This window comes from Macaca thibetana, chromosome 12 (genome assembly GCF_024542745.1).
Source record: "Macaca thibetana thibetana isolate TM-01 chromosome 12, ASM2454274v1, whole genome shotgun sequence".
Lineage (NCBI taxonomy): Eukaryota > Metazoa > Chordata > Mammalia > Primates > Cercopithecidae > Macaca > Macaca thibetana.
Window position 1 is genome coordinate 66,755,863 of NC_065589.1, and position 67,367 is coordinate 66,823,229.

A 67,367-nucleotide genomic window follows, 5' to 3' on the forward strand; every position below is an offset into this window, starting at 1 on the left:
AGTAGCTAGCTGTAGCACATTTGAGAGCCCTGCCAGATATTAATGTAGTTCCAGTCCCCAGCACCCCATTCCCCTCAGGTAATCCCAGCTTTGTCTGCCACTGATTTTGCCAACCTTCCGTACCCCTTCCACTCACCCCCAGCTGAATGCAACCCCCCCACCACCTACACCAAGTAGGCACAGCTCAAGGAAGAATGAATCCTCCTATTGGGGTACAGAGCAATAAAAGGTGGGTGGGCGAAGTCGCCTTTGAGTTGGGCAGAGTGCCCCAGGCAGGGAGGGTTCCTGCCTGCCTGCCCTGCCTGCAGCCGGCGGGAGCCGGGACTCTGCCATACAAAGGCCGCCGTCCTGGCTTTGTTTTCATCAGGGTCACCCAAAAGTTACCAGAATCTGGCCAGCTTGAATCAAATTAGGCAATGAGTAACCGCCATCCTTTCTACCAGTGCCCAGGCCCAGGGGTTCCCAGCCAAAGCTGGGCCCTGCCAAAATAGCAGGGGGCCCTCGCTGCCCTTGCCCATGTAGCTGGGGGTGGGCTGGGATGGTGGCAAGGGCACCCCCACCTTGCCAAATTGCACCCTAGAGCTCCCCACTGGGCTTCTTCGAAGCTTGCTTTCTTCCCACAGGAGGGCCCCAAATACAAGCAAGCCCCTATTTGGGTACCTTTGCACCTCATGTTCCTGGAGGGCAGAGCTGGGACTGGGCAAGCTGGCCTTGCACCTCACTCCCTAGTACCCCAAAACCTAGCCCTTTGGCCCTGCATCCATGCAACCAATTAGGCTTGCTTTTCTCTTTTCTTTTCTTTTCTGTTCTTTCTCTTTCTCTTTCAGTCTTTTCAGCACTCAGAGGATCCTCTGTTTAAAGGTGAGGAGCTTCCGGAGAGGAAAAGGCTGCTCTATGTCACTAGGCGCAGCTGATCCTCCTGGAGTCCAAGGTAATAAAACAGAGGAGGCTGACCAGCGCCGGCTGCTTCTAGTCTCCACTTCTCACTTCGGTCTCTGGCTATTCCGAAGAAACATGAAGTTTTTGCATCGACCATATATTCCCCTAGAATCGAATCTGTGACTATATGGATACCACACAAATTCGGTTCTACAGGGTATATATAGACAACGTTACAACCTCTGGTCCCACCCAGAGTGAGGTACCTAGGCTGCTGCCGGCCCTAGCCTCTGCCTCTGAGCCACCACCGTTGGACGCAGCCACCCGTACTTTCTGAAACAGTTCAGGTAGCCTGATGGGCTTGGCGACAATTTGAAGCAATGAGTTTCCTCATTCTTCGGCCAGGGTCAGGGTTACCAAGAACGGGATCAACCAGAATATTCTTCTTAAGAAAGAAAAAAAGAAAGAAAGAAAGAAAAATAATCCATCCCAAGGATAGCAGCTTTATTAACCCCCTCCCCCAGGATCCAAATACCGCCCCCCTCCTTATCAAGTGGTATTTTCCAGAAAAGAACAAATGTCCTTGGCGGCAGAAGAAAAAGAAGCGACAGGGGAATGTCCTCTGTCCACTCCTTTTCCTACTGCCTGACCAAGCCAGGTTGTCTGCCAAAGCTACTTCTCCAAGAAGTCGCACATTTACCTTCATGGGTCCTGATCCGGGCTGGCCTCTCCGTTCCGCTGCTGGCTGCTGCTGCAGACCCCGAGGCAGGCGCTGCTCACAGGCACCGAGCCGCCTTGGGCTGAGGCCGGCGCGCTAATGGTGAAGGGCAGGGCGAGGGGTCATTCGAAATCATTTACAAACATACCACAAACTTTCATTATTTTTGCTTTGCCGACAGCAGCACACAAGAGTACAAAAGTTCACAAATTTCACCCGCCCCAGCGCCTCGGCCCTGTGCAGTGCTTGCTCCTCAGTTCAGGGCATGGAGAGCGCAGACTCACTCAGAGCCTGGATGGATTTCAGGGGAACAGGGATGCCCTGGCTCGAATGGGGCTTTTGGTTGCCTAACTGTAGGCTGAAGGTGTTAGTTTTTTGTTTTTTACTGTCTTGATTGCCCTTCCTACCTCCAACATAATTCAAAAATTAGTTTCAAGCCTGGGCCTGGGCCTGGTGGGGTGGGGCAGGGATACTTCCCCTTCAAGCCTGGCACTACATCTCCCCATCCTTTGCTTCCACCACTTTACCTATTTCGTAGGGATTTTGGGGGTGCCGGTTCTAACAAGGGCTATAAGGCTGCAGAATCTGTTTATCCCGGGAGAGTCCCCCCAGTTTCCCTGAATGCCAAGGACTCCCAAGTATCCATCTTCCTGGGACACTGGGCCTAGGCTCTATCCAGACAAATTGAGGGAGCCTGCTGAGCCGGCTGGGGACTGGGGTGAATGTACACATTTTCATATTTGTTAGACGCTGTGACCTGCATTTCACCTTATTGCTCGACTTGTTCAGACAGGTCAAAGCCAACGAGTTATTGATGAACAAAAGCGTTAAATATTCACCTCCCGCTCAACTGCCCATACTAATGCTTTTGATCTCTCGGGCTTTTTGTGCTGTGTTCAGCTACAGGACGCCGAATGTGGGTTTGCTAGCGAGCAGGTTCTGCAGAGATAAGCACCCAGAGCCAGTGGAGGGGAGGAGAGAAGCAAGACCAGGAGGTCCCCAGGACACCAGATTTTCCAGACTGGAGCCCAGAGCCCCTTTCACTTGAGCCAGCCTGGTGTATAGGGGTAACTGCTCTTCTAGGGTGTGTACAGCCTACGAAGGGTCGACTAGACTGCCCAGTCCAGCGGGGCCAAAAAACCTGTCTCTGAGTCCAGCCGTAGCTTTTCCAACCATGAAGAAGGGAGCCCGGTTCCTGCAGCCCTCGCATATTCCAACTCCCATTAAAATAAAATCACCTCCGTTTTGCAGTGAGGGAGGGGCCACAGTTCTTTCTGTGACTCTCCCTCCAATACCATTGTCTTAATGAGATGGTCCTCCAGGAGGCTTCACAGGCCTAATCAGAAATGTACCTGTCTTTCGCGGCACAGGCAGCTCAGAAAGATCCAAACATCCAAGCCAAGGACCCCACAAGTCTCTGGCCCCACCCCTCCGCACCCACCCCACTCCACCGTCCTATGCCTCCTTGCAGCACCAGCGCCTCTGGGGCAGAAATTCTCCAGCTGCAGTTACAGAGAAGCAGAGGTGAAAAGAAGGTCCGTATCCCTCCTTGCTGAGCCAGTGTCCCAAGCCCAGGGCCCACACCGCTGCAAACAGAACGGGGGAGGGGCGGGGAAGGAATGTCCACGTAAAGCTCAGAAGCGGGTAGCTCAACACACCCATGCCATAGAGGATTGAGTTTTTGTTTTCAGTGAATTTTTTTAAAAACAGAAGGTTGGCCAGGCTAGAACAGGTTAAGAAGGGTTGGGTTGCGGAGGGGATTGCATTGCCTTGGTGTTTACTGCGTTGGTTTGATGCCGCTAATAAGACGGGCTGCTAATTAGCAAGCTCTTAACAGAAGCGAGCGCCTTGGCGGAGCTGCACCTGTGCAGAGCAGGGAAAGGCCGCGAAGGTCCAGGAAGGCTCAAGGAGACAAGGGCGAGACCCCGCGGACCGTTGTCTCAGGCAGGTGTCTGTGAACCAGGCCCCAGAAGAGCTTTCCAGGACCTCGATTTAGCGCCTCCACCTCCCGAAGCGGACTGACCTCGCAGAGCGAGGCCGGGGATGGAGGGTGGGGTGGGGGTGGGGTGGTGGAGGCAGGGCCTTTCTTCCAAATCCGCCCACTCCACTGGCTCGGCCCTTAGCCCACCACTTCCCCGCGATCAGTACCGCCTCTTCGCGATTCGGAAGAAGCGGGAAGGTACTTACAGCGGCGCTCTCTCATGGTCCTGAACCTGTTGCAATGAAAACGGGGATCACTTAACTTCCACAGGATAATAAAGCAGAAACATAACACACAGAAAAATGACAAGGCCCAGATACCCCACCAATACCCAGACCTCCCTGCTTCAGGTCCCCGCCCCCGGGAACTGCGCAAAGTTCTCCGCGGAGCCGAAGACCGCAGTCGCTCAAGAGGAGAGCCGCGTCTCCATCGCCTCCCCCACTCCACGCACCCTTGGGCAAAACCTTACTGGTTACTTGGTCCGAGTCAGGTCGCCCGTAACAGGGTTTTCCCAGTGGGAAAACGAGAAGCGAAGAGAAAATGGGCCTTTGTGTGTTTCCTTCCTCGCAATCGGGCTGGGTGGGTGCAGGTACACTGGGGAGGGGTAGCCGCTCCATCTGCCCCTCACCCCAGCTTCCTATCTCTCCCACCCTGGGAGCAATTCAGCCTCCCATTCCAGCTTCAGGTTGGTTTCAAATTCCTCAGCCCCAACCAGTGCCCCCCAAACCTGTCTTCTCCTCCTCAAAGAAGAATCAGGCATGGCTGGGACTTGCCACTTCTATTTCAATTCAAAACAAAGAGCAATTTCCAGGGGGAAAAATGAGGACCCAAATGATAACCAAGGAGGAGGAAAATCAATGAGTTTAAAGGTGAATGGTAATGCTTTAGATTGTTATCCAGCTCTTAGGGTGTGACATCAATTTTTCAGGATTGCTGCTGAGAGCCCAGAAGACAATCTTAATATGCAGTGGTCCTCCCAGAGGCTGGTGTCCAGTTTCAAGTTTTCAGTCTTTCCTGATATTATTATAAGAAGGCAATATCAGAAATCTCAGGGACAAAGCATCTTCACCCTCATCCTCTCTTTCTTTCCCCACCCAGAATACCACTGTTTTATTCCACTTCTGAAGGAGATGCTCTTATGGGGAGGAGAGGGGCAATAAGTCCTTCTTGTGAGGTGAGAGCCCTCAATTCCTAACTGTCCCTATCCAGAAGGGAGGGCATAGGACATCGAGATGCTTATTCTATTTGTTAATTTAGGTTTAGGCTAAAATTAGAATTAACTTCGGTGATACTTATCCCCATCCTAGGCAGAAAAGTCAGGAATAGAGAAATCTCCCACCTCTGAAGTTGTTGTGGAAAAAGTAATAAGTGACTTACTGTTTTTCTTTCCTAGTGGGCAGGGGAGCTGGGAGTAGAACTGTCTCCTTCTTAGCCCGGCGCTGGCTGGAGCCTCTCACGTTCCTATTGCTGCTCCAGGAACCCAGCATCTGCACTTGTATGCTCTTAACCTAATTTATGGTGGGAATTATATTTTGGCTTGTCAACTCTCAAGCCATAAAACAAAGTTTATTGGAATCACGTGCTCGTAAATAGCCACTCAGGTCCCATCTCTACAGAACCATAAATAATCTTTGACTTTAAACTTTTATTCACTAAATAAAGGTTTGCTGCAACTGTTTCCTCAGATTTAAATAGTTCCAAATATCCAAGATGCAAGGGAGGTCATATTCATATCAATACCCCAGACTTTTCAAATAGCATCTTTTCAGAGAAACTGTTTAAGTTGGGAGATACTGCTATTTGGATAAGGCTGGTTGGTGGGCATGTCTTATGATTCTTTGGCTGCATTCACTGTGAGTACCATTAACCCCTTTATTTCAATAATTTTCTAGCTCTAGATGTGATAGAGAAAGGTCAAAAGCCACTTCTTATTTGCTTATGACAGAAGTTGGAAGTTATTTGAGATTTTGTTCAAGTTTCAATAGAGAAAGGGTGGTTAGGGAGAGGCTCGGTGGGTTTGGGGGTGGGAGTGGCAGTTGGAATTAACACTTGGCTCCCTCGGTATTGTTGTGGATGGGCTTGGAGAAAGTCAAAGGTAGCCACATGCCTAGAGGTTTCTATAATTTGCTTAGATCTGAAAGGGAAGCCTTTGCAAGTGACCAAACTGCTTAAAACAGCAAGACTTGGGGTTTGGTAAAGTGAGAAAGTGGAGAATAGCCTCATTAGAATCTTTGGCAACTAAAACTCCAAAGAAGTAAAACAATAAAACAATAAAACAGCCCTGGTGTGAAGGAGAAAGGGTGTGAGGAAGCAAATGAGACTCTCAAACCTAGGAAGTCAGATGTCCCCACTTCCCATAGTGTCTCCAAGCACAGGGATTAAGGCTCAGGAGCTCTGGGGGCTCAAAACTGGGTGGGAGTTTTAGGAGGCCTACCTCCACACCCACACTGCTGCCCCCACCAGGGAGAGAGCCTAAGAGAGGAAGAGGGAGTAGTACACTGCCGCTGTCCTGCTGAGAAAGCCAAGGAAACAGCTTGGGCCTGAAGCCGCTCTCTAGGAGAATGTGGCATTCTCTGCTTGGAAGAGGCTGGGGTGGGGATAAGAGAGAGGGAAAGATGCCCTCAGCTCCCACCAAGGAGCATAAATAAAAAGAGAACTGACCCCCTAGCACCCTTCAATAGCCCACCAGAGTTGCCACCAAACAGTGTAAAAACATGTGTGGTTTTGACTATTCTGATGAAAATAATGGATGTTCTGTGGAGATTTGTAGAGCACACACACATATGATTTCTAAATCAAATTCAGTTGCAACTGTTCCCATCAGAAAGGCCCATGAAACCCATAAAAGAGATCCCTTCATGCAAAGATCTCTTTGCATCCCAATTTCCACCCATTCTACATGCATTTCCAAACCCATTTCCTGATTTGACTGTCATTAGCTAGAAAGCAGGGGGTTATTAGCCTGGATTGTAAGGCATCCATTTCTCCTTTTTCTGTTTCATTAGCCATGTAGAAAGATATTTTTCTTTTATGGTTGATGGCATCTGTTTTTAAAAATGGATAAACTCTTCAAAACATAGTTTCTGATTCTGGTTAGCACCAGATGAGCAGCTGTAAAATAATAATAATAATAATAATAGTTTGAGGGGTTGAGAAGAGCTATCTTTATTTGCCTCTAACCCCAGCACTTTGGGAGACTGAGGCAGGCAGATCACAAGGTCAGGAGTTTGAGACCAGCCAGACCAACATTGTGAAACCCCATCTCTACTAAAAATACAAAAATTAGCTGGGCGTGGTGGTGCACCTGAAATCCCAGCTACTCAGGAGGCTGAGGCAGGAGAATCGCTTGAACCCAGGAGGCAGATGTTGCAGTAAGCCAAGATCGCACCACTGCACTCCAGCTTGGGCAACAGAGCTAGATTCTGTCAGGAGAGAAGGAAGGAAGGAAGGAAGGAAGGAAGGAAGGAAGGAAGGAAGGAAGGAAGGAAGGAAGGAAGGGAAGGAAGGAAGGAAGGAAGGAAGGAAGGAAGGGAGGGAGGGAGGGAGGGAGGGAGGGAGGGAGGGAGGGAGGGAGGGAGGGAAATGAAGGAAGGAAGGAAGGAGAGAGAGAAAGAAAGAAAGAAAGAAAGAAAGAAAGAAAGAAAGAAAGAAAGAAAGAAAGAAAGAAAGAAAGAAAGAAGAAAAGAAAGAAAGAAAGAAGAAAAGAAAGAAAGAAGGAAGGAAGAGGGGAGGGGAGGGAAGGAGAGGGGAGGGGAGGGAAGGAGAGGGGAGGGGAGGGGAGGGGAGGGAAGGAGAGAGGAGACCACAGTACATGTTAGTTTCCAGGCAATTGTGATGAGCTTTTTATGAGAATGGGGTAAGGAGAAGACAAGATTGAGGAGAAACAGTGTTTGAAACAGTGATGGGTACCTAGCCAGGGCTAGGTAGACATTCTTTGAACAAATGGTGATGAAGCCTGGTGACTGAAACATGCCTGCAACCTTTACTGTGGCCTACACAAAAAGATAAAATTACACAGCCTACTCTGTATATTTAGACAATAACAGAAAAGTAGCTGTGAGTAAAGAAAAGGAGAGACGAAAGGAATATATTGAGGCAGACATCATTTATGTCTTATGATCTTAGGAAAGCGAGGCAAAGTGATTTAAGAGAAGGTGTCCACCTTCCCATAATCTTCTCTTGTCTTCTCCTCCCCCTCTTCCTTTTCTCCTCCCCTCCTCCTGGTCTTCTATAGTTGAAAGAAAGAGTGGAATGGAGAGAGAATCTGAGTGGTGGGAAAAGCAGAGCTAGCGTGTGCCAGTTTGTTGGGGAGTTTCCCAAGAGCTTGCAATGGCTGTGGTGATAATGGAAGAGGCAGTGGGGAAGGACAAGTTGAGCCTTCTTAAAAATCTGGAAGGAATTAATTTATAGGTAATGTGGGACTGTGGGTACTGTCCTTCCCCATGTGGCTAAAAAGAGCCTAGCAAGCTCCCATGAGATAGGGCACCTTGTAGGGCTCCTCCAACACCTGGGAGTCAAAGTAGCTCGCAGGAAGGAGGAGAGAGTGAAGGGGTCCCGGGAGGGAGCAGCTCTATTCCAAAAGTAATGAAAGTCACCCCTCTGCCCACCCTAAGGGCCCCTGCTAGGTGGCTCCAGGAAAGAATAGTCTCATTTTGGCTCTTAAGAGGCCTTTTGCCTGAAGAGGGTGGAGCTTTCCTCTTAAACTCAATGTTTGTACAACCAGAAGAGATAGGTGGGGCTTTGAATACGCTCCCTGGCCACCTGCATGTGGAGAAAGAAGACTGCCCAGGGCTGGTATTTAAGGACATAGTCTGGGGGTATAGCCAGAGAAGGATTGAACAGGGAGTCCCAAGCATGAGAGAAATGTAACTCTAAATTCCTGGCGCTATACTCTATCACCAAAACAGAAACATTTCTCTCCCTGCCCACTTCCCCCCGCCCTAGTGGAGTCACTCATTGGAGCTCTGGCTTGAGGACCCAAGGAGCAGAGGTGACCCCACACAAAAAGGCCAATAGTGAGAGAAGAGACCAAAACAAAAGGGGAGGGGGCTTGGGGCAAGATGTCTGAGAGCAGGGAGGCAAGAAATAAGGTTCCAGTGGTCCCAAGAAGGGCAGAAGAGGCTGAGGTGGCCATCTAAGTACTAGGAGAACCAAGATTTGTTTGAACAGGAGGTGCTGCCCTAGGCTGTAGGCAGAACACTGCCTGACAAGCTTGGTAGCAGAAGAAACTGTATGTCTTGAGAGAAAAATCTGACCCAGGAGGACTTCCTGGTTAAACCAAGCAAAGCAGCTTGGCCAAGAGCTACTAAGGCTCTTATGAAAAAAGTCTGTAGACAGAAGTCATGGACCCAGAACTAAGGGTGAGGACTTAACCCTCAATTCTCCACTGACCCTTCCAATTCTTTGAAATTCCATACATCTTTTATGAAGAATTATAAAAATACCCTTTCTGGCTACAGCCCCTACACATGTTGGGGGGAGAGGCTCAGCTGCTGCCCTGGAGCCCAGATCCTGGGGCACAAGCAGTTGAAGGGGTGAGGAGGGTTGGGGGAAGTGGAGGTGGGGCTCCTCAGCTTCCTTGGCTGTTTTTGGTCTTTTGCTTTCCTACCCTGCCCTAGATTTTAAGAGACAAGGAGGGTCCTTGCCCTGGGGCTATAGGAGAACAGGAGGAACAACCAGCCCAGTGGGTGTGACTGACAGGACAGGGCGGTGATGGAGACAGTGATTGCAGGAGCTGGATAAACGGGCCTGCTCTCAGGAAAGACCTGAAGCCATCTGTGGGAGTGGAAGATGTGTCTGTGTGAGTGTGAGGCCTCCCCTACCTGACACCTGCCCACTGAGGAGTTAGGGCCACTTTCTGCCTGGTGTAATGCTGATACATTTAGGTGCCAGACATTCAGACCCAGTGGGCCAGGACTATGTGGCCCATAACAGCAATAGGTTAGGTCCCAGAACTATGTTCTCCTGAGTCTGCTACTTCCTGTGTGTTCAAACCTGTCTTGTCCTCCATAGAATTTAAAAATTTGGTGAGTGAACCAGGGGTCTTTTGCTCTAAAGGTCTAGGCCTGATTACTCAGTAAGAGGGGGATAATAAGAAACATGTATGTATTGAATACTTGGTATGTGGCAAAACACTGGTTTAAGTACTTAACCAGTGAGTTAAAGTACGTAAAGCAGTTAGAATAGTGCCTGACATATAGTATTGCAAGTAAGTAAAAATTCTCATAGCAACCCTTGAAGGTACTCTTATCCCTCCTTTTCAAAGAAATTAACATGTCTAGAGAGTTGCAGTACTCACCTAAGGTCACACAACAGGTAAGTGGGACCATGGCAGTCTGAACCCACAACCCATTGTCTTTGAAATCTCCAAGCCAAAAGTACGGGATCCATGGCCCCTTCCCTAAAATGAAAGTACTCAGCCTATAGGGTGGTGACCTTAAAAAACACAACCCTGGATGGAAGCCTAGGAGCTCTGGGGGATGCCTAGTTGTAGGGGTAGAGGGAACTTGATCTTTGGAGAACAAAGGATCATAAAAGGAGCAGGAGAGATAATTGCCCAGTGGTTCTCAACTGCCCTGGGGGGAGGATGTTTACAAAATGCAGGTCTCTGGGTACCATATCTGGATATTCTGATTCAGTAGATCTGGGATAGGACCCAGAAACCTGCATTATAAACAGGAGATTTGATGCAGGTCTCCACTGAGAATCCTTACCCTAGAGAAGGCAGTGGGGAGAGGGGAACAAAAGACTGCATTGCCAAGAGATAATGGAGGATCAGTGGGATTGGGTCAGAGCATTATTTAAGTAAGGTGTCGCTAGCTCTTGAAGCTGGTGCGAGGAGTACCCAGTGGAGCCCACAAAAGGCCTGAAATGCGCGAAGTGGTGGTAGAAGAGTGGTTGGGTGGTGTGGAGTAGACATGCGCATCTGGCTAGTTCTCTCAAGCTGCAGAGCAAATGGGATTTACCTAAGCTCTAAGAGTCTCCAGAGAGTCCCAGGACCCAGGCCCTGTTCTAAGTGAGCAAGGGCAAGGCCCATCAGCCTGTTGGAGGGGGTACTAAAGGATGTTCTTTTCAAGGCTGTCCATTCTGGGTACCAGGAATCCTGGGCAAGGTAAATGACAGGACCCGCGGCCCACAGGGAGGGGCTGGTTGGGATCCGCGGATTGGGCCCAGCTTGCCCCACACAGGATTCAACTTGCTGCTCCCAGGAGCGCAGCACGAGAAAATCGCGCCCCCTCCGGGAGGGCGGAGAAATCGAGGTGGCCTGCCAACCCGGAACGGCCCTAGGCTCCCAGGCCTCGGAGCTGCCTCCACTGCGGGTCTGGAGAAGGGAACCCCTGGGGGTGTGGGGCGCAGCGCCGTCGACCCTTGTTCTAGGCCCCACACACTTTGCGCGCGGAGATACAGGGAGTCGGTGAGGGAGGAGAGGAAAGCGATCCCTCCGCTCCCGCCCTTCCCGGCCGCAGCAGCCGGCGAGACGCTTGTCCTACAGCGCCTCCTTCTGGACGAGGCGCCAGACAACCGAGCAGGCCGACCACCAGCCCCGGAAACCTGAGGCTGAGACTTCCTCCAGCGGGCGGAGGTCTCCCGGCACCAGAGGCTGGGTCTACAGTGTCCCCTGGGGCGGCTGAAAGGAGCAAGAGGGACCTGAGGCCACCTCTCATCCCCTACCCCCCACCCCAGCACAAACAACAAGCTCGTGGCCCATTAATTAAGCGAACCCAGGCGGGAAAAGCCCTTATTTGTCCGTTTGTTTATTTATTTATTTATTTGACTACTCTTCGCCAAGCTGCTGCGCCCCAGAGCCCTCGAATGTGCTGTGCTGGCATAACAAGATCCGGGAATGATCGGGCTGAAGGATTGGCCCGAAGTTTGGCGGTTTGAACAGGCGCCAGGAGGAAAGGCCTTTTCCCAAAGCAGTAGCACCAGGCCGAAAAAAAATCTATACCCTTCCCCGAGGGGCAAATATATGCTATATATATACTGGAAAGAAGAATGTTTCCTTTGGCCCCTGTCTCGTATTTGCAGCCTATGTCTAGCGTACCGATTTAAATTGGGGTGATGAGTCATAATGATTGGAAATGTAGCCAAAGGTAGAACTGTTCAGCTATACAGGGAAGGCTGAGATAAAGACAAGATGAGTAGCGAGCCTTGACGGAGGGAGAATGGAAAGATCGGGTGTATCTTCCTGCTCGAGTCCACTCGTCCCCTCCCCCACAACCCGTGCTTTGCTGATTGAATCCTCGGGCCGGACAATTTAACTGCACATGCGCTGGACGCCTGGCGCGCGTGTGTGGCGGGCACTGTGGGGCCCTGAGCTGTGCCGCCGGCGTGCACCGTGCAGTACGGATGAGGCACCGCGCACCGCTTCTATGCCTGGATGCAGAGGAGCTTGGGAACCTCATCTCAAGAAGCAGGAAACATACTTTTGTTTTTCAGTAAAATCTGTATTAAAAGCTTAAACTGTCCTTTCTGATTTGCAAGCCCTATTCCGCCGAACAAGCAGCATCTCCTCGTTGCCAATGAACACTCTGAAGGTTGTTATGTGGATCAGAAATGTCACATACAGGGCACCGCTTTCCTTGAATCGTTCTTCAAGGCGGGGAAAACCACCCTACATTCAGAGAGCACAACTTCTCCCTCATTCTGCAAAACTATCAAGTCTAAAGGACCAGTCCCTAGAAAGAGGGCATCTGTTCACGCCATTTCCGAAAACGTGACCCTAAATTGAATTTAAGTTGGAATTCTGAGTTTTTGGTGGCTTCTCCCCAGCTTCCGGTGCCCCCGTATACCCTGCCCGGCTGCCTGGCCGCCGCACTGCGGCAAGGCCGTAAATACCTCTAACAGCTGCCTGCCAGCCCAGGGTGAAATACTGTCTTTGTTCGATTTCCCTTGCCTTTCTGGTTCAGAAAACAGAACTCTGGCAAAATGTACTTGTTTGTAGAAACATCTGACGAGAAAATACGCTTTGTTTTCAGCTCTCGTGCTTGGCCACATTTATAATTTCGAGTTTCGCTCTTTCTCCTGATCCTCGCAGAGATCTCAAGCCCAATTCATGGCCTGACCCGTCGTCACCAAGGTCAGGACATGCTACCAGCTCCCTGCTCTATGAGAGAACAGAGGTTTGGGCCAAGGACACCGGGAGTTATACTTCCGGGCTTCTCAGCTCTTAGGGTCCCAGCGTTTTAAATTTTCGTTTCATTTTTTTTGTTACGTTAACAGAAACAATGGGGTTATTTCCGGTAGTGGCAACAGCACGAACTAGTCTCCTTGAGGACTAATGGCCCGAAAGTTTTTGTGATTTGCGGATTATTTCCCTTAGATGCAATCGACCATTTCGTTCTAATAAGAATTAATGCTACCACGGGGCTTACAAAGAACCCCTCAGTCTTCCAAATCTGCCCATGACATCAACCTCTGCTGCGTAATCGGACCTGCACCCAACCCAGGTTTTTAGTCACCCAAGCGCGCTGGGCTACAGAACCCAGGGAAAAGCACTGAAGCTCTTAACATAGAGCTTGGCCATCAGGGCCACACCCCCACCCCCAGCCGGGTACCATCCAACCTAGGGACTCTTCCTGCCTCGGATCTACCCGGCAGGGCCTAGAAGCCACTGTCCAGGTGCCTGCTTTTCAATGGGGAATATTTTTTACCCCATCAAACAATGACCTCAAAGACCATTGTACCGTAGTAGAGAAATAATTACAAAATACAAACACTCCAAGTAAAAAAAAGAATCACTCAAGTTTCTTATTTGTAAGTGATCAGAATTAGTGATCCAGGAGAATTTGCAGGCATCAGCTGGCCACAAATCGTGGATCTCCATTTTGAAATGAGCATGATTCCATCATTAATTATGAAAAACACCTTTCCACAAAGATGACATGTTTTGTTCAGAAACGCTTTTATGGCCAACGTTGTTACATTGGAATTTTAAGAGAACAATAAGTTAGGATTTACCACTGGGTGCTTTGGGAACCATACCCTTGCCTCGCGCAGGCCAGTCTCATGCGCAATGCGGCAGATTGTCCAAAGGTTTCATTTCACAATGTTCATGACGGGAATAGGCAATAGGATTTACGAACTGCATCCTCAAGTGCCATTCAAAATCAGAGGGAGAAAACAGCTTTTTTTCTTCTGCAAAGGATTTTCTTTTATGCATATTGTTTCATTTCAGCAGTTTTGAAGTTGAGGGAAGAATGTTACAATGTAATATTTATTAGTAGGCGGAAAAAAACCCCACACAACCCATCAATACATTTAGAGAGCAAAAAGATCTACTCTTTCCTACTCTGGCAAATAAGAAACACACGATGTTTGAACACAGAGATGTCTTGTATTTCTCAAAGATTTATTGGGTTTTTACCAAGACCTGGACCATATAGTCTGATACCATTACTTCCCAAAACATGCATTCATTTTGTGATATAAAATAATCCAAATTCACCTGACAGATTATCATATGTGGGAAGAACCTATCTTGAGTTGTTTAAAAATTTCTCTAAGAACTAGAGAAACATTTAAAAATATTTAAAATTCCATCTCATACAACACAAGGCCCAATAAACCATTAACCCTAGAAATTAACCAGCATCAGTCACTAAAGCCTAGATTCAAACACCAAGCACATCCTAGGAACAGAGAATTCACCCCACCCCCACCCAAGCCCCAACCCTCAAAAAACACCTGTTATTCTCCCGGGAACCTCTGGCCACGACCACAGATAAACCACAAAAACCACAGCTCTGTATAAAATGCCTTTAGTGACCCCCAGCAAGTGGAGATGTTCCGTAGTAACCCGTCTACACGCTTTCTCAGGGTGGGATTGAGGGGCTCTCCATCTAGACATTGGGATCCTGTCTGTGGCTACCCATCTCTCAGAATTTCTGGAAGAAATAATACTGCCCTCTTAGACTTCTGAACCCAGCCGGACCCCGCCCCGGGCCGCAGGGGACGCCCTAGGAACCAAGTAATGGGGGGAAGGGGCTTAGACAGCGACCCTCAGTTCCCCGGGAAATGTAGGGGAGCAGCCGAACTGAGCTGACCAAGGGGGTCGGCGCCCCAGGCTTCTTGGTGGCATGCTGGGGCGCGGGGAGGGGGCGACTCTTACCCGAAGGCTGCCGAGCTGCAGGCGGCGGTCGGTCCGGGCGTCTGCCGTAATCCACTAGGCGCTGCCCGGCTGCGCGCGCTCTCGGCGGCAGATACCCGCTCATGTTGGTGAAGAAACCGCGCCGGAATCGCGCGGCTGCAGTCACCTCGAGCAGGCCGGCTGCTCCTGGCAGGCGGTGTCCGCGCCGGCGGGGGGCTTGGCGCCCAAGGCCCCTTCCAGGCCCTCCCTCGCCGGGCTCCCCACCAGCTCCGGAGGTGGCGGCTGTGCGGACCGAGTGAGCGGCGGTGGGACCAGGCCGGGCGCCGGGCGGGAGCCGAGGCCGCGGCAGACTCCGCAATCCCGCAGCCGGCGACTGAAGCCCACCTCTGCAGAGACAAAGGTTAGAAAAAGAGGGGGTGAGGCTCTGGGAAAGCAGAATGCGGGGGGAAATTCGCCTGGGAAATCAGGAAAAAGGCCGTGAAGGAGAGCGGCGCCTGCACATGACCAGCCGCAGCCAATGACGACCGCAAATAGGTCATAAAAAGGTCTATTACCAAGTTGTAAATTTTCTTCAAACAAAAAGGAATTTACTGCAATTCCTTGCGGATTTTGCACATACAGCTCGCAAGCGCCATGTTTTTTCCTCTTCTGCTTTCTCTCTCCCCCGCCTCCTCTCTTCCTTCTCCTACTCCTCTCTCCCCATTCTCTCTCCTTCCTCTTTCTTTCTCTGTCCCTCTTCACCTTTCCCTTTTTTCTTCCCTTCGTGGTTCTTCCTTCCCTCACCCCCACCTCTGTTTCTCTCTTTTTCTAGGATGTGTGTGTGTGTGTGTGTGTGTGTGTGTGTGTGTGTGTGTGTGTTTCTTTGGTTTGGCTCAAAACCTCTGCGCAGTTGGCCATTGTGAAGGAGGGAAATGAACTCAATGTACTGCTCACGCTCTGGGGAAGCGATCCCCACAGCAACCTTCCCCCATCTCTCACCCTGTGCCAGTCACTTGGCTTCTCCTCCTCTCCCCTCAGGAAAAGGCCTGTCCCCAAAAGCAGCCAACCACTTTCGGTTTCCCCTCCTCCCACTCATCTCCTTGCAAGCCAGTCCCAGTTATCTTGGGAAGAAAATGCGGGCTCTGCAGGCCAAGGAAGTGTGCCCCCACACACACCGCTCCATCGTAAATTGGGGTCCCTCCCATTCCCGGGAGGTTCTGCAGTAGGATAATCACCAACCAGCCTAAAGGCTGGAAATGGTTTTAGGTACTTGTCAACCTCTCCGAAACACCCGTTTGAAAGTCCATCACCTGATCTTTCTCCACAGAAACATCTTTCTGGACAGACAGGGTTATGGTTCCTGGATCCCTTCTGAAACTCCTTGCTCTACGTCCCCCACTAAGAGCAATTTTCATTTTTATGGAGTTTAATTCTAGTTCTCCCCTCTCCTCTTGCCCCCAAATATTTCCCAATTGAAAAATGTGTTCAACGCAATACTGAAAAGACATTTGTTCAGGAAAAGAGTGACTTCCTCAGATCAGCCTAGAAAAAAGAATAATTCCTTTTCCTCAAAGGCCGGCGTCACATTCCCTTTATATTTTTCACAGGAACTGCTCTGGTGATCTCCCGAAAGTAAATGTCCTTGGCTGGCCTCCAGCATTCCCCTCATGGGCATAGCCATGCAGCCTTCAGAACCTTCCTGAAAGAGGTAACACCACCCCCCATCCTTTTAAAGACAGTGTCTTTAAACTTCCAATACTATGTTACAAATATTTGCATTGGATATCTGTGTGTACGTTCTCTGCTATTAACATCTTCACACCCAGTAAGTACCTAAGTGGATGTGGACTGAAGCAGGAAGCAGCACAGCACCCTCTGGAGCAGGCCATTTGTTATCCCTTGAAAAAGTTCTGATGACCTTGGATGTTTTTGATTAAAGGACTTTTGCTGCCATCTGTCAGCAAAAGTCATATTCTTTCTAGAAAAAAGCCAGTGGGCCCTAACTTTGCTGGAAGGAACCACAGCAGCAGCCAGGGCCCATTAAAATGTTCTCTCTCCTCCCTTGTCCACCCCCAGGTGCCCAAGGATTCAGCAAATACTGGGGAAGCAGAGGACACAAGAAACTTGGATGTGAAATAGCACTTCCTTCTGTATTACAGAATAAAACAATATTTTAAATTACACAAGCAGATGGGGCAAGTTTTTGGGCCCTCACAAGCCCAGAAGACTTCACACAGGTATACTGGTATATACATGTGGAATTGAGCAAAGAAGTTGTTTAATTCCAAAGTTTTCTGAGAAATAATATCAGTAGTCAGTTTGCCTCATTATCCTCTCCCCATCTTACCCAGATAAAAGCAGAGCTTTATGACCCTCCTTTTCAATTTGGGGAATGAGGGCTGCAAAGAGACTTTGCACAGAAAAAGCAGCCATATTTGCATTTTCTCCTCTTGTGCCCAGAGGTAAGCGATGTACTGGGCTTTGTGGAACCTCACAAAATGGCATCCTTGAACTGACTTCTCTGAAAACCACTGAGACCCACATCCTCTTTTGTGTGTTTCTGGTCATTGCAAATGGAGAGCCTAAATCACTCAGAAGGCTTGGTTCTTTCATTCAGTGTTAACATTGGAGAGTATTATTTTTCTCTAAATGGTTTACAGACCTCTCTAAGCCGACTGCTGCAGTCCAGGGCTGAAAAGCACTGTCTGGGATGGCAAAGCATTCTCTGAAGGTTTATGCAAATTTCTGCAGCAAAAAAATGTTTGCTTGTTGCCTCAATGCTTGGATGTTGAAACATTTGAGCCAATTAGAAGGGCATCTTGTGCGCAAGTCACTGCTAGTCTGTCTGCATGAAACACCATGATGGGGGGTGGGGATGTCTAGTCAGTGTAAGAAAGAAGGTGGCGAATATGTGTGATGTGTAATTCCCCAAGGTCTTTATTTGAACACAAATCTATGCTCTTTCCCAGCTATAAAAGGAAACATTTACCTACATGTATAATTAACACTCTGGGCGTGTAAGCTATGTATACATACAAATTCATATTCTAAAATACACCAGCTATTGCAACAGTCTTTGTCTGTACATGAGGTATGAATTTACTATGGTTTAGGGGGCCAGTGGGGCCAAAAGTTACACTTCGAGACCAGCACAGAATGCTGAAGAAATGACATTTTACCTCCTCTTCCTTCCTTGATTTCCATACCCACCCATACACAGTGCTCCCACCTGACAGTCTTGCCAACATTATTTCAGGGTTCTAAAAGAATTTGTGAGCATCCTTGAACAGGAGACAGCCAGTTTTACTAATATACAAAGGAGTCCTGAGTCCCTTAAATCCAGGGCAGCTGGATTTCAGCCAGCACTGGTCTTTGTATGGTTTACACTGGAGGCTGTTCCCCAGCCTCTTGGCCCTTGGCATCCTTACTCTGTACCAGCCGACAGCAGTCTTAAGCAGCGCACAGAGCAAAACATTCTCAAATCCAGCATAGGCATTTGCAGCTGTCTCTTGGAGTGCAAATGTTTAAGTCCTGGGCCACTTGTGATTTAAAATTATCTTTCCTGGCTCAGGTCGGAGAAGTCACAGCCATCACTTCTTCCCAGCATGTAAAGCCAGGTGGTGCTTTCCTTCTGACCTGGCCAGTGGCAACATTTCTGTGGTCTGTGAAGCCACAGGCAAACAGCCTGACAAAACCCGATGAGGTGACCCTGGTGCAAAACTATAGGATTCCATTTTCTTACCTATGTAATGAAAGCAACTCTGGAAATAAAAACGTATCCCTTTGAAAATAAACACGGTTAGAGAAAGCAGAGAGCTCTTCGATGACTACCTAATAAAGGTGCTTTTCCTTTTTCGGGAATGAATGTTACTTTACTTGAATTTTCCTCTTTTCTCCCACTCCTCTTCCCCCTACTTTCCCCTGTAAAATGGCAGCTGCAGGAGCAGCCTCCAATGGAAATGGATATCTTGTTAATAACAGATGCCAAACCCCAGCATCAACGCTGGCTCAGTGGAATAAGCTGTGGTGTAACATGGACTCTGGGTTGTCCCCCACTGGGCCCACAATTTGAGTCCTTTAAGAGGATCAAAGCTCTCAGAGCATCTTAGCAAGATTATTTAGAGCAAGATAGACTAGCCAGTCCTCTCTGGAAAAAGAAGGGGCCCCTGCGGCTTTTTTTTTTTTTTTTTTTTTTTTTTTAACAGCGCAGAATGTGTGTAACCCCACCCCTTTCTTATTAAACAGAAGCCTTGAGTGAGTCCTGAGGCGACTGTTAGTGATTCACGGAAAAGGGGTATTTGCCGCGCTCAAAGACACTAACTCCAGAAAGAGATTCATTTATTTATTAAGGAGCTAGCGACATTCTGGAGTTGTTTACACTCAGGTTTTTCTGCTCTTCCTCTCAGGGCTTGTTTCAAATAGGTAAGGCTATCGCTTTCCTGAAGAACAGCGGAGGACGTACCAACAGACGTCTGAGATGCGCACAGCAAGCTGGTTTAAAACCAGCGGCGAACAAAACGAAGGCAATACAAATAAATATGGCACCTACTGAAAATAACGGAACACAGCGGCAGCCACTGCATAAAGAACTAGCGATTTCAGGCGATTACAGGGGCGGTTCAAAACGAAAGCAAGTTAAAAAATGAGACGCATTTTACAAGGCGATTTGCCAGAGTTGCCAGATTATTTAATTTGTATGGACTATAGAAAAATAATTGTCAACTTGGACATTGCCTTTAAACTCTTGTCACTGGCCCAATCTTTTCCTTAAGTTTAAGGAAGCTGCAGAGCTGGACTATACCGTTACACTCTTCAGCTAATATGTGCTTTTCGAATGTTTAGCCCAGCCTTTTCCCCGAGATACTACATTTAGAAAATACGCACAGAAACCTTTTAGGAGTAAACAAAACGCACCCGAACCATTCATTATAAAAGAAGGAAAAAAATCCATAAATAATACATTGTAATCAAATAATATAAAGTATTCTGCAGACATAATTTTTTAAACAAATTAATAGACTCCTTTTAATTTACTCACCACAAAGATTAAAACGTTCAAGTGCACTTGTTTGATTAATAAAGCATTTTATATTCAATTATTAAGTGCTAATCATTAGGAAGTTTACGTTGTTCAGGCAAATCACCAGCTCAGACATTAAAAACCATTATAAAAATATAGCTACAAGGTCAGTATCAAATTACCCTTCCATAGGACAGCTCAAGGACTGCTTCTATGTGATACTAGAAACTTTTTTAAACACCCAAATCCCTCTCAAAGCGCAGAAGCCTCAAGAGCAGTGACATGAAGGTAGCTTGAAACACAGGTAAGGTCCTTTCCAACAAAGAAAATAGGTGGTGTCCACAGCATATGGTGATCATTAGTTTTAATAGTCTGTGGTAAAATTTTAAAGGTGGAAGTTAATTTGTCGGGCCTTCTGCTCTGTCTTCCTCCAGCTCTTGGGCTTCCTTTTTCGTTTCCCCGTCCTTTACCTCCTGCCGGGAAACGGGAAATTTGTCCTTGTTGTTTTCCTTTTTCCATTTCATTCTCCTGTTTTGGAACCAGATTTTTACCTGTCTCTCGGTGAGGGCTAGGGCGTGGGAAACCTCGATTCTTCTTTTTCTGGTCAGATAGGGGTTAAAAAGAAATTCCTTTTCCAACTCTAGAGTTTGGAAGCGACTGTAGGTTTGTCTTCCTCTTCGTCTACCAGGAGCTGCTGATTAAAACAAAAAAAAAGGGGGAGGGGAGGAATAAACGTTTTAAAAATGTTATGGTAGCTCTGCATGTTGCTGGAGGTTTGTGGAACGGGGCCTACGGGGTGAAATATACACAGCGCTTTTTAGCTCAAATATATATAGGGTGTGCAGGCAAGAGAGGCAGAGAGAAGGTCTTCACAATTATTCTGTCCCCATCATCTTTACATGGTTTCTACTTTAAAAAAAAAAAAAAAAAAAAAAAGGTTTGTATTACTTTATGAATAAGAGCCACTGTGGCTACACAAGAAGGAAAAGGAGGGGGAGAGGGAAGGGGAGTTTTAAAGCCAGACCGTGAGATGAAAGCAGATTTCTCCCCCTCTCCCCTCTTAAAAAAAAAAAAAAATGCATCCCAACCTTGTGGTCTCATCCACGGAAACATTTGAGAAGGAGACGAGCTCTGATTTAAGTGGTCTGGGTCCTCGCCAATATTACCACTGGACGATTTACAGTCAGGATATTGTACCAGCTCGGCCTCTTGCTGGGTCGTAAAAATCGGCTGTCTCTGTAAGTTATCGTATCCGTAAAACTTCGCGGGCTCCCCGTGACAGGCAATCCCGCCGCAGGGGGGAGGCGGCGGTGGAGGCGGAGGATGCGGAGGAGGAGGGGGGGCAGCCTGGTAGGCAGCGGCCGGGCTGCCCCCGCCGGGGTGGAAGTAGTCCTGGCCCGGGCCGCCCCCACCGCTGCACCCCGGCCCGGAGGGCGGCGGGGACGGGTGCGGGTGCGCGTGCGCCTGCGGGTGCGCGTGCGGGAAGCCAGCTGCGCTGTTGCCATAGAGCTGCAGGGCTGCTGCGGCGGCGGCATGACGGCCGCCGACCTCGGGCGCGAAGTGACAGTCGTAGTAAGTGGGATTGATGGCCTCGCCCGCCGCCGCCGCCGCCGCGGCCGCCTTGTACTTGGAGTACAACGGGTTCACGAAGTACGAACTCATTGGGGCGGCAGCGGCGGCGGCCCGGGACAGGCGGGCGGCGCTAAGCAGGCAGGGAGCGAGCCTCGACTCGGCCGCACTGCCGCGGGGGCCTCTGGGGCGGCTGCTCACGCCGCCAGGGCCGCCGGGCTACGTCGCTGCTGCCGCCCGCCCGCGCTCGACTGTCGCTTCTGAGGCCGGGCAGCCGCGGGCGCTCAGCTACTGGGCGCTCATGCCCGGCTCTTGCGCCCCAGACTCGGCTTCGCGCCGCCTCCCTCGCGGGTCGCAAGGCCTTGCCCAACCCCCGCGCGCCGCCGCCCTCCCGGCCTTTCCCGGCGCGCCCCGGCTCGGCCGCAATATAATCGCCGACGCCCCGGGCGACCTGCCCCGCTGCCTCCACTGTTTCCTCTCAGGCACCAAAAGTGCCTGAGCGCACCCGGACAAGAAAAAAGTGCGCCCGGCCCACGGGGACACTCTGGCCTCGGTTTACAAACCCCCGCTCTGGAGAGAAAAGAAAAAAAAAAACCCTGTGTCCGCCGCCACCTCTTACCGCGCCCCCCCCGGGCCCCCCTCCCGCCGCTCTGGCCCCCGCCGCCGAGGCTGCCGCCCCGGTGCGCACCGACGAGGCATTTTCGCACCACAGCAGTGCACGGAGAGGCAGCGTGACGGGGGCCAGGAGCCCCGCGGAGGGATCCGCGCGCAGTTCAACCACTACTCCCGACGGACGGAGCGCCGCGCCCGGCCCGAGATGCCTCCGCCGGCCTTAAAGGGGGCCCATAAAGACGCACTGCCAAGGGCTCTGTGTGCCCCGGGGCCGCGGGAACGCGGGCCGCAACCGGCAGGGAGGGGCTGCAGCGGAGCCTTAGACTTGGGGGAGGCAAGGAGGCCACTCCCAGGAGGCTGCGGAGCAAATGACTCCCTCCCCGAGCCCCTGGGTTTAGCCCAGCAGAGGTTGCCCGTGGCTTTTGCAGCTCTTGACACTTGGGTGCAGCCCAGGGAACGTGGACAAGAGGTGTTGAAGGACCAGACCGTGCATTTGACTTGGGGCATATCAAAGTCATTTGATTAAAAGCCGCGAGTGTGGCCCCAGATCCTGGCGTTATCAAAGCAAATCAAAGCCCTTCTTTTCCAGCCGAGTGGGCCCTGTGGAAATGAGATGTACATTTACCCTTGACGTACCGCAAGCCTGGCCGAGGCTCTCCGGTTAATTGATATTTAATGGAAATCATGCCCATGAATATAGTTTCCATCATTTCACCCTTGATAGACGTCAGCAATGGGCGCAGGGGGAGGCTGAAGAATGCAGGAGGGGGCATTAGGCTTGCTGAGCGAGTAAATAGAAGAGCGGACAAACATTCTGAGGCGGGAAAAAGGGCTCGCGCTGGGGAGGGTGACATTTCCTCGGGCAGGACGCGGCTCCCGGGTCTCGGCCCTGGCGCGCAGCGAACCAGGGCCGGCTGCGGTTCCCGGAGGAGCGCTGGGGGCAGACGCCAGCGAGATACCCCCAGGAGCCTCCCGGCCGGCGTTCAGATCGCGCCGGTTCCAGGCAGCTGCAGGCGGCCCATCTTCTGCTAATGATCCTAGTTCCTCCGCCAAGCCTGTGAAATTACTGCCGAGAGAGCCGCAGGCCTCAAAGTTACGAATTTTTCCCAAAGCAGAGAAAGGGAAGGCTCAGGCTAGTTTGTGAGCAGAGATGAAGAAAAGTAGCCCGAGTCATGTGGCCCAGTCGAGTGTGAATCGACAAAATATTCCTGATTTTAGCAGCTCTCTCCAAAGCTGTCTGGCTTTACCCTACCTACCAGCCGCCTCCCCACACACTTCCCTTCCCTCTCTGCTCCCGTTTCAATGTCCAATAAATGCAATGGTTCTCTGTTATGTGTGTGTTTTCCCCTCCTGCTCGGCCTTTTTCGTGGGTTCTTTGGGTGACGGAGCCACGTTTCCTTCGGGATAGGTACAATATCGTGAGGGCGCCAGGCCCACAGCCTTGGAAACAGACCTCCAAGGCGCCCCTGCTCAAGCTAAACGCACCACGCCGGCTTTCCACACCAAATGCAAATTTCCGAAAGCCCCAGACGGCCTCAGAGATGCCGCAGGCTGGCGAGTGATTTCAGCTACCCCTCGCTCCTTGTGGGTTGGCCCAGCCTGCGAGCGCGATCCTGACTTGTGTACGGGTGGACTGAAATATCATTTTTACAAATGGAGAAAATGAGATCGAGATAGACTGACATAGCAAGGTGATAATGTCTGACTCAATTATTTCTACTGGGAATGACTGAAAGGTAAAGGAATCGTTAATGAACCTGGAGATGATAAAGGCGTGCTTTATTTAATTTTTAAATTAGTAAGGAGTACAGACTTGGGGTGGTGGAGAGCAAGGGTCTTTTTTGTTTGTTTGTTTGTTTTTGTGGGGCTTTTTTCTGCTGGTGATTGCCAAGTGTAATGACTTTCTTTAAATCCGAAGGCGAACAAATTGATTCTGACAGTTAAGGATTTGTCCTTCAATCTTGCAAATGCCCAATTAAAAGATTATTATTGTCAATAAAGCCTTGGAGCTACCTTTGTAATTGTGCCCCTTTTTTCAGTTTGGCGTGTGTGTGTGTGTGTGTGTGTGTGTGTGCGCGCGCGCGCGCGCATGTTTGAACCCTGGATAAATGAGTGGATTTTGGAATGGAGTGGGGGAAAAAAATGTAAGAGCCCGGATCTCAACAATACCAGGTATCTTCTAGAACTGTGTGATTCCTCGGGGGAATAAAAGAAAAATGAACACTAGAAAATTCATTTATAGCTATTCAGGCCAAATTTAGAAAACGTTACAACACATTTCCTCTTGGGACAGAACAGTTTTTAACATTTATTTAAGCATTCCGTTTATAATATGAGTAGAAAAAGAGCGCGATTAACTTGGTAAGCAAAGATCTATGCCTTTCACAGGTTTCTGTTTTGATATAACACATTCATTTATCATAATGTTTTATATTTTCAGCTGTGCCATACTCCAAATTTTCTGAAGCCCTGACCGAGCCAAAATTTTATTCCCAGCAAACACTGCCGGAAAACTTAATAGTATACCTTGTTTGTTTTTGGTTAAATTTATCCTAACTTAGGATTAAAAATAAGATTGTAAATATTTTTAATCAAAACCTTTCTCCGCAGCAATTCCAGCTTTACGAGATCAGAAAGTGGAGCAACAGCGCTCTCTAGTGGCCAAATGCCACCTCCAGTCCGTTGAATTTAACTTCCTTTTATTCATCTCAAACCAATTCTAATCTCGTTCTTTAGTTTGGGGCTTGGACTGCTGACACTAATAATGCTTCATTCCTGTGATTGTCAACAACTCAAGAGCAGCAAGCAGGAGCTCCTGTATGCCTAGAATATTCTAATCAGTGCTCCCAACAGCTTCCAGTAGTGTCTTTTCCAAAAGCTTCCAGCCCTTCTTTTGCCAGACACCAAAAGTCACCATGCTGTAACCGCCCAGTTGTGCCTTTTAAAACAATTATAGCGACAGGCTAGATTTAACAAAACCTTCAACTTTCTAAATATCAACTGCCAAGAGGCTTTTTCTTTTCCAGAGGAACCAGACACTTTGGCAACCAAGAAATTACAGAAGTCAGGTATTGTTATGTTTTTTGTTTTTCTCTTACAGCTGTTGCTTTTAGGATTAAATCATAAATATTTGCTATTTTAACACTGTAATGCTTTGGGCCCACTTAGGTGGCAATTTTGGGGAATCGAAGCCAAATCAAAAGCTTTTTGCTGGATCTCTGAGTGGCTGTCTGGAAAGTCCCTTTGGGCTTGGGTTCGTTTGAATTTCTATGGACAGTAAATGGGATTTTAAAAATATTTATCAAAAGTCATTGAACTAAGCATTCCACTAGAATTTTTTTTTTAAAGCAATGATTATTCAATTGGCTTAAGTGTTTCCTGTTAGATTAATCTTTTTACTCATCTTCAAAACTGCTTTTCTCCCGTTTAGGTGTAACAATTGTATTTTTAAATAAGTGAATACACATAAATTCAAACAATATTTTGCTTCAAAGTTTGGAGTGGAGGGTCAGAAATTCTTGTGAATAGGCATCTAACTTCATCTTTTCCCACCAACCACACTTCTGGGAGACTCTCAACTGGGTAAATGACCTAAGCTCAGTAACCGCCCTACCCACAGATAACAGGCCAATATTTTTGTTTATTTCTAAAGAACCAGCTAAACCGTGGTCATAGTCAAAATATTATAAAATGCCATTGCCTTAGGCTACTTCCAATATCCAATTCATTTCAAAAATCAGAAATTCATTCACCTCTTCCTTCCTCTTTCATGTTTATTTCCTAGGTGCTCACACCTCACCTGGGGGCTCCTATGCCCCTGCCTTCTTGGTCCAACGCAGTCTTGTTTATATTTTATTGTCTAGATTTTAAGACCTAGTTTTGTCTGCATTTTTCCTTTCCTCCCACAAACACAAACATCAAAATGAGATGGTTTCAAAGCAAAGCGCCGGGCCTGTCGTAAACTCATTACCTCCAGACGTCTGGCCGGCTAGATGGCTTTATGACACCTTGGCTCTTCCTGTTTTCAAAGAGCCCTAGGTACCGAGCTGGCCACAGGGGCAGGGGTACGCAGCACCTTCTGCCAGATCTGAGCCTTCCTTGGCTTTCCCTCCCAGCCCCCTCTGCTTTTTCTTCGAGTCTCCTCTTTCATTGGGATCCCCCAAGATCTCTGCCACTGCCCTCACCTTCCACCCAGCTCAGGCCACCTGGTGGTGGTGCCTCTTCGGCCTGCAAAGGCTGTGCTCACCCGAACCCTCACTTACAATGACCTTCATTTTAGCCCCTGAATGTAGCCCTCAGAGGGCCAAGCTGGGGGCTAAACATACACAGAAGCTGGGTGGGGGGAAGGGGGCGGTTAAATGGAGGTGGCTGGGGAGGAAAGCCTTGACCATTTTGATCGCTAAGGTCACTTTGGGGCTTTGGTGGGAGGGGCAGAAGCTTACAGACTGACTGGCTGGGACCTCCCGGAGCCAGTCAGCCCCCCCCCCCCCCCCCCCCCAGCTCGGACAGTTGCTCCAGAGTGCAGAGTTGGCCTTTCCCTTGTTTGGAGAGGGGTTTGGCATCTGGGGCTCCAAGAGCCCAGGGAAGGTTAGAGTGCTGTGTACCCAAGCCCTAGCCTGAAAGTGCCTCGCTTCTGGGGCCTGCTGGCTCCTCTGGGCGCTGCTGCAAAGCTAACACTGGGCCCAAGCACAGAGTTCATGGAGGAGCTTGAACCAGGTTTGGGGAGTCACCAATGTCCCCCCCCAGGGTCTGTGCTGCCGCATCTGCCTGCACAAAGGGATGTGAGGCAGAGAAGGCAGAGACACATCAGAGAGATCTGTCAGGTGGAAGGGCCCTGAATTTTTAACAGTGTCTCCCTCCCAGGAGTAGAGGAGAAATATTCCGAGTGTGAAATTTTGCAGAGAGACAGAAAAAGCAGGCACACAACGTTTAGGGCCAGCGTCTGGGCTCCATTTGATCAGGTCAGCATTTATTAGTAGGAAGCAGTAACATTTACAACTGGTCCTCGGGCAGGAACCGGGACGGCCACCATCCATGGCCGCCCACGCGAGCCCAGACTTCGGGGGAAAGAGTAGCGGGTCCAATGCACTGAGGACAAACCCCAACCCGCCCGAGGCCCTGGGCTCCTTTCTAGGCCTCACTGGAGATCTCCACCGAGGTCCCGCGGGCTCCCTGAGGAAAGGGGGCTTTCGCAACTGGTGGGCAACCCAGCCGGGCTTCAGCGTGGGCTAGCAGCCGGCGTGTCCGCACTGTTGTCGCTCGGCCTTCATTCTTGGAATTAGGGCGCATTTGGCCCCTGTTTGGGCAGCGCTAGGGGTGAGGGGACTAAACTACAGCACTTTTCAGAAACATGGGGGACATTTACACAAGAGAGGGCTCCCCAAGCCAGCGTGCACTCACAAAATATAGCATTTCCTAAGGAACCAATGGAGCAGGAAAGGGAGTGGGATAGGGAGAAACCCCAAAGCCACTTGGTTTTTCCAACACATAAACGAGCAAATACAGAGTCCCCCAAATACCTCACAGAGACCAACCACACAGTCACTTCTATCTAAAAAAGAAAAAATAAAGTCCAAGTCGCTGGAGAGTTTCTGGAAATCAAGCACCAAGCACCCACAAAGGAAAAAAACAACAAAAACCGCTGCCCTTGAGCGCTCCCGCCAGCACCGCGCCGGGTCAGTCTCCTTTGGGGCATTTCTCCTTGCTCATCTTTTTCATTTTCATCCTACGGTTCTGAAACCAGATTTTGACCTGTCTCTCTGTTAGGTTGAGAATCCTGGCCACCTCGTAACGCCGGTCCCGGGTGAGGTACATGTTGAAGAGGAATTCTTTCTCCAGCTCAAGCGTCTGGTATTTGGTGTAGGGACAGCGCTTTTTCCGGGTGGAGCGAGCGTGGATCCAGTTCGCTGCGGGGTTGTCTACAAAGAGGGGGGTTTGGAGACGGGTAGAGATGGGCGGAGGGGAGGCAGGGAGAGATGACAGGGTGGGGAAGAGAGGTCATTAAATTAATTTCACCAAGGATGGTCGCTTTTCACAACTTGGGGGGAATTATCATAAAAAGCCTTAATGCCAGCGCTCTGTTTACCGTACAAACCGAGCGCCCAGGGTAGGTGGTTATGGGAAGCTCTTTTTATGGATGCATGTTGCTCGCCTAGGCTTGGGTAGGCGTCTAGACGTTTTTATAGGTTAGTAAAACTATCAGTTTTGCACATTCGAGCCTTACAGGTTTCAGCAATAAATCAGGGGGCAATTTCTTTTGCACTTACTTGGGTCAAGTTGCTGTTGCTGCGGCTGCGAATGCTGCTTCTCCTCCTCCTTCAGCGGACAGCCCGGACTCGGGTGGTCGCTGCAAGCTGAGGGCTCTGACGAGCCGCCCGTCCCAGTCGCGGCCCCAATCCCTGCCCCAGGCCCGGTTCCCCCCGTCGCCGCTGCCGCCTTGTCCCGCAGGAACGAGTTGCAAGAGAACTCGGGGCCGCTGCTCCCCTGGGACTCCCGGGCCGCGGAGCACTCAGTCCGTTTGGAGGAGGAGGATAAGGAAGTGGAGGAGGAGGTGGTGGAGGCGGCCGTGGCGGGGGCCGGGGCTGCTCGGGTTTCAGGCTTAATCCCGTAGTGGCGCCCGTTGGCTGGGCCGCTGGGGCCAGGGCTGGGACCGGGGCCCGGGCCGCCGCCTCCACCACCACCGCCACCGCCACCGCCACCGCCACTGCCCGCACCGCCCGGGAAGCCGGGCAGCGGCTCCATCCAGGAGCGCACGTAGCGGCCGGGCTCTGAGGCAGAGGCGGCCAGGGGCGGCGGGGGAACGTACGGGTGGTAAAGGCCGCTCATCGCCGCCGCCGCCGGGGGCTGGGCAGGCACCGCGGACCACGAGGCAGAGAACACGGCCGATTTGGGGGCAAAACTACACGAGGCGAACTCGGCGGCGGCGGCGGCCGGGCTATCAGCCACACCTGCAGGCCGGCCCTGCGCGCCTGGCCCCGGCGGCCCGAAGCGCGCCGCGAACACCTCGTCGCCCTCATGGCCTATAAGCGAGTCCACGTAGTAGTTGCTGAGGGTGCCACTGGAAGACATTTTGAGGCGTCCCGCGCTCCCACCCAAGGTTACACTGTCCGCCTCCGAGCCGCTCCCCGCCGGCGCCCGAGCCGCCGACTAGTTCGCAGGCTGCAGCCTCCACCATTGGTCGCGCGGCCCACGTGATCATATTTACCAATACCGGGAGTAAATCAGTCCGCTAAACTGGGGGCTGCTGTGATTAAAAAAAAAAAAAATCATCAACATAAGCGCCGCAATTAGAGCCCGCAGGCCTGGTCCATGTGCCCGGCTCGGCCCGGCCCGGCCCGTCCTGGCCCGCCCAGGTGCTGCCAGGACCACAGACGCGACCGCAGCCGGAGGAGGCGCTGGGGACTATTTGTTCGCTTCTTCTTGCAGCCCTCGGTCCGGCAGTCCGGCCCCGGCGATGACTCTCCAGCTTCCGAGCCCGGGCGGCGTATGCCGGGCACAGGGAGCGGCCGAGGGCTCGCCAGGCCGGTGTCGCCCGAGGCAGGCGGGCCCTCGGGGGCGGCCCCTGGCGCCCTAGGGGAGCTGTTCTCCCCTTGCCTCTCTTCCTACCCACACCCATCCCTCCCCACACACACGCTTGCTCACAGCTTGTCGTGTTGTTTAAAACAGGTGGAAGACCTCTGTAATGATATTATGCCTTTCAATAAAAATTTTATGAGGTGTATTTGATTATAGATTAATGTGTCCCTAATAAAACGGACGGATGGAGCAGCTCGGAGGGCCCCCCTCCCCCTGCCACACTCACACACGCCCGCGCGGCCACACACACCCCGACGTGAGGCTGGACACACGCCGCGGCCCGAGGGCCGAGCCAGGGTGGCCCGGCGCAGCGGCGGAGGACACAGAGGGGCTTCTGCCTGTCCTCGGAAGGGCGGGCGGCCGGGAGAGTTGGCGCAGCACAGACAGTGGCGGCCAGGGTGCCTCATCTTCTCCGGTGCTGCTGGAAAGGCCCTGGAAGAGAACACGCCACAGGGCAGAACCCAAATGCTAGAGCAGCTTGCTCCCGCTCGCCGCCCCAGCCCTGCCTCAGTGAGTCTCCCCGGGCAGGGTCGCTTCGCGTGGTTCGCACTTAGAGGCCTCGGAGTAGACTCCCAAAATGTCTAAAAATTTCGGCCGAATGGCTAAGTCCTTGGGCCACTCCCTTCTGATTTTTTTTTTCCCCCTTACAGAGGTGAGGTTGAGCAGCCTTGAATCTGAGGGAAATGCCCATTGTCACTCCCAAATCCATGGTACAAAGCCTCGGAAGCCCGGCTGGGAGCCGAGACAAAAGCGGCCGGGGCGCTGGCGGCGGTGGGCATATTCCTCGCTCTACAAGTTGCCCAGCTCACCCTTGGAGGGCTCCCGGCCCACCTCCAGCCCCGAAAAGGAAGAGGGTAAATGGCTACTTATGGCCTGATTGATTACCTTTGCCAATAGCTTTCTGATTTTGTTCCAGAGGGGATGCCTTTGCCTTGTAGCTCAGGCTTTCCTCAGAGACATGGCCCACTATCAACAACTAATGGCGCTCCCCACATGATCGGAGAAACGGCTAAATAAAAATTACCCTCCTCCTGCCCAACCGGTGTTAAGTCTGGGGCAAATCTATTACAACGTTTTCAATCTAGCATTCATTCCAAGCCCTCTCCCCCACCCCCAGGAAATGACCCCCTAAAAGAATTCTGTCTTGGAATGTTCCTGGTTTGGAGGAGGAAGTTTAAAATTCTGAATGCTAGTGTCCCGAAGACTCCCTGGATGAGGACTTACAGCACCTAAATGGATCGTTCTTAGGGAAACATTTAAAAGGAAGAAATGGAAAGGATGTGTTTTGTGAAACTGCTGGAAGCTGTTTGAAACTGCAGGCAGGACCTGGGGTAACGAATTTTCTGTTAGCTTTCCCGTGCAAGGCCTCTTCTCCCTTTTCCCCGACAGGACTAGATAAGTCTGGGCTCTCTAGTGGGATCCTGTAGAAGCCGGTGGAAGCTGGTGGGAGTCTCCCGGGCCATGGCAGTGAATGGAACATTAGACTTCATAGGAAGTTATGTTCATTTGCAAAATTTTCAGTCACGCTTTCTGCATTTTCTTGCATCCCAGATGCCACCAGCATTTTGTAATTAAATAGAGGAAAGACTGGGGGAAATCTTTTCATTTCTTCCTTTAAAAAAATTTTAATGTGGGCCACTAAAAGGTAATGACTGAGCATAAAACCCGTCCACAAGGAGATCAAGGCAAAGTCGGATGGGAAAACTCACCCATCCTCGGCTTCTCTGGGGTCTGGCTGTCTTGCGCTTGGGATGGGGGTAGGGCTGAGGGAAAGGGGACAGAATTGGATCCGCTGCAGTGCTACACTGCTGCTTGTCCTTGCTCCTGTAATGAAGGCCGGCAACTTCCAGGTGGGCAAGACTAGCTTCAACCTAGCCCCTGATGATTGCTCGCCAGCCAGAAATCACCAAGATGCCACTGAAAGCATTAAAAACAACACAACCAAAACCAAAGAGGAGAAAAACACACAAATGGGAAGCTTTAAGGAGAAAGTGGCTTGGGGTATAGGCTTACTTACCAGGTTCAGGCCAGAGGAAAGCTCACACCCATTGAGAGTGCAATTATATTACTGTCACTGGGGACTAGGAAAGGAAAGAGGAGACTCCCCTTCCTCCCAGTTATGAAAACTTCACTCTCAGGCTAGCTTATCATTCCTCTCCCCCAACCACTGCCAAAATCCAATACCCTAGGCCTCCTCCAGCCTTTCTCCCCCATCTCCCTTTCCCTACTAGTCTATCACTCCCTTGCCCAAATGCCCCCAAAAGGGAGTGTAACCAGAAGATAATCTCACCATAGGCTTTCTTTTCCACCAAAACATATTTCCATTTGAGAAAGCAGAGGGAGCGAGCTCGTTTCCAGAGTTTATTGCATTATACATGCGACCAGAACATGCACAGAAAGGACAGGTTGCTGTTGTACTTCTACCAAACCACAGATGCACCACAAGGGAAAGGCTACAAGGCATAAATCATCAATATCCCATCTCACCAAGGACAATTGCTAAATTCATTTGTGAAAAGATACATTGTAATGTGCTTTTTAAGTCCCCCTCCCTCCAAGCTTGTGGGTTTTCTTAATCTTTTTTTTTTTTTTTAAATATATATGTCATTTTTAAAGTACTGGATGTATTCAAAATGCCATGAGTTCGTGGACTAACCACACACATAGACTTTTTGTGTTAGGAAAGACATGAAAAAGTCACATTGCTGGATGGATGGATGGATGCTCTACAGTTCCAATAAGTTAAGACCCAAATGAAAATGCGCAATAATAGTTACCCTGCATTACGATGAAAAAATAATAAATTACACGTGCTAAGTTTTTTAATATATATATGTATATATATATATATATATACTCATAGGGATTACAGATCACTTGCAGCACGAACATAATGACCCCAAAGTCACATTCTAGCAGGAAAACAAAATACAACAAAACAAAAAACAAAGAGCGGTGAAGGTTTTGTTTCCGCTTTCCCAGTCCTCCAGCACTGGGCTCTGGAACGCGGTGCCCCCTCTCCAATCCTGGCCTCTGACCGGCCTCAGACCTAAGAAAACGTGAGGTTGGCGGTCAGTTCTCGGATCCGATTCTCTCGGCTCATCTTCTTGAGTTTCATTCGGCGGTTTTGAAACCAAATCTTGACCTGCCTGTCGGTGAGGTTAACGCTCTTACTGATCTCTAGGCGGCGCTCGCGGGTGAGGTACATATTGAACAAGAACTCTTTTTCTAATTCCAGCGTTTGGTGCTTAGTGTAAGGGCACCTCTTCTTTCTGCCACTCTTTGCAGTAAGCCAATTGCTGGTTGGTGTATCAGACTTGATTTCCTCTAACAAAATTAAAGGGAGAAGAAGAAAAAAAAATCAAGAGTTTTTGGGTTTTTTTGGTTTTGGTTTTTTTCTTCAGTCTGTTCAAATGTACCCTTGGCCATGACCCTGCTGGCAGCCAGGCCGCTTTGGAAAATGCTAGTATTAAACATTACTCACATGAAGTGGGCCCTGGAAGGGAATCTTACACTGATGCCTCATTATGTAAATGACATGATGGCAGGACAGTCTGCATTTGGGTTCTCTCTCTCTCTCTTTCAACTTTCTGACTTGTACAAAACATTAGTACAATAGTAAACTTTCCAGATCACCCCAGCAACATTCTAAGGGTTCAGCTGGTAACAGGGACCGAGGGGAATAAGCCACAACCTGGACAAGCCTACCAACCCCACTGCTGCCTCAAGTCCCCAAATCTGCCGCTTCTTCCCCACCTCTCCTAGGCAGTCAGGGAGCCCCACAGTCAGGCTTATAGGTGCTCATTCTCTTTCAAAAGATAAATGGGGAAGCTAGAGCACCTTTCCCACCTTGCCTGGGTATTGTTGCATTCCCCAGAATTTCCTTAATTTTCATGTCTTTTTGCCCCCACACAAAAGCATTCCCCCAGAAATGGAGCCCCCTACTGTGGCCCACCTCTAAGCACTGGGGGAGAGGAGCGGGGTTCCTTCGCAAAAAGCCAGATCCCTGGCTCTTTTCCTTAGCCCAGCACTAAGGCTGGCCTTGCAGGGTGGGCAATGCGGGTTCCACTCTCCCCCTCCGCCTTTGCCCTCTTTGCCGACGGATTGCAAAGCCTGCAGCACTTTTCCTAAACAAAGCCAAGGTTAACTAGCCCAGCAAAGGCAGTAAGCCCTGTTTCCCAACTCAAGCACCAACCAGACCAGCCATCTCTTTCCCCTCACCATCCCCAAGCTCGCAGGATGCGGGGTGCATACACGTGAACACGAACACGGTGCCCTGGGTAACCTTAACATGATCACTGGGCTCAAGGCAAAACTGGAACTGCAACTCTGAGCAGGAGAAAGGAGGCTCTGGGGTCGTGTTTACGAGCCGCAGGTCTCCTTTGCGCTCTTTTGTTGTGTTTCAGGTCTAGCTCAGGAAAAATAAAACCCGCGAGCTTTTCCTCTGCCCGGGCGCCATCAGTGTGGGGCTAGGACTGGCGGGGAGGGCCAGGGCAGCAGGGGAGAAGCGGGGACTCTCTCAGGGCTGAGATCAGCCCTCTAAAAGCCAGGCGGAGCAGCACCTGCCAAGTCGGGCGCCGGCTCGGCGCTGGGCACCCCGGCACTCCCTCTCTGCCGGGTTCCCGGGCTGCGCGCCCCGCTGGGGTGGCAACTCTGCTCATACCGACCTTTGCTTTCCTTCTCCTGCACTTCGGGACTGGACACGGAGACCTCAGCCAGGCAGCTCCTCTCTTCGGGAAGGCCGCCTTTGGCCTCGGGGCTCTCCACCTGGGAGGCTTTGGTGGGCTCCTGGCCGCTCGCGGGCTCGTTCATCTTCTTTTCCATCTGCAGCTGGGCAGCGGAGAGCTGTGGCTTGGCCGCGCCACGAGGGTTGAGCTGGAGCATGACAGTGGAGCTGCCTTCGGGGCTGTTATTGTACTCTTGGGTTTTCCCGGTGGCGTAGGTCTGACTCAGTCTAAAATATCCAGGGACGGGAACCTCAGGGTTCTCAACGGGACAAGACTCAGGGACCAGCCTCTGGTACGAAGGGACCTCGGCCGAAATGAGTTTGTTGCGCTTATCAGAATACATGCAGCAATTGGATTCTTCCTTAATGTTGGTGGTGAAGGAGCAAGTGGGGACTTGCTGTGTAACAGGTTGCTCTATTCGACAAGATCTGTTCGGATCTGTCCAACTGTCTACTTGAGGTATATAAGGATGCACATTCATACCCATATTTTGGTGGTTCACTTCTCTTTTGGCCAGAGACGGGAGCAGTCCACAGGTTTGCATTCCATAGGTCCCCATGTCTGCGCTAGGTGGTGGCATGTACATGCTGGCGCTGCTCGAATAAAAACTGTCACTCCTGCAGGCACTGATCAAGGAATCTACTAAAAAAGTATTAGCAGCAGGAGAGCTGTTGGGAAAGGACATTTTGGGGAAGAATTTGAAGAAGAGAGATTGTGTCCTTTGTAGGCTGACATCTCTAGGAAAACATTCCCCGTGTAATTGTGGATGCCTCTGCCGACCACATGACAACCAAGCCAATGAGATTTGAAAATGGCCTTGAGCCGCAGCCTCCTCTCAGGTCACGTGCTCCAGAGCCTGGCTGGCCAGCTGCGTAAGCACGGACAACAGCGACATCTACTACGCGCCCGCGATAGTGCGCGCTGGAGACAACCGGCCCAGCGCTCTCCGCCGCCCTCCAGTCCGCCTCTCCAGGGCACGCCAGGCCAGCCCGCCCCACTTGCGTCCCCCGCTTCGGCCACTGGACCCAACTGGCGGAAGGGAAGGCTCAGCTCTAGGGGCCTCCAAGTGGACACACACGGACGGGGAGGGAAGCCAGAGTGCCCTGGCGCCAGCGCACAGACGCATCCCCCCACACACACCCAGGCAGAACGCGCTTAAGAGGGCCGGGTCCAGGACAAGCGGGTGGGGGCGCAGGCTGGTTAATTTAGTTCCGGGCAGCCCAGCGGGGAAGGTGAGTCGGATTCCGCGGGTCCTGAGACATCCCACCTCAGGGGTCCAAAGGAAAGACCCCTCGGGGCAAAGAAGCGGCCAAGGTGTCTCTCGGAGGCTGGAGGCAAAAAAGGGCCGAGAGGGCCGGGAGGCCAAGCAGCTGGCCGGGCCCAGATCCCCATGGATGGGTCGGGTCCTGGCGTTGTCCTCTCCCTCGGTCCTCCTGCCTGGCTCCCGGTCCCTATGCGCCCCAGCGGGCTACACGAGCCTTCGGCTCTCAGAGGAACCACACCCTGACCTCTGCGGGTCTGGACATCTGGGAGCTTTCAGCCCAGAGACAATTCTTTGCTAACAGTTCACTATCCGCGAAAGCGTCCCTCGGGCTCCGGGCAGGAGAACTAAATCGAGGTTTCTCTCCCCACACCCTGATAATCGAGGGCAGAAAGGAAGGAGGAAAGGAAAAAAAATTTAAGAATAGGAGAAAGTCTGACCCTCAGAATCCAGAAGTTTTAGAAAATTGACTGGGCCAAGGAGGACAGAGAGAAATGCAAAGGTGTCATTTGGTTCTTCTGCAAAGAAAAATGTTTTCCTTTTATGGATTTTGTAAAAGCATTGGTTTCTGACAAGTGCAAGGTACAAAAGGTTGTGGAATTTATTAATACATATTAAGAAGAATCAGGGCGATCAATAAAATTCTCATCTACATTCTTGGGCTACTTGGTAATTTTCTTGCTTCTGAAGGTTTTTAAAGAGTTATGCCCGCTGTTGCCACACACGGGAAGATACTTTATTAACAAATCAATCGAGACTTTGTAAAGGATAAGATTAATAGTTAAATTTAGCATAATGGCGTTCACTTTATGAATTATTGAAAATTATACTATTGATTTTTTTCCCTTCGCTGCTAACCAAGAAGGTCAATTTTTGTTTTAACACAAATTGTCAAATATTAAAAGTTGTACTTTTGTCAGAAGTTGAGTTTTACAGTTTTGGACAATTCCTAAAATTATTTGACAAGGCTTTACTTGGGTAAGGGAGGGGAAGGCGGTGGGAATCTTAGTTCTCTGTTTCCTTTGGTGAGGGAAAGTTCTATAAAGAGGATATGGTCTGATATTGTGGTCCAGCTCATTAAAGAACCACCACTACCACCACTACCACCATGGAAACTCAGAGTTTTATGAGAAACTTCAACAACTTCCTCCCTGCCTCTCTGGTTGCAGGCGGGTGAGCCGCCCTGCGGAAGCCCGGGCCTCGGGGCAGCAGCGGGGAGCTTTAACCTTGATTTCCAAAGACTTGCCCTGAGTGAGGGGCTGGCCAGGGCTTGCAGCCATCCTTCAGCCTGCCAGGTTCCCTTCCTGCCAGCCGAGAAACTAAAGCAGCCCCAGAAACTCTGACCGTGAACCAGTTCTCAGTCTGGGAGGGCATCTGTGTTCTCTTTTCCCCACACTCGCTGGGGCATGGGCTGGCCTTGGATTTCAGGCCCAGAGACTGAACTTGTGGGTAAATTGGGTTTCCGCCTCAACAGAACGTTTCTTTGGGGCCTGATGTTCATTAAAGCGCCTCAGCATTCTGGGGGACTTAGTAGCCCGCCCGCTCCTTTACAAAACCCTTTCCCAACAAACCCTTTGTCCCTCTTTCCAAAAAGGAATCTCCCCTGGCCTGGTGGAAACAAGCGTTGAACATTATTTTCGGCCTTGGGACCGTTTCGCTTGTTCCCTCTCAGTGTTCTCGCCCAAACAATAACCTCTTTTAAAAAACTCCGCGGTGGCAATGAGACAGACCTTTTAAACCTTTATGCAGCTGTTCAAATACAACATCATTGTCAGGTTAAAAGCCTGGCGCCTCTAACTGCTTTGGCTGCGGCATCCCAGCATAGCCTGAGGTTTAAACATTACCTTTCCACAGGGGTGGCTGTTTTTGAGCTTGGGGGTGGGGGTTGAGGACGCAGGGGGGAAAAAAAAAAAACCCGTAACTTTTGACTCTAGGTTGCTAAGGTACTGTTCAAAGCTAACAACCACTGATCAGCGCCCTGAAATTTGCTTTCTCACATAGTAGAGATCTTGTTCCGAGCCAGGGCTAAGCGTGCCCAAGGCTGGATAAAGTGCCCGCTGCACTCGCTTGCCGCAGGCGTCCTGACACCAGCTTGGCGCTCCAGCAGTATCGAGTGTCTCCCTTTTGCCTCTCGGCCAAGAGAGCTGCTGGGAACTCGTTTGCCCAATTTTCCCTACCCTAAGCAAGCCAAGACTGCTTAATCTAATCGGGAATTTTATGCCCATCAAATGCCCTTTCATATTCTTTATTTATACATGAAGAAAACATACAGGCTAAAAACAACCAATTCCTTGCGGGCGGGTAGGTCTGCAGTGAATAGGCAGGATGTGTCTTCAGAATTTGGGGACCTTTCCATTTCAGCTTTCAGTGACTTTGAGCTCTAAGTCACTCCCATATTAGAGTTACATAGGTTTTTACTCACAGACAAAAATGTGTATATCAGATGTAGTTCTGAATCTGTTCTAAAAAAATTCTATTTTTATCTTTAAAATTTCTGCCTTCAGACCCTCTCCTTGAGACTAGAGACTGCCAATATTTTGAGATATTTTATCATTTAAAAATCGAGCAAGATAGAAATAATACAAAAGAATGATCTGAGCCCCAAAGGATGGAAAGTGTACCTAAGACTCTAAGGCTGAGATGAGACAAACGGAATAAAAAGGCAGTGCTCTAAAGGCCAGCCTTTATTTTGCTTATGAGTATTTAATGTAGCTGATGGTTTTGATCATGTTTAGATCAGTTGGAGCAGTTACCATTAATAATAAATCAATATTGCACCATAAAGGAGATGAATACCCATATTTGTACCAAGACGCCCGTCTTCCTGCCACAGTTCTTTCCAGGGAAAAATTAAAAGAATAACTTGAGCAAGAAATTAGCATTTGTAATCAAAAAGTGACTTGCATCTGCACTCTTGTCTCCTGGAAGAAAAGTTGAAGCCCTGGGCCTGAGTGGACCTGTGGGCTCTTAGGGTCACCCCGGATTAGGGTCCCGAGCCACCTCTGGGCTGTCTCACTCTTTGGGGACAGAGCGGATGGAGTCAATGAAAAGCTGTCTTCCCAGGGCTCTGCTCCGGGTTGCACTGTGCACCTCCAAGCCAAGGTGAAAGGAAATCTAGTGGGCAAATGAGGAGTCTACCACCAATGCAATAAGGGGTCTATCGAGACGTGCAACAAGGGCCGGCTGCCGGAGAGCCTCTTTCTTCACAGACACAAAGGACTCCTACTTCGCGCATTTCCCTTCCACTTCAGAGTCTGAGACCTTGGCGCCTCAGGATCGAAGGCCACTCTCCGCAAGCCCCACACACTCTGAAAGATGGGGGTGGGGAGAGATCTTCAGCCCCCAGAGGTCCTGGTCTGATTCCCGGCCCTTGTCAGGCCCATCTTGGGCGCAGGGAGGAAAGGAACTGCAGACCGCTGAGAAGCGGTGTTTCGCAGGCGGCTGCCAGCCAAGTACAAGGGGCCCCCGCACAGCCAGATGTGCAGCCGCTGGGGCCGCCTTGGGAGGAACACAACGACATTTAGGGAGGGCAGTTCTCACTCCACGTAGACCGAGGACCCCGTTCAGCCTCGGGAAAGGTTGCCTCACTATGGCCAAGCTGGACCGGCGGTCAGACTAGTGGAGCCAAGGTTGCCCGCGGGGAACACAAGGCTGGCGCTAATTCTGGGGGTTGCAGGCTCTTCACAATGAACTTCGGAGAGGGAAAGGGGGCAGTCATCCTCCCTTAGAGAGGCCAATGTCCGGCAGCCTCTCTCCTCTCTTGTGAACTCCGGACGGGGACACAGGCCCTCTCCAAGGTCAGGGGCTTTGCTGGAGGAGGGAGGGCACACAACGAATGCACTGCTTTTGAGAGTCAAAATTCAACTCTGCTCAAGACCGGCGTGCAGTTTGGAAGGGTGGCGTGTTCTGTCAAACGCAAAGCCCGTTTGCTTCAAATACATTCCCCGTTCCACAACGCCTTGAAGTATAAACGTTTCCCCCAGTGCCTGCTGCCTCCCGTGGCCGCATCAGCCCAGCCTGGCCTGGGCACACCAACTCACAGTCCTGCCGGCGCCACCCGGTCGCCACTGGTAGCCGCGCACGCCAGGCACGGCCCCGGGCTCCCTAAACCAGAACGATTCTCCCAGTCCCCCATTCCTCTTATTTTTTTCTGAGAGACATTTGGTTAAGTTGGCCGCGCCCTGACCTGTTATAAACAAAAGCCTTTTAATCATTCCAGGCGGTCTGAGAGGGAGCAAAACCGACGAAGGTTTTTTTAGTTTTTTTTGTTTGTTTGTTTTTTGTATTTTTGTTTTTGCGGGGGGGGGGGTAGGGGGATGTAAGTGGGGGGTGTCCAACCCTAGACAAGGCTCACCACACTGAAACCAAGAAAATTGATTTTCCCTAATTTAATTAACTAGCAGTGGCTATGGTGTATTTCAAAATGCATACATTTATCTTTGAAAACTCTCCTCCACACCATCAAGTTATACCAAGCTATTCTTTTGCAATAGCTTTATCTTTAAAAAAACAAAGATTAGGTTATCTGTTTCTTGAATCTAGTTGCTCCGTTTTCTGTCTCTATACAGCTTCTCACACCTCATGGCTGCTTAGAACAAATAAACTAGCAAACACCTTAGCTGCCGCCTGTTTGTAAGGGGTTGAGGTCGCCTATGAGAATCCAGTATTGGACAGATAAGGTACCGCGGCCTCTTGGTCAAACGCGGTTTCTGGAACGTGAGCGCGCCCTCGTGTGGATCTCCAGGCCCCTGCAAACGGGAAATGGTATCTCGGGTTCGGCTTGCCTTGGGTGGTGGGCACACAAGCTTGCTGTGTTTAGATGAAGTTTTTAAAAAATAGATGGAAACAGAAAGAAACAAAAAAAACAGTTTTAAGCTCATGTAACGATCATACTATTGTGGCACTGACATTTTAACCGATATCTAGAATCCCAAACAAAGGAATCCCCTTCTTAACGAAATTTTTCGATTGTAGGCTTTGTTTCCATTGCATCTTTCACCAAAGGATGCTTTTAAAAGCAATATAATTATATTTCCTTTTGTTCCTTATTATAGAAAGTGCAATAATTTATTTCACAGGGTGGCAAGTTGCTTTCAAATTTAATGAAGGTGTAGGGTGCACAGAACTCCCTCTTTCAAATGCTTGATTTTAAAACTGCAGTTCTTCATTAAAGCAAAGGGGATCACTATTTAAGACCCCCCGCCAAAATTCTCAGCCTTTCCTAGCTGTAGTGAAAGCAGCTAGCAGGCATTTTAATCTAATCAGTATTTTTAAAAAGAAGTTGACTGCTATTGCATTACACAAACGTTTGCAGGGAAATTAAGGTTATTGATCCTGAAATTAGGAATTTTCTTAGATTTATGGTGAGCTCCTGGTATGATTTTGTGTGGTCATAAGTGTGTGTGTGGCTCTGGCTATGTGTGAGCATGTATGTGTGAGAGTGGGTGGCAGCTGAAAATCAAGAAGAACCTTAAGGCGCCTAATTATTCAGAAAGGTTAAAGGTGATGACCTTGACATTTCGGAAGTTCAAAGGCATACATTTATGCACTTATTTTTTCCTTCCCAAATAAGGCTTAGCAATTTTTAAAATTGCATTTTGAAATGCATGACTCCTTGGAAGATGCATAGGATACTGTGCATTTACAGATTTATATTTTGTCTTTGGGCTTAGGAGAGGTTAAGAGTCATAAGATTCACTTCACTCTTTTCAGAGAGAGAGAAGCTTTTCTCACTCCTCCAGTTTATTGCACATTGCGGAAATCTCTTTTGGGTCCACCAGAAGGTGTATAATATAACCCAATTAAGCTGTTTAGAACTTTGGCTTTTATGGTGTTGTCTAGACAGTTCAAGGTTTTGTAAACAGCCTGCCTGGCCCTGCAACATAAAGTGCAGTACAGCCCTCACCACATTCTTTAACTTGAAGCGATAAATGCCACGAGAGGGTCTGCAGCTCCTGGCCCTATTTCAGTGGGGGCGGGGAGGGTTTACCTTCCCTGCTTCAGGTCCACTGATGATACCAGCAAGCCCTCTTCACCTACTGATGACTTCCTTTTCGAAAACTTCTCCCTTCAATGGAAGGTTCTAATTTTGGTTTCTTCTTTTAAGGGACTGTGGCTCCTTGTTAGCTTGTAAGAGATCATTTGGATTTTCTAACCAGTTTTTAAAAATGGTTGTTGTCTTTTCAGAAATTCCAAGTACATAGACTAGGGGTAGGGGTGGGAGTTTGCTTCTTAGGTTTCTGCTGCCCCAGCCTTACTGTCTGGAGAAGGCAGCGCCAGCATTTCTTGGTCACATCATCAATTCAGAAATTCATCACTAACGTGATTTTTAAAACCAGTAACCTAGAGGTGGTGGGAGGGAATGACTACTATTTTAGTGGGACTAAAAAGTATTTCATTCGATTTTCAGTTGCATGGGTTCTGGCCACTAAAATATCCTAATGAGGCACTAAACCTCGAAGAGGAGAATTCATACAGTGTATTGAAGCTGTAACCTCCATTTTACTAGAAACCATTTATTCGCACAAAAAAAAAAAAAAAAAAAAGACAGTGACTCATGCCTTGATATGACAGACTAAAGGTACATTTCCCAAAGTTTAAATAATCTGCATTCACCGAAGAGGAAGGAAGGGATCTCTTAAAACTCAGAGCAAAACACCAGCGCCTTCTAGCACACCCAACCCGGCCTAACTTCCTACAGACCCCGCCGCGTCCCCACGAGGACTCGGAGAGGGGGAGGGGGAACGACAGCACATTGGCGGTAAAATTGTAAAGGGACGTTTGCATTTACCATTTTCCCCTTATTAGGATCCGCTCGGCCAAGTTCCGGCCTCGTCCGCAGGCTGCAGTGGTCGCTGGGAGGTCCCGAGTTGACCGTGGGAAGGAATCGTGAAGTTCCACAGAGAAGAGACGTCATTAAACCCAAGGACATTGGGCCTGCGGAGGGCAGGCTGGTGGGAAGGAGGGTGGGTGAGTGGGGCTGGGGAGGGGTCGCTTCCTGGAGCTCTCAAAATAAGGGGTTTCCAGTGAAATACTGCAGACGGTCTCTGTTCAGTTTCTTTTCTTTCATCCTGCGATTCTGGAACCAGATTTTGACTTGCCGGTCAGTGAGGTTGAGCATCCGAGAGAGTTGAAGTCTTTTCTCTTTGTTTATGTACACGTTAAAGAAAAACTCGCGTTCCAGTTCGCGGATCTGGTACTTGGTATAGGGACAGCGCTTTTTCCGGGACCGCTGGGGGGCCACTGCAAGGCAAAGAGACCAAGGGGTGAGAGAGGCCGCAGCCTGCCAGTCCCCATCCGCCCGCCCGGGCCACTGAGCGAGGGCCAGACCCTGGCCCCGTTGGGGACGTTCTCTGCCGCAGCTGAAAGGCCCTGCCTGCGTCGTGGGGGATGATATATGGGCGGGCACAGGAGAGAGTGCGGGCGTGGACATGTGTTCACGCCCGGACACACACACACACACACACACACACACACACACACACACACGCACACAGCCTGGCACGGAGGTGGGGAAGCAGAGGGCCAGGCAGGCTCTAAAGTGGAACCTGAGGGAAGAGAGACAAGAGCGGGCCCGCCGGGGCATCTGCTTGACTCCAGCGGCGCGCGTCAGCTAGCGGCTTGGATAAAGTCCAGTGCAAGGATCAAACTCCCCCCCCTTCCCACCCCCCGCCTCTCTCCCTTAAAAGCAGGAGGCTCGGGTGTACGCACTCACACTGGCTTGAAATCTCCCTCCCTCCCTCCATGGTCTCTAGCACCCCCTTGCCCAAAACTGGGAAAAGGCTCTCTACAGCGATTAATGTCCTCCTCCAAGTCTACCTTAAGCCCACCTAAATTGGTTTCCTACCATAAACACGCTTTACAACGGCCCGGGAAATCTTATAGGATGTATAAACCTCTTCGAATGCTTATAAAGTAGCACATAAAACGGCGCAAGCAGAGGGAGGCCCCCGCCGCCCCCCCGCCCCCGCGGCCCCCGGGCCCACCGCTCTCTCAGCACCCGGTGCCTACCTGGGCCGCCGCTCTTCTCGGCCCCCGCCTCCACCGGGGGACCCTCGCCGTCGCCACCGCTGCCTTCCGCTGCCCCCTTGGGCTCTGAGCCAGTGGTCGCCTTGGCGCAGGGACTGCCCCCGCTGCCACCAGCCCCGGTCTTGGGGTCGCCCTTGTCCGCTGCACCCTCGGGCTGTGGCGGCGCGGGAGGCGGCGGGGGCTGCGGCCCGGCGAACGGGGGCCCGGGAGCCGCCTCGTAGAACTGGTCGAAGCCCTGTGGCAGGATGCCATTGCGGCCCACCGCGCTGTAGAAGTTGGAGGCGGCGCCCGCGGGGCCGTGCGGCGGCCCCGGCGCAGCGCACACCGGCTCAGGCGCCTTGAAGAGCACGTCCGGCCGGCGGCCCGCGGGCGGGAGCAGCTCGCGCTGCATGGCCGCCTCCTCGGCCGCCGCGGCCGCAGCGGCTGCCGCCGCGGCTGCCGCGTAGTAGGGAGCGTAGCCCCCCGCGCCGCCGCCGCCCCCGCCGGGGCCGCCCCCGCTGCTGCCGCCCCCCGCGCTGCCGCCGCCACCGCCGCCGCGGTACGGCCACTTGGCGCGCTCCAGGCCGTAGTCGCGGAAGGCCACTTCGCGCACGGGCTGGACGTGCGGAGCCAGGTTGGAAGAGTAGGGGAAAGTCATCTGGCAGGACGACGGTTGGGAAAGGAACGACGGCTTGCTAGCGAAGTCAGACGGGGCCACATAGTAGGCGCAGCCCGGCAGGTACATGCTGGCTGCGCTCGGGCCGCACTCGTCAAAGTCGTTCATGGCTCAGCGGCGTGCGCGCCAGCGAGCCCCTGGCCTCTCCCCGCGCAGCCAACCTGAGCCATCGATTGCACAAGAGGCTTGGGCCAGGATCAACTAAGCAAAAATCCCCACCGGGCGCTGACGTGCAATTCATCTTGATTGATTCTGGTGGTAATTATGTCACGTGACGCCATGAAGAGAAATGTCCTTATATCTATATCAACGCTCGCCAACACGCCCTGGGACGGCTCCTGGCGCCGAGACGCTGGGGGCGGATCGGCTGCCCTCTCCCGCCAGCTCTCCCAGGGCGCTCCCTGACCAGGCTGCGCCTCAGGCCGGTCACCTGCGCGCCGCTGGCCGCTGCCACCGCTGGGCGCATCTGCCACCGCCCGAACGGGCCGCCCGCCCGCGTCCGCCCTCCCGCGCCGCTTTAAGTACGCGGACCGAGGCCGGTGGGGAGGAGGAAGGAGGGGGAAGAGGGGGAGGAAGGGGGAAGGGAGAGAAGCAGCGAGCGGAGGGGGGGGGGAGCCCCGGCTCCAGGCTCCCTAGAAGCTAGAAACTAGGTGTGAGGGTGTGAGGTTCCGAACCCCACCCCCCTTACTGCAGCCGCTCCCTCCCCCGCGACTCTGCCACCCTCTGCAGCTCACCCGCCTGGGAGCTTGTTGCTTCTTGTTCACCGGGCGGGCGTAATTTCGCCACTCTCTAGGGCGCAGGGAGCCCTGATTTACATATTTCTCTGCCCAGCGCGTTCAGCGCGGAGTGACTTGGCTCTTTCCGGTTCTGCCCCCAGGGGTGCGAGGGCTGACCTCGGAAAAACCCAGGCCACTCACCGCCTAGGCACTCACCTAGGCCGGGGCCTTCGTGCCCACCCGGCTCTCTTTCCTCTTCTCTGGTTTCCCTCTCTGTTGCCTCTCTTTCTCCTTGCTTGGTCTCTCTTCAGTCTTCTCCCTTTTCTCTCATGTCTTCACTTCTCTCCTTCCCCTTCTTTTCCGCTTTCCTTCTTCCTTCCTCTTGATTTCCCGTCTCCTTTTTCCTGTCTCTCTCTGCCCTCTCATCCTCTCCCCTCCTTTCCCCTAAGCTGTGTGTCACTGTCTCTGTCTCTCTCCCTGTTGCCTCTCTGTCTTCCCCTTTAGCACTAAGGCCAGCAGCGAGCTCAGCCCGTGGCCCCTGGCCTCCCTAGAATCTGGGGAGTCTGGTGAACAAAAGGATCTGGAGTCCTACTCTCAGGGTGCCTGGCTTCCCGCTGGCTCCCCACAAGAGACAACCCCCTCACACTCGCACCTTCGTCCTCCTCACCCCTCTGCTTTCAGGCCTGGCCTGGGTGTCCGCCTTACACCCAGACCCTTCACTGCTTCGAAGCCCCGCCAAGGCCTGCGCATCCACGTTGCGTTTCCCCGAGGCTCTTCTGGCACCCTTGGGCTGGCATGGTCACTTCAGTCCCTGCCCCAAAATAGGTTGTCTCTCTGAGGGCTGTCAGCGGCGCCTGACTTCCTACTGAAGCCCCTCTGTGTCACCTGGCTCTGAGGCAGACTCTTCGCGGGGCACCCCATGCACTCCCCTGAGGCCTCACTCTCCTCCCAGCCTGCCGCGACCCTCTCCTAGCCCATGGGTCCAGGCGAGGCCTGGGCTCCCAGCTCCGAGAGAGAAGACGCTTTTCAAAGGTAAACCGTCCCTTCCCAAACCCAAATCCCAGAACCGAGGGCATGAGGCTGCCCCTTTCCCCAAGATTCCTCCGCCCAGGCAATCCCAGTGCTGGGGCCTGGGCCTCAGTCCTATACCCAGGGCAGGCGGCGCTGGCTGTGATGCTGGTTCCCTCCCTGGCCCGGGCTGCTGCAGTGCCGGTGCTGTGCGCTCTGCCCACCGTGCGGACAGACAGAGAAAAGGCGGGTGGTCTGAGCTAATATCTATTTTCTGGCTGATGTCCCCCCCTTCCTCTTTTTCTCCTCCCTCCCTTTCTCCCTTCCTCTCTCCTTCCTCCGCCCCTTCCCATGTCTGCTTCCCTCCCCCAACACTGCGCAAATAGGTCTGTGGCAACTGGAGGGCACCGAGCCTCCCCCAACTAGAACTGCCCATCTTGTGTGCTCCTTCCCCACAACTGGCACCCCTGCCCAGATTCCAGCTGATATTCTTCTCAACCCAGACCCCCAGCACACGTATCTGCTTCCCCATCTCCATCCCAGGCCCAAGCCTCTCCCTTTAGGACTCGTGGTCGACGCCCCTGGATCTCTCTCCTAAAATGGCTCCCCGGACGCTGCACACTGGCCCTGCGGTAGCTCAGGACCCAGGGCAGCGGCGATAACTTCAATCCAGGTCTTTATGTATCTGGGGGTTCGCAAAAATTCTCGCACCTTCTCTCTGCTGGCAGCACGGGGTGGGGCGCAGGCAGCCCGGCGCCCCCAGTGTGGAGCCTGCTGACCGCCAAAGAGGGAAATGGGGAGGACGAACCACTCAAGTTCAACGACATGGCGACGGCAGCTCCGGCGGGAGCAGCGATTTGGCGGGGGAGGGTGAGCCAACTGCAGTGGCGCGCCGGTGCACAGGGGAAGGGGGCGGCCGGTCCCTTTCGGCTCCTTAGCGCGGACCCTTGCCCCCCGACCCACTCCACAACCCAGAGCGCTTTCATTCCAGTCCCAGCCCGCTTGGCTCTTTGGCCCCAACTCCCTCCTAGTTCCTGCCCCCATTCCCCAAACCCAGGGAAAACCGCAGCCTCCGGACCCGCGCGTCCCGCTCGAGAACCTACCGTGAAGACCCCGGCTCTGTGGCCTTGTCCTTGCCTGCGCGGCCCCACCCGAAACGCAGGGAGCGCACCAGGCCTTCGGGGCGCAGCCAGCAGCTCTGCGAGGAAGAGCTTTCCGCACAGCGACGGGACGCGATGCGGTGATTTTGAGCCACCCAAGATAAGACACTAACTTGACCTTAACTTTGTCAGGGCGCCCCTGGTATCTGGAGAACGTGAACAGACACTGTCTGGCAGCTCTCGTAAAAGCTGACTGGGGAAGGGATTCTGAGTCATTTCATTTATTGCCACTACAGTTCTGCAAGAAAGCTTTTCCTCCCTGCCAAACTTTAATTATTTATGCTCTTTTAAGAAACGAAAGAAGAGAAACGCAGGGAAAACACCCAGAGCCAGTTCCTTCCCTGCAGAGTCTTCGGAATGGACTCCTTAAGTCAAGCGACGGGAGAACAAAAATATGAGGAGATCACCTTTGTCTAAGGACAGTGGGGCAGTCGCCTTGCCCTCCCCCACTATCACTGAGGGGGGAATGCAGCTGGGAGAGGCGGGTAAAGGGGCATCCCCCCCACATGAATATTTACAACGATTCCGGATTTCTCTTCCACCCGCCGGCATCCCGGAAGCCTCCCCAGCCCGCCTCCCTGGGGGAGAACCCCCAGGCCTTAAAAGCGTCCCCCGTCCCCCGCCGCCCTCTGAGTTCGCAACTGATTGAATGACAGACGAAGCTGGTTTTTTTCTCTTTTTAAAACCGTTTTCTTAGTAAAGAGGCCCGCTTGGACTGTAGCATTTCAGAGGACGCATTTGTCTTTCTGAAGGAAATGTTGAGTACTCAGATTTTAGCGTCCTTTCTCTTCAGCATTTTTTTTTTCTTACAAATTTCTTAGTGGTTCCAAATCTCTGCGGGAACCCAGGCTATGGAAGGAGACACCAGAGTCTTTGTATTTGTGTCAAATAGCAAACGGGATAGATTTGGAAAAAACTGCTGAACCAAGAGATACGCTTTTATATTTAGAATAATTTAATTTTCTGTGAGGAGTGATCTCCATGAATATCCCCTCCCCCCACTCATCCCAGGCTAAAGGAAAAGAACACAATGATTTAATGATATATTTTGGAAAGAAACGGCCTCCGTGTTGTCTGTCTTAAGGCCTGGATCTGAGTACGTATGCTTTCCTCCTCCTTTCCCCAGCCTTCGAAGAGCTCAGTGCGGCTTCTGCCTTTGTTCAGTTGTTTTTGAGCAGGCAAACCTCTGAATGCAGAGTCAGACTTGGAGATCCTGCTCTGGGTACCATAGCCTCTATGTGTCCAGCCAGGTGGGGAATCCTTTTGAGCCACAGGGCCTTGGCAGCTCTTGCTTCTTTCTCTCCTATTGAATATATATACATATATGTATATATAGTTGTGTGTGTATATACAATTAAAGAACAATTAAAAATTTAATTATAAAGAACAATAAAAAATTTGCTTCTGGGAAGGGGAGTTGAAATGTTGGATATTTAGTATTAGCGATTTAGTAGTTTTGCTAATTCTTCCTCTAGCTAGAAGCTAGTTTATACCTCCACCAGCTAGGAGCTGGTGTTTGCAAGAAGATGAGTAGCAAGCAGGCCCTGACTTTCCTGGACTGAGCTAGAGGTTCAGATGGACTAGGGAGTTTTGAGGCCCCATTTCCCAAGGGAGTCTGCTGGGTTCCTGGTAAACCTGCTGGTATCAAGGATTTAGCAGGACCTAGCCGGTTCCAGAGAAGCCGGACCAAAACTCCGTGGAGACAGACGTTTTGTTTTGAAATTTGAGGAACCTCAAATCTTTACAGACCCTGAATAACAGCAAGCTTTAAAATTTGAGAATTTAGGCTAAGTGCAGAAGTCCCAGCTTGCAACAAGCTGAGAGTCCCCTTAATGTGTAAGACACACTCACATTTGCCATGGTCCTTCCCTTTTGGATATTCCAAACATATTTGGTTCGAGGCTTTTACACACCATTTCCTGACCGCCTCGGAAGCCATTTTCTCATTTAACGAACAGTCAACACCCGCGGTGAAACAACAGTCAGAAAAGAAAAACGAATTTGGTGGCCTGAAAAACATTAAGGGGTAATCCAAAACATTTTGAAAAATTGACTTCAGCCCCTTGACAGCTTGGCTCAGACCTGAATATTTATTTTCACTCAAAACATTTGTATATATTGTGTCTGATATATACAAGCTACTGTTTTTGACAAAATCAAAACAAAACATGCATGATAACTATTAGATAGCCTAGAAAATGAAATTAGTCTAAACATCAACTGAAGTCAGTTGGCTCAGGGCTCTCTGTGAGGTGCCCACTCCAGGTTTAGGGCCAGGTCCTCCACTGAAAAGAAATCACTGGACTTTGGGAAGGCATCCTGAATCCTTGGGTTGTTGTGCATCATGCTAGGAGGTGCGAAGGAGGAGTGCTGTATGTCAGAAGGAGAGGGAAAAGAGGCAGGGATAGTGGAATGAGCTGGCCAGAGGGAGGCTTTGTTCACTGAGATTAAGGTGGGACACTCCAATACACCCAGAACAACTCCACCTGGCATTTGGGAACCCCTGCCTCCTTGAGGCAAGCCTGGCAGGGTCCAGGGCCTTGAAGTCTCCACTGGGACAGGCCAGACATGCCTCAGAAGGGGCACAGTAGCTGGGCCTCTGGTAGAGTTGGCAGATGGTGGAGACGGTGAGAGGAACTTCTGGTCCTCTTTGCTTTGTCAAGAGCAGCTAGCTGGGTGGAGAATCTAAGAAATTTCCTTTCCCAACCCTTGACTCTTGAGAAGGATCTTTTGCTTATCCTTTTGGGAGTCCATTAAGGTAATTCAAGAAAGAAAGATGCGCCGACACCTTTACTCACCTCAACTGGAAAGCCATATTTACAGCTGGAGTGTAGCACCCCTCCTCCTCTTGTTCACTCCCTTCTCCTCCCCTTGGATATCTTTCCCTCCTCCCTGTGCAACAGAGCTTCCAAGCAGACCAGCAGCTCCTTTCCCCAGAGGTAGGCTCTGGGTATCCAGTTACAGGGTTCATGGGCCTGGCCTAGGCATGTATGAGAAGGTGGGAGTAGGGCAATATTTGCCAGTCTTGTCTGGAGATGGCACTTTGTCTGGAGCCCCAGTCTCTCTCATCCAATCTCAGGAAATGAAGGTTCCACTCTATTCTACCCAGCTGGAGGGGCCAGCCTATTTCACATTTCTCATTTCGAGATATCTCCAAGTTTACCCCAATACCCAGCCCCTCCTCTTCTCTCCCTTTTCCTCCCAAAGTCTGAAGATCTAGTGTGGCTTTTGTCCTCTCAAATCAGCCAGGACAGACAGGAGGGTGGAGGGTAGATGGTGCCCTTTCCTTTCTCCAGAGTGAAGATACTGGCCTTGCCACAAAGGGCTTCTGCTGCAGAGACCTAATTGTACCCACCGTCCTTTCCATTCCCTCAGGAGGCCTTCCACTCTGAGCCCTAACTAGGCAACTGCTATAGGCTGAAGGGGCTGGAGAGAGGGGGAAAGGTAGAACGAATTGGGTGGAAACAGAAAAATCCAGGTACCAGGGAGCAAGAATGAGCGGTGGGTGAAAATGCCCCAGCCAGGAGCAAGGAGAGGTGGCCTCAGTGCCCCCACGTGGAAGCCTTAAGGCCAGCCAGAGTTGCACTGTACTGCCGCACGTTTCTCACGGGCTTCTCAGGGACTGAGGAAAGCAAGGAGGCCCAGCTGGCCTGGTCTCTAAATCTCTTGGTGGCTTCTGGGACTAGCAGAGAAGGAACCGAAGGAAAAGCCTTAGCCTTGGCCCCAGATTCCCCTCCCCAAACAAGGCCTCTGTCCAAAAGGGCAGACCCAGCCGGGCCCTGGCCACGCGCACGCTAATAGAGCGCCAGCGCCTGCTCCCTCAGCACCACGCGCTTCTTCTTCATACGCCTGTTCTGGAACCAGATTTTGACCTGCTGATCGCTGAGGTTCAGCCTATTGGACAATTCCTTGCGTTTCTGCCGGTTGATGAATTCGTTGACGAGGAATTCGTTCTCCAACTCCGCAATCTGCTGCTTCGTGTAGGGTTTCCGCTTCTTGCGGGCCCTCCCCGGGGCCGCCCCCCACGGCAGGCCTGCAACACAGCCCCAACCCACGTCAGCCCAGCCCGTTCTCTGTCTACTGCCCGCCCCCAGGCGGTTCACCTCCCCTTACACTCTCCCTGGAACCCCACCTCCCGTCCCGGCCCAAACCGGCCCGGGGAGCATGGGCACCGTTTACCGTCGGGCAGTGAAGGTCGCAGGCAGGAGGCAACGCCCGCCGCCTGCACTGTCATGTTCAAGTTGAGCGAGCCCTTGGTGTCGTCCTTGAAGCCAGGGGCGCAGGGAGCCCCCTGGAGCAGGGTCGCGGAGCCCGGCGTGGCACGACCCACGCCCGCGTAGTCATACTTGGCCGCTTTGAGAGCAGCCACTGCAGGGGCCAGGCTAGACTCGGGGGCGAAGGAAGGCCGGGTACGACAGCGCTCCTCAGGCCCAGAGGCCGCTTCGGGCGCATAGAACTTAGCCTGCTCTTCGGGTCCGTCCTTGGCTGTTGTGGGCTGCAGGCCGAGAGGCCCGGAGCCAGCTAGGTAGGGCTGCGAGAAGCCGCCGAAGGCAGTGGCGCCCGCAGGCTGCGCGGGGGCGCAGGAGGCCGGCGTGGCGGCCCAGGGCAGCGCGCCGCGCGGGTAGGAGATAGGGGGAAGCGCGGGCAACTGGCCGCCATTCGGCCGCAGGTTGGAGAAGTAGAAAGAGTCTGGCGACTGCAAATTCAGAAGCGAGCCCACATAGCCCGCTCTGTAGAGACTGCGCTCACACATCTCCAACAAAGGGCTTCGGCTGCGCTCGCAACAGTATTTAGTTACAACCGGGAATAAGAGGACAGGCTCAGACGATTGGACGAAACTTTGCCTGCAGGTTCTTCAAAGCCGGTCATTTCAGCACCGCCTACATCCCCCCGACCCGTTTTCCCCCCCTTCAGAGTATTATGATAACACCCGCAATGTTCGATGGCGAAAGACGAGGCTGCCAGAAGAGCCAAATCAAGTTGAGCGAAGACTAACTCTCTCAGGGTTTCCAAGCCCGGCTTCGGCAGCTGGGGACATCGGGCAAGAGGGTGCTTCTGCCCAAGTGTCCCTTGGGACTCTTCTTGGCTGTGATTGGCTTTGCGATCCGTTTTCCGCAGGCTTTCTGGGCCCGGCTTGCTTCTACCGGCTTTAAGTTCCAGCGGAGGCATTTTCCATTAACCGGCGCCTCTCGACTTGTCCGGAGAGGGCGCGGTCCGGCGGCACCAGGAGCTCTGTCCCTTGGCCTAAGCAATGTCACTCTTACCCCAATCACTCCCACAGTAAGGCTTTCTCCAGAGACCTCTGCCTGGAGATCTGGCAGCAAAGACCCATTCACTGCTGGAGCCCTCAGTCCCAGGCCGCAGACACAAAAAGGGATCACAAACTACCCAAGTTTGGGATCCAGGAAGGAGGCCGCACTACTCCTGGTTTGTGTCCCCATGGCTAAGAACTCTGATCCTAGGGAAGTTGCCATACAGGTCCATGGAGAATGTCCGCCAGGGAACCCATCAGTTTGATCCACCAATCGTGGCCAATGGCTACATTCCTTTTATCGTCAGGAGTCCTCTCCGGGACTACACACTGCAAACCAGAACTCCGTGGTGTCCCCATCCACCAAGTGGAGGGCAAAGCAGGACGAACTCCCCTGACTGGGTGTGGAAATGCAGAAGAGCCAGAGTCACCTGGCCGGGGAAGAGCGGGCGTTCGGAGGCAGCTGGCTAGCAGAGTTCCTCGCCTCAGCGCCCCCAGGGGTGCCGGGGATAGGGAGTTCACAGGTCTGACAAACATCGAAGTGGGAAGGGCAGCAGTTCTTAGCTGGGAGCGGTGTGCTCAGACCCCGCCACTGGCCCTCTTGCCTAGTCCGGTCAGCGGACTAGGGGTCCTCCCCCTCCTGCCTCCGATCCCAAGACCCTTGGAGACCCCGTGACCGGCGCCAGTCTCAGCCTGCAGCAGGACCCTCGGTCTGCGAGCCAAGCTGGAATTGGTTAGATCGCGGGCTCCCGCACTGAGACCACACAGGCGCCGCCGGAGGGCAAGACTGACCACCGCGCTGCGACTTTATTGTGTGAGTTATGGCGACCAATTGGGTGGCTCTGGGGAACGCAATCGGCCTCTTCCTCCTGCTCTGGTGGGGGGGGGGGGGGGGAGAGAGGGAGTGAGGACGTGGGGGTGGGGACGTCTGAGGCTCCTTTGGCTCTGCCAGAGGGTTTCCTTAGGAGCTCAGGCACACAGACTCACTCTCTCGCGTCCTCTCTTGGGAGGTGGGGGCAAGCACAACCTGCAACCCCACAAACCTCAGATCCTTAAGAGCTCTTATTTTGGGGAACCCATCCTATTTTCGAGGAGCTGCAGCTTCGTTACTCCCGAAAGCTCCAGCTCCGGGGTCCTTGCAGTCTCTGCTCCTCACGTTTCAGTGCAAGACGATTCCTCGTTATTTGCAAGCCGAGGGGTGTCTCCTTCGGACCTTTAGGCAACCCTACAACAGCTGTTTGTGCCTCAGGACTAAAGGCATAAAAGAACTAAGTGAAAAACTGGAAAGACAGGAACAACTAGGGTTCCTTCCATTGCTCCTTGCCCAGTCTTCCCACTTCATTCCCCGGGTTTATGACTTTCGAGGTCTGGCAGACAAAGTCTTATGCGAGCTGTGGACCCAGATCGAGGGAGGGTCGGGGTGGAAAGTAGTGGCGGGAGGCGGCTTGGCTGGTGATTTAGAGAATGGGAAAGGATTTGGCTGAGGAGCTAATAGCGAGCTCTGCCAATGCCGCCCAACGCCCAGGAGATGGCGAGCGCGCTCCATGCCTATCGAGGCGCAGCCGCACGGTCAAGATCAACAGTGAAGGGCGATGCGGCCGCCTTGGGGTCGCCAGCCCGCGCGGTCACAGCGCGCTTTCAAACGCAGCCGAGCGCCTCCGAAAGTCGGAGATCTTGGCGACAAGGCCGCCCCTGACACTGGCTCCCTGACAGCGGAGCCAGAGGGACCCAGGGGGCTGCCAGAGGCGGGGAAGCATTGCAGTTACCCTTTGTCTGGCCGTGGGTCCCGGCTCCAGTGCTTCCTTCGCCTCTTGAATCACGCGACACGGGGGCCTTGTTCCCCCACCCGCGGCTCTAAAAACCTGCCCAGTTTCTGAGGCACCCTCCTGCCGCCTGTCTCCAACAGAAGGAAAGGCCTCTCTCCAAGCCCTCTTAGCCTCCCGGGCTCCCCGAGGGCCTCCCTCCCAGTGCTTGGGTCACTTTCCAGTTCCTTCCCTCCCTCCGCAATTTGGAATATAAAGGAAACGCATATAAATAACAAAGCCTCCTTCTGTTATTGATTTAGCTCTGAATCCAAATTCCTCCAGAGAGCGTTTGAGTACAGTTTTAATCTTCAGCAAACCTACTATTTCTCCAAGGCGGGGGGGGAGTGGGGGTACTGACATGCAAACTAGAGATGAAAGGAAAACCTCGAGGCAATCTCCCCTACCCACGATGGGAAACCCGAGAAATAGACCTGGAAATGGAGTGACGCTCTGGAGTGTGGGACTCACAAAAAATGGAGGGGAAGGTTGGCGATGAGGAGAAAGGAAAAACGTGCCCGTTTCCCATGAAAACATATATTTTGAGAAAAACCACAAAAACGCTAACGACCCTTGCCGAAGTGTAAGGTGGGGGATGGCATGGCCCCTTGTACATGGGTTATTTCTTCTGCAGAGATTGAATCGCCATCAAATCTCTCTCTCTGTCTCTCCGTCTCTGTCCCTCCCCCTCAAAAACGAAGTTAGCTGTCCACTGTCGGCAGTAAGATATGAAAGAAATCAAGCTGGGACAGAGAAAACGAAAGTAGCTCCAAGTCTTAGGTCTCTGCGTTTTCTCTCTCAAAGTCATGAGGGAGCCCTCCCACCAGGAGAGTTTTCACACTCAGTGAGGTTTTAAATATCAGTATGTAACTAACTTACACACGAAAACGTTAGCAACAACTGAGTTGATTGTGTGGGGAGCTAACCTTGAGGAGTCATCCAGTTCCTCAGCGGCCATTTCCCTGAGCGGCAAAAAGACCTCAAACAGAAAATTCTAGTGCCTAAAAATTGCGTCTGAAAGTTTAGATTTTATAATTATGTTTTCAGTTGTCAACTGCTCTGTGCAGACTGCCCGGAGAAGGTGATATGGGATAAGCTTGAAATGTTTCTTTTTCGATTGCCAAATATGGATATGTCTTTCTAATTTCAAGACCTTCCTAGTCCAGATATTTATAATGGTCTTTCTAGGTTAAAAATTTTCAAGTGAGTAAGTTTTTCTATGCACAGGCATACAAATACATATGGATTAAAAAAAATAGAACTATATAAATAAATTGACAATAGTGAAAGAAAAGTAAAATTTTATTGTTTTTTGAGCTGGCCTGATAAAAAATATCATTTTAAACACTGTAAATTATATCCTCATTTTTAAACATCACTACTTACGTTAAAGTCATGGGCAAAAGGGAGGGAAGGGGGCAAAAGTGGAGAGCATGAAGGTTCCAGAAACCAGAATTAGTGTTGAGTTTCCTTCATCCACAGAGAACATAACTGTGTTCAAGATATCAAGATTTTGTAATAAATAAGAATCATTTCAAGAGGAAACACAAACTTGAAAAAATAAAACAAATGTATAAGGACTCAGAAGAAACAAGAGAGTTCTGTTTATTGGCATCTCCCTAGGAGTAAAAAGTGATTTGTAAATGCCTGAAGCACTGCCTATGTATCCCAGCTCACAGACATTACATCTACAAAAATAATCTCTCAATTGTATAAATATGCAGCACTTTAAAAGTAATTATTTATCATCACTTTCAGAAACATCATTATTTTTCTTCTTGGACCTTGGAACTTCACATTTTTCATATTTGTTGGACGCTTTACAGCTCCATGAGAGGCCCAATGCATTTATTCAGACAGTCAGGTTCTTTACTGGGTTCTGTATGTAAGTTCCCACCCATGGCCACATTCATTCAGCCTCTTTTTGAGGATTGAGGAGATAGCCACAATCCCAGACCCATAGATTCAAGGCCAAGAGAAGGAGGTGCATTTATGCCATCCGTGGGTCACTCTACTGATTGCAGCCATTTAAATATATGCATTGAGAGCTCAAGAAATGAAGGCATCCACGATCCATGAGGACACATGAGTTTCAAATTAAAATGAAAACACAAACCTACAAAATGTTAAAAATATACAATTAAAACAGCAAGCAAAACACCCAAAGTTGGAAAGATCGTCTTCATTTCAATATTGATACAAACCCTATTTGATAAGGTGGCCACATTTAAAGCCATCACAGTACCTTCAGCCGCCTGTTTTTAGACTTTCCTGGTGACCCCAGAGCACTGCCTGCCTTTCCACTTGCCTCAGGGCAACTGCTGAGAGCTAATGATTCAATTAACTAATTACAGGATATGAATGACTGAAAACCATTCTGTCCTAATGGATTATGAAGATAATCAGTGCTGGGAATGAACAAATAAAGTAATTTAAAAAAACCTGAAACCTTAAATCAGAATGGCGCTTCTGAAATTCATTTTGGGGGGGATTATTAAAAAATACTTCAAGTCCCTTTATACTGGCCTAGAGGGAGAAACAGAACATTTAAAACATATAAAAAAATCCTAGTCAAAAACAAAACCAATAATAAACAAGTAAAAATCAGAACTACACAGTCAGGCTGGGCAGCAGAAGGTTTTAGAGCCAGATAAGGGGAAGAGAGAAAAACAATTCACAAAATTTGCCACCATTGGCAGGGGTGGGAGGAATTAAATACATATTCAAGTCTTTCCAAAGGCCTTTTGGAGACAACCGAATGGCTTCTAAACTGTCTGTGGCCAACCTGGACCACATCAGGAGACAGTATCTTTGAGCTTGGAGACAATTTTCTTGTCCTTCACTCTTCGGTTCTGAAACCAAATGGTCACTTGTCTCTCAGATAGGTTCGTAGCAGCCGAGATACGCCGCCGCTTGTCCTTGTTAATGAACTTGTTAATGGCATACTCATTTTCCAGTTCTTTGAGCTGCAGTTTGGTGTAAGGCACTCTCTTCTTCCTCCCTCTTCGGTAGACGCACATGTCTGGCTGATTTAGAGCCACATCCCCTGATACAAACAAAAGCACAAGAAAAATTAGGCTGGGATATTTGGAGCACCTAGTTGAGGACTGTGTGTGTCTGTGTGTCTGTGTGTGTGTCTGTGTGTTTTCAGGGGTGCAGGAAATAAAAAAAAGCCACACTGTTTGGTCTTTATTATATACATAGACATATTACTTACCCGTTATTAAAGAAATATTATTTGCACTTAACAACAAAAGTTAATTCGATTGATTATCATAGTTTCTCAAACCGGCATCTTAACAAGCCTGCAATTTTTTGGTATGGTTATTGGGCACGTTCATGAGGACAGTTTCTGCAAATGTCTGTTGTATAAAAACAAACACACATACATAGACACATACAAATTCAGGTCTTTTGCTCAAATTTTGATTTCCTGCGTTCCTGTGTTTGGAGCTTGTGGGCTTGATCTAACAAGCTTTAGTGGTCATCTTGGAGCAGTGATGTCTTTGAAAATGGGAGGGGGGGTTGCAACTCTGTGAGGCTTCTTAGGAAAAAGGCCTCTTTAGGAGAAAAGGGAGAGGTCCGAAGAAACGGCACGCAGAGACCCTCAATTTTAGGAGAAAAACGTGTCTGCGCTGCACACAAGGAAAGAAAGGGCAGTGACGGAGGCAGTTGAAATCAGAGGAGGAATTTACAGATTTCACACGAACTGGACAAACTTCCACTGGGTTAACCCCGGTCAGGTGTAGAGCACAGGCACCCACTCCCAAGTAGGGGCGAATACTCTTAGTCCTTTCTTTTCTTCTTCTCTTTCCCCCTCCCTCGTGTAGGTCCCTTTTCTCCATCGCCCCTACCTGGAAAGGAAGATTTCCAAAAGTGGGACCCCTGTGGCTGGTCCTTGGCGCAGTACACCTGGCTGTTCCACCCGTTAGCCAGCGTCCAGGACTGGTACCCCTCCATGGAGATGTAGGCCTCGTGCCGAGGCTCCCCGGAGCCGAAAGTGGACACCATGTCGATATAGCCGGGCACATGCTGGTAAGGGCTCGTATAACCCTGGTAGAAGGATACTTCCTTGGCTCGCGCTGGCACCTCGTTGGCTGGTACGCTGCTGCTCGCCAGGCCTGACACGTCCATGTACTTCTCCACGGGGAAGCCTCCCAGCGAGGCGTGCGGCGATGACTTGAGCGCATTCTGCTGTAAGCCCACGCCGTGCGACATGCGGCAGCTGTAGTAGCCGTTGCCGAAGTGGTACCCGTAGCCCAGCGCTGGAGCGCTCGGGGGCGCTGCAGCGGCCGCAGCAGGCGTGGGCGCTGGGCACTCTTTGGCTGGGGGAGCCTCCGGGCGCGCCGCTACAACAGCAGAAGACGACGAAGACGAGGAGGAGCCCGTGCGCTCAGAGGTCCCGGGGTATGCAAAGCCGGAGGCTGCCGCTGCCGCCGCCGCCGCCGCCGCAGCTGCCGCCGCCGCCCGCCCGGAATGTGTCCCGGCGAACACAGGCGCGGAGAGAAAGCCGCGGCACTGGCCTGACGCCGCCGCCGCCGCCACCGAGGAGGAGGAGGAAGAGGCCGGGGCGCCACCGGCGCCCCCACCGTCCGCCCGCAGCCCGTCCATGTCCCAGCTCCCAGCGCGGCTCATGGCCCGGCCTGGCCTGGCCCCGGCCCCGGCCCCGGCCCCGCGCAGGACACCATGGCGCGGCGCGCCTCCTCCCTCTTCTCCTTTCTTTCTGGTTCGCTCACTCCCGCCCTCTTCCTCTAGCCCTCTCTCCCTCTGTGAGCCTCCCGCCTCCGGCCCTCCCGCCCTCCAACAGGTTAGCTCATCGCGGGACGTTTATAAAAACGAAGTTCAGGTTGGGAGGGGGCCTGGGCAGGTCGGGGGGCCGCCTCCCGCCCCAAGGGCGCCCGCCGGGGGCGTGCCATTGGCTGCGTGCGGCCACGTGGGGGTAGGGACGCGGGGGAGCCTGGCTCCCGGCTGGACCCACCCACTCCGGTCCCCACCCTTCTCCTGCCCCTTGCAGGGTCCACCTCCCATTCCCGCCCTCCCCCCGACCCAGGCGTACGCGCTGCAGCCACCCCCACGAGTTGATTGCGCGACGGCCCATCCCAGGCCCTGTCTGCGATTGAGGCGGGCGCCGAGGCCTGCGCCTTGTCTCGGCAACCGCTGTTTTTGCCACCTCTCCTCGGCTACCCGAGTTGCACAGCAAAATGAAGACGAAGGACAGAGATGATCAGAATGATGTGAAAACAGGCCCATTTTTTATCCTGTTGCTGAATCCCTCATCCCATTTTTTATCCTGTTGCTGAATCCCTCAGTTAGTCGACCTCTAGACCCCAAATCTGAGTGGCTAATTTGCTCTACCTTGCGCACTGGTACCCGGCAAAGGCATTTCACACAGATAAGAAGCATTGGAGCAGACCCTTCCTATACACACACGCTGTCCGTCCGGAAAATGCCCACAAAGCGCCCTTGGGGCTGGCGGCAGAGACTTAAACTGATGAAAGACAAGCATCGGCGCAGTGAGCCTGACAATCTGTGCCAGAGAGAAAAGTCCATGGATGCCTACTCAACGCTACTGGCCTCTACTCTTGGGCCAGCCGGGAGTCGCTTCCGACCTGGGCCCCTCAGATCCCACGGGTCCTTCTTCGACCCGCAGAAAGACCCTGAGAAGGGCGCCGGGGAAGAAAGCCACTCAGCCGCCCGCCGTGAAACTTCTGTGTCTCTCCAGCAGCCGACCGGCCTCGCATTTTGCAGTCACCACCCACTCCCGCCCGTTCCTCACACCAAATTAATTGAAAACTTCACTTTCCCAGGGACCTTTGTTTCGCTTCCTTTTCCAAGCTGCCAACTGCAGAGAACTGAGAGGGGCAAATTAAGAGGGCGCTTGTTCCAAGCAAATTTGGAGTTTGTGATAGGAGCAGCCCAGACAAACGGTCTGACTTCAAGGGGTCAGGTGGGCTCACGGCAGTGCTGGTGGGGCTAGGTCCAGCTCTGGAACCATACTGCCAGGGTGTTAGGGATTACAGCCCTATCCCTCATCATCCCTTTCTGCTGCTCCTCAGCCTCAGAGCTCCAGCCCACCATCCCTCAATCTCAGCAACTAATGGGGCACCAATGAGAGTCCTGCTGTGACTGTGGGGCTCTGCCTTAGGAACAATATTAGATCCAATGAGCCCAGAATTCTGGGGGTGGATATGGGATCCTTCAGAGCCCATTTGGTTCTGTGGCACACACTCCCCAAGCCAGCCCATCTCCAAGAAAATCACTCCCCTAAGCCTGTGATTGGTGAGAGCTTGTCACCCAGCACCACTGTTCCCCCGACCAAAGACTCCCTGAGTAAGATGAGGAAGAGAGCCAGGGAGGCCCTCCTTGGCCTGGCCTGGCATTTCAGGGTGGGCTGCTGGTGTTAGGAGTGTTGACACGCAAAACGCAGTAACCATAAAAGGCTCAAATAAAGGGGAAAGTTATGAGAGGGGTGTTGGAAAGGAAAAGCAAGAAAATTCGTTTCATGTTTTTGAAGTTCTCGACATCTTCATGATCAAATCTGAGATGGGAGGGGCCTGAATTTTACAGGAAATCACAGGAAATAGAAGTTTGCTGATGAGAACTATTTTTTCACTATTTGGGAAAACAAGGCAAAAGTCAGCAATGAAAGTTCGACCGACATTTTAAAAAGGCTAACCGTGGCGAGGCGACGGGATTGCTAACTTTTAAAAAGGGTTTGGCTGGGTCTTTATGAAAAAATTTTGGTACCAAACCACCAACCATGGGCCACCCTGAAATGCTTTTATTTTCTCTTTGTCTCATTTTTTCTTCCTCAGAGAAAACATGAAGATAGTTTTAACTTTTTATGACTCCAAAAAACAAATTCGTTGAAATATTTCTAAGACATAACTAGAACCAACAAACTTACAGTCTCTTAAAATTAAATATCCTTGTGGTTTTGTGCCTTGGGCTTCTGCTTCATTTTCTCACTGATAAGTGCAGTTTAATGATCAATTATGTGTTTAACAATAAGTAAAGTAAAATGAAAATGGGAAGAATGTGTCAAGTTTTGTTGATTTCAAGCAGCCCATGACTTTTGGCTGAATTTTCTATTCAGCAAACTAAATTGTGCAGGAGTGGGAGAAAAATCTGAATTACTACTCAGGTTGAAAGGGATTTCTCAATGGTGGCTCTGCTTCCAAAAGCCCTGTGGGACCCTCTCAGAGCAGGGCAAAAGGTTTCTAGGTCCATCCTAATGAACGTTCAGAAGCCAGGAAGATTTTTAATTAGGAGCTTTGCCCCTTGATATCCTGCTGCTGAACCTGCTTCCAGCATAGCCTTTGGGGTCCCAGTCCTGTGGGAGGGCTTTGCCCTGAGGAAAGGGGGTCTGACTTGGTCCACTTGGGCCCCCAAGCCCAGCACCTCAGGGCAAATGCTACTGGATACTGGGGCTGTGGCTGAGTACCAGGCAAAGTCAGGGCTGCTTTGTTTATGAACTAATGAGACACATAGTTTACAAGCTGGGGAAGCCAGGTAGGGGAGGAATTTTGAGACTGAATTTGCAGAAACATTTCATTCAGGTTTAAACTTAATGGGAATCAGTTTCTTTAGCCGGCCAGGAGCACAGACCAAGCCTTGTGTTTGTGCGTGGGTGCATTATGCAGGGGTCTTAACAACAGAAATGGGCTTTGTTAAGTGAAAATCCTTGGAGACTACACATGTCTCCAAACATCCATGTCTTCTTCAGTGAAACCAGTTTTGCTGCTGTTCCTGATTTTGGTGAAAAACTCAGGATGGCCCTTTGGTGCCCAAAGTCCCATTGTACTCTCCCATCACTTGCTCCTCTTCCTCCTTTTCCTCCAGAGGCATCCTTTTTAAGCATCAGTGCTGTTCTGGAGGTCATATTCTCTCCTTTCATCCTAGTATATGATCTTTCAAATTTTGCTCTTGTCCTAGGTTGGGGGAACGGGCAGATACAGGCTGTGATTTAGATTTATTGAAGTTGCTCTGCTTGCCAAGACAGCAATGAGCTCAATTAACCACATAATCAGTGGCCATTAAGGCCAGGATCACAGGATTCTATCAGAGTGGGGTCCTGGGGACTCCTTTGAAAGCATTTGTCTTGATGGCCAAGATCAGGAAGTGCAGGACACCCTCCTAATTAACTTGTAAGAAGTCAAATATTTGGTGTAGAAATAGAGTCTTAATTCCAAAGTAAAATCTTAAGTCTAGCAGAAATGGCTGGAGAGTGTTCTTAACCAAATCTGTGTTCTGCCAACTTTGGAGCTAATTTTCCCTCTCCAGGCAACACTGAGTTTTACTCAGCCTGGAAATATCAAAAGAAATAACAACAAACAAAACCTAGTGTGAAAAAAGGAGACCCCAGCAACAGCCAGACAATGGAATCCACATTTGAGTACCTTCTACCTTGGAGACATGTTCCGTTTGGGTTTCACAACACGATTAGGCTTTATCAAATGAAAATCATTTGCAGCAACAACAGTCCCAAACCCCCTCCAAACCAGAAACATTATTTGCTGGAACCAGGTTTGCCTCGTGCAGGACAGTGGGCCCTTCTTTGGGATGGAGAGAACTTCTCCAGCCTTGGAGAAAATCAAACACAGTGAGGATTTTTTCCTTTGAAGAGAAGCACTAATCTCACTGTGAAAGGGACGCAGGAGGGTGGGGCAGGAGCTGGAGGCCCAGAGTAACTTGTTGCCTTTTTTGGAAAATAAAAGCTAGGACCCTAATTTGCTGTAGTTTTATCCGACGTCTCAAGGTGAGGGGTTGTCCCTGGAATACACTTCCCTAGCAAAACCATTGTTAAGTCCAGTAAATTCTCACTCTGTCCGTCGCTTGAGATAAAAGAAAATGTCTGTCTACCTACCTATCTCCATTCCGCAGAGTCCGTTGTCTCTATGGGGAATCCACATTGTCCTTACCGGCAGGGCAAAGGCTTGAAGGTGAGGAAAGTGCCCAAGTATGAAGGGGGAGCCGAGAGGGAGGCGGAGGGGCAGCGTTCGGCTCCACTTCCCAGCCCGGCGGCGCGCAGTTCCCCACGCCTGGCGCTAGATGTCCCTGCAAGTTTTCCCGTGGCGTCTGAGGGCACAGGAGCTCCAGGCAGGCGACGGGTCTGCGTAGCCCCAGAGCCCAGGAAGAAGGTATCCCCCAACTCCCGCACCACGACCGTCGTCCGTGGGCCGCGGGATTGCGACGGAAGAGGGAGGAGAAAAGACAGAAGCAACCGGAGAGACCCGGAAGGGACAGAGAGCTAGAAGCTGGCCTACCGAGGGATGGGAGCATAAAGTTGCCACCGCGAAGTGAGGACTGGAGTCGCCAAATCCAAGTCTTCCCTTATGCAGCGAAACCTGCAGCCGTGGAAACCGCACTTTGCCTAAAGACAGGGAGCCCGAGGCTCGAAGCCCAGGCTTTCGCGGTCCTACTGTCCCATCGCACCCTGCAGCCCCAGCTGTCGAGCGAGCATGCGTCCCAAGGCGGGCTCGCAGGTTGTCGGCCCCAACTGCCCGTAGCCCCCAGCGTAAGAGGAGAGCCAGGCTTCGGCAGCGGCAGACCCCGGGCTTCGCTGCAGCTCCGGCTTTACCGGCGCCCCTCCCCTCGGGCGGCCTGGATAGATTTTTATTACCCGCAGTCATAGGCCAAAAGTGTTTACCACTTCACCTCAGAGGACCCGCTGCTGCTCAAGAAACAAATATTTAGTCTGGAAGCCGAACCAAAAAATTAGGCCTCTTCAAAGTCATTACCCCTTTAGAACAAAAAGGGCTTTTCAGTCCATGCGAAGGAAGTCCTTCCTGTACTCCCCACACCATCTTAAAAATTTCTGCCAAAGCATGCACGCTTAGGTTGGATTCTTGTCTTGTTTTATCTAGTGGGTTCTGTACCTTGGTAGTGGGTAAGAGGCCTTGACGGTCACAGAGGCTGCATCAAACCACCCGGAACATTTGACAGGCCTGTTCCCAGCCTTGGTCTTCACATTCTGGGAGAGGTGCAAGTTTGGGTATTTCATCAAAAAACATCAATAGAGCAGGGCGCGGTGGCTCACCCTTGTAATCCCAGCACTTTGGAAGGCTGAGGCGGGCGGATCACCTGAGGTCAGGAGTTCGAGACCAGCCCGGACAATTTGGTGAAACCCTGTCTCTACTAAAACTACAAAAATTAGCCTGGCATGGTGGCTCATGCTTGTAATCCCAGTTGCTTAGGAGCCTGAGGCAGGAAAATCGCTTGAACCCGGGAGGCAGAGGTTGCGGTGAGCCGAGATCTTGCCACTGCACTCCAGCCTGGGCAACAAGTGTGAGACTCTGTCTTAAAAACAAACAAACAAAAACCACCACCACCACTACCACCACCACCAACAAAACACACACACACACAAATAAAGGGAACTGCATTCTTCTTACTACCCTCTATATAGGTTCAGTGTTTTTGAGGTAGGCCTGTATTTACATAAGACATAGGCAAAATGAGAGTATTAACCTAAAAAATGCTGCCCAAGGCTTTAAACAACCCTTTTGACTTTGTCATCGGATATAAGTTTAAATCACGAGCAAGTCCCTGAACCCCTCTGGCTCATAATCTCTGGAAAAGGGATAATAGTTCAAATCTCACAGAGTTGCTGTGAACCTTAGCTGAGATAACATGTAAAAAGCACTTGGAATTGCATAGTAAGAGCTTCATATAAGTTAGCCAATATTACTACTAGTGGGTGTGGAATCTCTAAATAAATAAACGGACATTAAATATTGGAATGGAATGGTCACTGTACCCCATGAAACATTATTGCCTGCTACACCCAGTTTAGTGGAAACATTATAGGTGTCTTTTACTGTGAGTAGTTTCGCTGACATGGTCTCTGACATGTTTTTTTTGTAATAAACGTGCTAGAAATGCAATATCAGTGTAATTTAAAAGGTGCAAAAATAGTTTTCAAAGCCACTAATGAATGAAGGTGTTGCTGAGAAACAGTGTTTTCCCTTTCAACAGACTGAGGTCCGGTTTGGCGCAGCCTTTGGGACCAGAGGCGTCATGTCCCAGAGGAAGGGAAGATGTGGGAGACCCTTGGGCTGAGTGATAGAGGAGGGCGTCGTCAGTCCTCACCTTAGTTCCAATGACTGCGTCTCCGACTTGAAAACCAACTCACAGCAGACGAAACCGCGAGGAAAACAGATGGGGGCGCCAAACGACAGCAATAAAGGCATCCACGGATTTCCGCCCAAGCAGTGCCTCAGCTCACCCACACTCCCGCCAGGGTCTTGCACCCCACCCCCCCACCACCAACCCAGCACGACCCAAGCCTGGACCAAGGTGTCTCATTCAGTCCCTGGAGCAAGTGAGGACTGGGTAGGGGGACCCTTCCCGGGTCACAGGGGCAGCGACTGCAAGGCATCGTAGAATTGGGCATCCCGGCTGCGGAGCAGAGAGGGAGCAGGTGGGGGCGTTGGCAGGGCTGGGCTCCCACCGCGCTGATGTCCCCAAAGCCGGCGCAATGAGAACTCAGGGAGGTCGGAGCTGGGTGGCCAATGGGGCAGGGGCAGAGATGGACGCTGGGTCAAGTCCCAGTTCCGGTGCCGGATGCTCACTCTGCGTTCCCCACCGGTTTCCCCTTCCCCCAGGCATCGCCTGTCTATCGAGCTTTCCGTTTATTACCTTAAATAGGTGGAATTGATTTTCTAAGCAAAGCTCGCGTTGTGGAAATAAGTTGGCGCCGAGGGGAAGAGAAGATAAACTTTTGGCATTGACTATATGTGTGTATATATGTATATAAATATACTTCACACCTCGCCTCCCCTTACATTCCTGACGCGCCCCCAACGGGTCTAAGGTTAAAAGGAAAGCGCCAAGAACCATAGGCAAATAGATCTCGAGTTTGCCCCCCTAACGCACCCCAATGTTCTGGGTATGTCCGGAGAAAGGAGAGGAGGGGGTCCTGGTTAGGGTCTGGGTTGACGCTAAATGCGGGGATGCAGGACCGCGCCCAGTGCCCAGATTGTCAGGGTCTCTCAGCCGCTTCAGAAGCTCACGGGCGGACCTCCGCGTCCCATCCCCGTCCTCCCTCGCCTCCGCCAGTGTCCGCGAATCTCTCTCCCGTTGGGCGCTGGCGGGCGGGCACAGTGCTTGGAGGGTCAGGGAAGATTGGGCGCAACCGCGGGAGATGAGGAGCGGCCTTGAGTGAAGATTGATCTTTCTTAAAATGGTTGCCACCGGCGTCATTATGACAATCAAAGTTATCGCCAAGAGGCTCAGCCGCCAAGCCCAGGCCGCAGAGAGCTGTGGTAAGACTGTTCGGCGACTCTCTGCGCCCGGACTCAACGCTGGGAATACCTGTGGCCGCAGGTAAGGGGCTGCGGTTGATGAGGGGAGGAAAGAGAGAAGGAAGAAAAGGGAGGGCAGCAGGGAGGTAGGGGAAGAAAGCTGTCTCCTCTTTCCTCTTTTGACCTCGAAGTCCAGCGCCTTTGCCGCAAATAATTCCATTTGAGGAGGGAGGGGGAAATCTGGCAACGTGAAAGTGGATTTGGAGCGCCCGTATGGCGCTGTAAATCTCCACTGTGTTTAAAGTTAGCTGTCGAATTCTGCTATCAAACCGTTCAGCCTAGTTCGTTTCCCCTCGGGAAAATGCGTAGGCGAGAAGGCTATCAGCAGGATTATAAAAATAAAAAACCGGGGACTTCGAGTTCAGATCTCACTCTGCAAACAGTGTTAGAAAATCAGAGAGGACCTAATGATTTCCGTTTGGAGGCGCGGGCCCAATGCACCTCCGCGGCCACGTAGCAAGAAAGTGCTTTCAAAACTCTAGGATCTCTCTCTCTCTGTCTCTCTCTCTGTCTCTCTCTCTCTCTCTCTCTCTCTGTGTCTTTGTCTCTGTCTCTGTCTCGCTCTCTCCCTCTCCCCATCCACCCACCCCCGGGGTGGGAGGAGAGCATTCAGGCTGAGGTGAAGAAATAGGGAGGGAGAGAACTCCGGCGTCCTATTTGTTAAATAAAATACATATTTGGTTCTGAAATCCGAAAGATAAGTAATCCAGACAGGAGAGGCGCAAGGTCTTGTCCTTACGCAACTCTTCCTGCATCCTCCCCCTTATCTCCCCCCACTTACGCCCGCAGCTTGTAAATGTTAAAACAAAACGAAAAAAAAAAAAAAAAAAACCTTCCCGAGGATCTACCCTGGAAAGTCAAACCATTATCTATTATTTAATACATATCTGTGTCCAAGGAAAAATGATGAAGGCGCTGCATGATTAGGACCTAAGGGGCAACCCAGCAAACTGAGAGCGTAATGATGCCCCTAAATGAAGGGGGAAATGTGCCGCGGCGCGCTCTATTAATCAGACTGTCAATTTCACCCCC

At 51.2% G+C, this 67,367-nt stretch overlaps 7 protein-coding genes across 8 annotated transcripts in view; all 7 read right to left on the bottom strand.

Annotated features, from left to right (window-relative positions):
* Nucleotides 1–6,993, bottom strand: part of HOXD4 (homeobox D4) — an 11,603-nt gene extending 4,610 nt beyond the window's left edge. The window contains exons 1-4 of the mRNA XM_050751810.1: nt 4,956–6,993; nt 3,785–3,810; nt 1,580–1,693; nt 1–1,324 (exon numbers count right to left, since the gene is read on the bottom strand). The exon at nt 1–1,324 is cut by the window's left edge and continues 636 nt beyond it. The gene's annotated coding sequence lies outside the window, so the exon portion shown is untranslated. The remainder of the gene's footprint in view (nt 1,325–1,579; nt 1,694–3,784; nt 3,811–4,955) is intronic.
* Nucleotides 6,994–18,967: 11,974 nt separating this feature from the next.
* On the bottom strand, nt 18,968–23,038 carry HOXD8 (homeobox D8). 2 transcript variants are annotated; one of them, XM_050751805.1, is made up of 2 exons: nt 20,755–23,038; nt 18,968–20,357 (listed from the first exon to the last, which is right to left on the bottom strand). In XM_050751805.1, exons 1-2 carry the CDS (start codon nt 21,326–21,328, stop codon nt 20,065–20,067), a joined length of 867 nt encoding a protein of 288 aa, XP_050607762.1. In that variant the 5' UTR covers nt 21,329–23,038; the 3' UTR covers nt 18,968–20,064. The 2 variants fall into 2 exon arrangements, with proteins under 2 accessions (XP_050607762.1, XP_050607761.1); XM_050751804.1 differs by having other exon boundaries at nt 18,968–20,360.
* A 3,757-nt stretch (nt 23,039–26,795) lies between these two features.
* HOXD9 (homeobox D9) lies at nt 26,796–31,676 on the bottom strand. The gene is made up of 2 exons (XM_050751798.1): nt 28,114–31,676; nt 26,796–27,765 (listed from the first exon to the last, which is right to left on the bottom strand). The coding sequence occupies exons 1-2, from the start codon at nt 28,913–28,915 to the stop codon at nt 27,524–27,526; spliced, it is 1,044 nt and encodes a 347-aa protein (XP_050607755.1). The 5' UTR covers nt 28,916–31,676; the 3' UTR covers nt 26,796–27,523.
* A 90-nt stretch (nt 31,677–31,766) lies between these two features.
* On the bottom strand, nt 31,767–35,274 carry HOXD10 (homeobox D10). The gene is made up of 2 exons (XM_050751800.1): nt 34,090–35,274; nt 31,767–32,749 (listed from the first exon to the last, which is right to left on the bottom strand). Exons 1-2 carry the CDS (start codon nt 34,832–34,834, stop codon nt 32,472–32,474), a joined length of 1,023 nt encoding a protein of 340 aa, XP_050607757.1. The 5' UTR covers nt 34,835–35,274; the 3' UTR covers nt 31,767–32,471.
* Nucleotides 35,275–41,905: 6,631 nt separating this feature from the next.
* Nucleotides 41,906–44,344, bottom strand: HOXD11 (homeobox D11). Its single transcript, XM_050751801.1, has 2 exons — nt 43,421–44,344; nt 41,906–42,652 (listed from the first exon to the last, which is right to left on the bottom strand). The coding sequence occupies exons 1-2, from the start codon at nt 44,199–44,201 to the stop codon at nt 42,417–42,419; spliced, it is 1,017 nt and encodes a 338-aa protein (XP_050607758.1). The 5' UTR covers nt 44,202–44,344; the 3' UTR covers nt 41,906–42,416.
* A 4,704-nt stretch (nt 44,345–49,048) lies between these two features.
* On the bottom strand, nt 49,049–51,737 carry HOXD12 (homeobox D12). Its single transcript, XM_050751809.1, has 2 exons — nt 51,157–51,737; nt 49,049–51,010 (listed from the first exon to the last, which is right to left on the bottom strand). The coding sequence occupies exons 1-2, from the start codon at nt 51,728–51,730 to the stop codon at nt 50,772–50,774; spliced, it is 813 nt and encodes a 270-aa protein (XP_050607766.1). The 5' UTR covers nt 51,731–51,737; the 3' UTR covers nt 49,049–50,771.
* Nucleotides 51,738–55,611: 3,874 nt separating this feature from the next.
* Nucleotides 55,612–58,835, bottom strand: HOXD13 (homeobox D13). The gene is made up of 2 exons (XM_050751799.1): nt 57,885–58,835; nt 55,612–57,076 (listed from the first exon to the last, which is right to left on the bottom strand). Exons 1-2 carry the CDS (start codon nt 58,663–58,665, stop codon nt 56,826–56,828), a joined length of 1,032 nt encoding a protein of 343 aa, XP_050607756.1. The 5' UTR covers nt 58,666–58,835; the 3' UTR covers nt 55,612–56,825.
* Nucleotides 58,836–67,367: the final 8,532 nt, after the last annotated feature.

Bases quoted from the DNA above. Each gene is read 5' to 3' on its own strand.
- HOXD8 (XM_050751804.1), bottom strand. From the start codon at position 21,328: ATGAGTTCGTACTTCGTGAACCCGTTGTACTCCAAGTACAAGGCGGCC. The intron at 20,361-20,754 runs GTTGGGATGCAT...TGTTTTAATCAG, and splicing joins TCCGTGGATGAGACCACAAG to CAGCTCCTGGTAGACGAAGA.
- HOXD9 (XM_050751798.1), bottom strand. From the start codon at position 28,915: ATGTCTTCCAGTGGCACCCTCAGCAACTACTACGTGGACTCGCTTATA. The intron at 27,766-28,113 runs GTAAGTGCAAAA...CCCTCTTTGTAG, and splicing joins GCAACAGCAACTTGACCCAA to ACAACCCCGCAGCGAACTGG.
- HOXD10 (XM_050751800.1), bottom strand. From the start codon at position 34,834: ATGTCCTTTCCCAACAGCTCTCCTGCTGCTAATACTTTTTTAGTAGAT. The intron at 32,750-34,089 runs GTCGGTATGAGC...TAATTTTGTTAG, and splicing joins GCAGGAGAAGGAAAGCAAAG to AGGAAATCAAGTCTGATACA.
- HOXD11 (XM_050751801.1), bottom strand. From the start codon at position 44,201: ATGAACGACTTTGACGAGTGCGGCCCGAGCGCAGCCAGCATGTACCTG. The intron at 42,653-43,420 runs GTAGGCACCGGG...TTTGCCTTGCAG, and splicing joins CGAGAAGAGCGGCGGCCCAG to TGGCCCCCCAGCGGTCCCGG.
- HOXD12 (XM_050751809.1), bottom strand. From the start codon at position 51,730: ATGTGTGAGCGCAGTCTCTACAGAGCGGGCTATGTGGGCTCGCTTCTG. The intron at 51,011-51,156 runs GTAAACGGTGCC...GCTGTGTTGCAG, and splicing joins GCGACCTTCACTGCCCGACG to GCCTGCCGTGGGGGGCGGCC.
- HOXD13 (XM_050751799.1), bottom strand. From the start codon at position 58,665: ATGAGCCGCGCTGGGAGCTGGGACATGGACGGGCTGCGGGCGGACGGT. The intron at 57,077-57,884 runs GTAGGGGCGATG...TGTTTGTATCAG, and splicing joins TTGGAAATCTTCCTTTCCAG to GGGATGTGGCTCTAAATCAG.